This window comes from Lotus japonicus, chromosome 1 (genome assembly GCF_012489685.1).
Source record: "Lotus japonicus ecotype B-129 chromosome 1, LjGifu_v1.2".
NCBI classification, from domain to species: domain Eukaryota; kingdom Viridiplantae; phylum Streptophyta; class Magnoliopsida; order Fabales; family Fabaceae; genus Lotus; species Lotus japonicus.
Genome location: NC_080041.1, coordinates 47,156,492 through 47,228,580, shown reverse-complemented (window position 1 = coordinate 47,228,580; position 72,089 = coordinate 47,156,492). Strand labels below are relative to the sequence as shown.

Here is a 72,089-nt window from a genome sequence, read left to right as displayed (position 1 = left end):
TGCTGTTGCTGTTGCTGTTGCTGGTAGTGGTGGTTGCGGTACGCGGCGGCGCGTGAGGATGAAGCAGCAGATGATGGCGGCGGAAACTGACCGGACTTGAGAATCTCCTCGCCGTAGAGATCGTAGATCTGACGCTTCTGCGGGTCGCTGAGAATGTCGTAAGCTTCAGAGATGAGCTTGAACTTGTTTTCGGCTTCGATTTTTTTGTCACGGTTTTTGTCAGGGTGCCAACTCATCGCGAGCCTCTTGTACGCTTTCTTCAAATCCTCATCGCTCGCGTTTCGATGCACCTTCAACACGTTGTAGTAATCCATGCCCATTTCTCTCTCTCTCTCTCTCTCTCTCTGAAGTTCCGGCACGGTTACAGTTGGTGGCTCAGTGAAGATTGGAGGAGGAGGTGTTGGATATATTTATATATAACCATATGCCGGTGGGTCCATTTGTCTTTATGACTTACCCGTTTAGTTTCTGTTTTTTCGGGTAATTCATTTTTTCCTTTTTTAATTTACGTTACTAGTTTTTTCGGGTAATTGATTTTTTCCTTTTTTACTTTTGGTTTCTTGTTTTTTCACGGTTGGCCGTCATGACACTTATTTTATTAAAATTTCGATCAAAGTAAGTAAATATGCCACTCTTTTTTTTTGATACATCGGAAAAGTAAATATGCCACTCTAAACAAATTATTTTCTTTTTGATGTATCGAATTCTAAACTAAATACCTATTTAACAGTTAGACCTTTTTGAATAATTGATTTTTTCTTTTTCTATTTTTTATTTTTGGTTTTTTATGTTTCCACCGCCGGCCGTCATGAGACAATTAGACTAGTTTCTCACAATAAATTATTTCCCATACACTTTGTGATTAACCTAGATACTTAAAAAACTCAACTATTTACGGCTAGGCTTAGAATTTTTTGTTATTTTATTTTATTTTTGTTTTGTCGACGTGCAGGGCAGGAAATAATTTTAACAGGAGTAAGGAAGGATCTGTGTTTGATTATGTCGTGTGAGTAAACCGTGGGCCTTTCGTGTGAGGGAAGAGTTAGAAGAACATAGAAGTGTTTTGCAAGAAACACTACTTTTAATCAGGAAAATCAAATCAATTTCAGATTCTCTGTTTTTTGTGTGTGATTGGATCTGGCGGTGGTACGTTTCAGGAATCAAAATATACCAATCACGACCATAGGCGGATGTACCGCCTGGCCATCCTGGGCCTGTGCCCAGGCTCTGGCCAAAAAAATTTTTTTTCTTTGGTCCAGATCATAATTTAGGTCCAAAAAAAAAATAAAAAAGGGCAAATGTAAAGGTAAGGGAAAAATTCAGGGACTACTTCATAAATGTGCCCAGGCTTCCCAAAATTTCTGGTTCCGCCACTGATCACGACAAAATGGACATGAATCCTTCCTTTTTGGGATGTTCTTTTCTCATATTTCTATTTTTATTTGTAATATTTGGATGAGCTCAGCAGCCTCAGCTGTATTGGAATTTTTTTATTTGTTGCCAATTTTTAAGCAATGTGAAATTCTCCTTCAATTCCTTTTTTTTTGGCCGGTCCTTAATTAGTTTATTAGACAGGAGGATCGGAGTCATTTCAGATACATCATCAAATACTGATTTGAGCATATAATATACGTGGAGTTTATATCAAACTTTATTGAGATTTTACGTAAAATACTTTACTGAGATTTGCAGTTTGATCACTATACTTTATAGTTTCATTATAATTGAAATGAATTAAAAAAAATTAAGATGGAAAAATATAATTGAAATTTGGCTTTGTTGCTATGGTGGTTCGGGCTGGTTGTATAATTTGGTTCTGGGGTGTTCTCTTTTGTTTCTCAGAGAATTTTTGTTGTGTTGATTTTGGTTTGACTATTATTTCCTCCTTCTTTTTGTGTATGTTTGTGTATTACTGTATTCTTGCCAATTTTCTGTAAAGTATATAAATTATAATATAATTATTCAAGTTTACAATCATATGTCATTTTTGTGATATTTCCATCTCGATTGCTTTTGACAATTTTAAGGTCTTAACTCTTAAATACTGTATATTTAAGAATCTTTCAAATACTTTTTCATATATTTATAATTGTCAGAAGACATAATTGAAATTTTCTAATTAATTCCTTAATTAATTATAATTTCAATTACATTTATTGGTTTCAATTTTAGTTTTCAATTCATTTAAAAAAATGTTTTCAATTGAATAATTATCATCAAATTATTTTATAACATTTCAGTCACGCGTTTTTAACTTTCTTCGTCTAATCATTACGTTTTTCTTACAATGATTACATTCTCATTTCCTTAATTTGTAATTGTACATTTCATTTCATTTTTAATTGTCAACATATATTTTCTTACCATTTTTACCGTTAACTTTTAAGTGCAAATGTGCAATTGTATCTTAGGGATGAAGCCATTTGGTTACGTTTGACTTATACTTGTTTTATTTTTTGCTGACTACTATATACCCACGTGGTTCTCTCCTGGTTTTTTTATGACTAAAACTATTAATTTAGTGTAGTATTTGGCCTAACTTTGTTTTGGGCTTTTAAATTACTTATAAGCTAAAGTTGGATCTAACACAAAACTATTTTTTGGGTCCATTAATTGGTCATGATATGATAAATGATTGGATAACTAAGAACAAGATAAACTATTATTTTATCATGCATTTGAGGTGAACATAATACTAATAGGACATGATACAAACAATGAAAAATATACCAAAATTTTATTTGAAATAAAAAATACATAATATTTTTTAAAACTTAATTTTCTAAATAATTTTTTTAAAGTGATTATTTTATTAAATTTAATCTTTTGCATTTTTATAAATGAGCTTATATTTTAATATTAACTAAAATGAAATTAATTTTTATTAATTCTGCTATTTTAATTTTTTCAAAGGGAGTCTATTTTAACAAAAATTATTATATATGTAACCAATGGATTTTAACTTAGTAGGTGTAAGTGATCAATGATAAAAGTTAATCAAAATGTGAAAGACCTTCCCCTTTATATGTGTTTTTCGTGTTGAGTAGGGATGGCAATGGGTAGGGTCTGGGTAGAGTACTATAGTACCCATCCCCATACCCGCGATTTTAAAAATTACCCGTACCCGTCCCTATACCCGCATGAGTAACAACTTGAATGCTCGTCTCCGTACCCTCTGGGTACCTATACTCCCGTACCCATTACCCGCAATTTAACGAACCAAAATATATTTTTTTCTATTTTTATTAATAGAAACAAAAACGCAACAAACTTTTTAAATACAAAACACTAATATAAATACACAAGATTATATAAATACTTAAAAAATAAAAATCATTCAACTAATAATTTTTTTATAGAAGGAATAAGCGAGAAATATATAACTTTAAATTTATAATTTTAGATTTATAATATAGTCCTAAAATTGTAGGTTAGTAACTTACTAATTTTAGAAATAAGTGGGAGTAAATTAACAATGATTATGCATATCTTTAATACTCACCTATTTTTTTTAAAGTAATTGAAAGCTATAGCTTAAGTTAATTTGTTCATATATTACCAAATAATAATAATAATAATAATAATATGTGTGTGAGTGCGGGTATGTGGCGTGTTGGGTACTATAGTACCCATACACAACCCCATACCCATCTAGCGGGTTTTTACCCTACCCATAGTGGATATTTTTAGCGGGTACCATATGGGTCCGAGACCCATTACCATCCCTAGGGCTGAGCTCAATTTGAGCAAAACCGTTGCTGTTAAAGTTGGTCTCAAGTTTATTATCTGTCAATATATTCATTCTCCTTTCAAAAAAATGTTAATCAACTTTTTTTAAAAAAATTAAAAGATATTTTTCTTTCAAAAATAATTTATATTTTAATTATTAATTATAATTATACAAGTATAGAAATAATTTTAAATAATATCATATGATAATAAAAATTAGTCTAAATTTACTATTAAAAAATTAATTTTTGTATATACGAGTAGCTTATTTTATTGTTAGTGAAGAATTATTTTGTGTATTTTTACTATAATATAAATAAAGAAAAAATAATATTAACTAAGTAGTAGTAAGTGATAGCGAAAATTAGTTATTTTATGAAATCCAATATTTTCACCATTTATAAATCGATTTATTTTTAATTAAATTTATTAGTAACTAAATAATTTTAACGTAACAATAACAACTAGAAATTGATAAGTAATAAAATTAATATTTTATTAAAATAAAAAAATATTTATTAATTAATATTAATATTATTATAAATTACATAAAAGATAAAAGTTGAAATTAATTTTGGGTTATGCTAATAATCAAATAAAAAACTGTTATCTTATTCTGTCAGAATATTTTCTATTATAACTCTCTCTCAGGATAACTTTTACATATGATAGACATGATATATTAAGCTATAAGATAGTGTTATCATATTCTACTGGGGCAACAAACAACATATAATTAGTAGTTATTAGCAAGTAGAACAACGCGCTTGTTTTGGACTTTGCCTTTTCCTTTCTGCTGTGTCGCTAATTTGGTTGTATGTTTGGATTTTCACTTCTCAGCTCTGAAAATCCATATCTTTGTCCCAAAATAAAATTTAATGAATGAATTTCTTAAAAATAAGTTGTAGAGGGGTGGGTGTGTCTAGGGTGCTTTCCCTAAGACTATTGTGTCGTGCTTTTATTTATGTTGTCTCCCTAGCATCACCTCCACTGTCGCCGCCATCACCACCACGTCACACCCCTACCTTCTAGCATCACCACCACCACCACTCTCCACACTGTCATCGTTGCCATCATCACCTCCATCAAGACCTCCACCCACGACAACCATCGCCCTCCACCATCACCATTGTTGTTGCCACCGCCGCAACCACCATCGCTCCCACCACCACCCTCCACCATTATCATCATCTCCACCTCCTCCACGCACCGCAACCACCACCTCTACCACCACCATCACCACCCTCCATGACCTCCACCATAACCACCGCCACCACAACCCTCCACCAATGCCTCGCCGCTGCCACCACCACAACCACCTTCTCCATTGCGACCACCACTTTCCACTGCCGCCTCCATCGCCACCACCACCCTCTCCCACCACCACTATTGCTACGACTATCTTGGCCATTATCGCCACTAGGTAACACCACCTACACCAACACCACCAGCTTCACCACCTCCACCTTCCATCACCACCTCCACCATTACCACCAGGTAACAACCACCTCCACCAATGTCACCACCATTAGGTACCACCGACCTCCACTGGCCCACTACTACTTGACCCACTAGGTATTAGATTACCATGACTCAATCTACTGCAAACAAACCATCACTGGGGACAATAGATAAACAAGGGGAAAATAGTTGAAAATAATGAGATAAAGATAGCTACAATTTCTGAACAAATTAAATTGCTTGACCTAGCAGATACCTAGACTTTCTATAACTTTCTCAGAAGTTCATCTCGCCGATGAGACAAGCCCTAACTAGTTTTCTGCACAAAAAGTTAGAAAATTCACATTTCCGAATGGAATTATCAAACACACAACAGGACAAAGATATACAACACAAAGAATATGAACTTCTTCAGGGCATGAAGACTGTAGCAAGTGCCCCAAATCTTTTTTTGCTGAAAAGCTATAATCTATTTTTAGTATGTAGACGTAACCCCTCCAATGCATGCTTCAGGCATCAAACATCCAATCCAACAACCTAAGCTAACAAACTCCAACTCAAGATCATTATTAATATGCTTCAAATGCTGACCTGCCCAAAACTTGCTTCCATGGAGAGATTCCACAAGCCATATCTCAAGCACAAAATGTGGTGAAAGGAAAAAAGAGTAACTGAGTGAGCACGACGAGGTTAAAGAAGAAATCACTTTGCACTCAGACCACAACAGCTTCACCACTAATTCCATCATGAAGTTGGAGTGAGCCGTCCTTCATCAAATTTAGGCTCAAGCTCTTGAATCTCTCCCTTGAATATTGCCTAGATGCTTTTCTCCAGTCAGTTCCAGCTTTCATCATGGCCACAAACTCCTCATAACTTATGCGACCATCCTGCGAAGTGAGAGCAGAAAATTGAAAAACATTGGAAAGCCTTAATAAACATGTCGAATGTGTATGTGAGATTCTGTGATGTAACATGAGTGGCAGCGTGAAGTTTTGCAACTGTGTAATATATTAACTACAATTTAAACAATAAGCAATGAGCATGAAAGTCGAACCTTGTCGGTGTCAACTTCACGCATGATGTCATTCAATACATCAGCATCAGTTACTCCTGACTCATCTGCTAATGCTTCTTGTAGCTCACCTGACTCAATATACCCACTCCCGTCCTTGTCAAAAAACTTGAATGCTTTGTGGAAATGCTCATCATTCTCCATTTTTTGCAAGTGAATCGTAACAGCTACAAACTCACCGTAGTCAAGTACTCCATTCCCATCAACATCGGCCTAAGTAATTCACAGCAAAGAAATCCACAAATTTCTATTACAAATAAATACATTTGACACTTCCAGGAGAATCTGGGTATGAATAACAATTCAATGTAATCTCCTTCTAGATATATAAATCTCACGTAAGCATGTCCTACCAGCTTTATACTAAAATGGGAAGTCTTTCTAGTAAGCAGGTGCCACATTCCTCAAGCAATATCTAAAACAATTGCCAATAAAGAAACAAAAAAGGCAATATCCATAATTCAACTAACATAATTTTTTAAATACTTAATATTACTGAAAAACAAAGTCCCTCTAAGTAGAATTTACTCATTTTAAACATAATTTATACAACATAATCACATTAAATGTGGTATCTGATATCATATGATGTTACACAAGGTACAAAAAAGGCCAGGCAAATCACACACAACATGTGAATGCAAGATACGCATGTAGTGAAGTAAAGAGAAAAGAAAAACACTTCTTTACAGCTGACCCCTGCCCTGCTCTTTCATTAGGAAATCCTCTTTTAGGAAATCCTCTTTTAAGACAAGTGATGCTATATGGCAGGAAGGGAATGGACTACGAAAAGAGGAAAACTGATTTTAAGTTAGAGGTTTGTTACAAATCAGGGGTGGTTGACATTTATCAGGGGTTTTAATCTATTGACCAATAGAACTTACAAACTTTGCCTTGTACTCAAATCATAATAATTCCAATTTAAAAAAAAAATGCAGCAGAAGTCCAGAAAAATGGTTCCAAAGAGCTCAATCAGATTGACTTATCATTGTAGCAGTAATGGTCAAAGAAATAGTATTCTATGAAAAAATGACATCATAAGTTATGTAAATATAGAAGTTTACCACTTCCATGAGCATCTTTATCTCTTGGTCAGCCAATTGTGAACCAACCTTCCTCAACCCAGCCTTTAGCTCCTCATATGATACTCTGCCATCTTTGTCAGTATCCATCAATGTAAACATATCTTTGATTATTTCTACCTCTTCAACAGATAAATGCTCCGCAATCACCTGTAGCATTCATTCAAAAAAACCCAGAATATCAACATTTCAACTTCCTTATTATTTCAATCATACATAGAAATAAGCAAAGCACAAATCACATAGATGCCAACCCGTAGAGCTTTCTTTTTGAATCTATTCATCATGGAAAACTGTTTAAGCCTGGACCTCACAATATCTCCTAATGGAACATTTGGAGCTTTCTTCGCGTTTTGCAGCCAGGGATGTCCTGTAAGCATAAATAAGGACAGTAAATATTCATATGATATCTTCATGAGGTAAACTTGATGTGAAGTTAAGCCTCCCAATCCAGGTCATAAGGATCCAAATATGCAACATTTTCTTTTCCTTATTAAGGGGGAGGTGACAAAGGGGCAAAGGATCCAGACATGGATGAGGACAATAATGAGAATACACCTCTTTTTATTGTTTGCCTAAAAATATTCCTCTTAAAGAAAATAAAAATTTACATGGCTTAACAGCTATTTCAAACAGCTTAAACATTCTGATTTTGAGGCCCAAAAGTCACTCTATTTAGTTATTTCAACTTTCAAGTTTCAAGACAATTTTCTAAGAACAAAATAAACAACCAATGCCACTGTTTTTTATCCAAAAATTTATTCTAAATGCCACTGTTAAATTTCAAAGGAAAATATGTTCCTTTCCTCCCCCATCCATATCTGTAATAGTTAGATAAACTGCATGAACACTGCTAGATTTTAAACCCAGAAATAGATACAAAATGAATCTGGCTTAGCTTATGATGCAAAGTTATAGCTTTCTAGGCAGCCCGGGAGAAGCAACAGATAGGAGCCTTTTCAATATAAATCACAAATGAAGAGTATGCTGGTTGAGTAGGCGGAAAGTGGGAATGTGGAAAATAGTCAATAGAGCCACAATTATTTTCAACTGGGGTTATGACTTGATACTTTCCACCTTCTCTTATTTATAGTCATACCAAGAAATTTGGAGTGAATTCATTCTAAATTTTTCACCTACCCACTTTCCACCTAGTCAACTAAGCAGCCCCTAAATGTAGCCCCTAACATTTTATCCTACCCTTTACCCACTAATCCGATAGCTATGGAATAAATATCCTCAAGCACTCTAGCTACTAACTGATTTAGAATAGTTCCATGTAGGCAGATGCAAAAATAGATTAGTGATAACATTTTGAGGTTTCTTTCTTACATCTCACCCTTCTTTTTACAGCTTTTCTGCTGACAAGTTTCTCCACCGCAATTTAAAGTCCTAATAAATGTGAGAATCTGCCACAAAGGTGGGAACTAATATTTATGAGGCATCCCTTATAGATATTGATATCAATGAATGAAAGCTATAGTTGTACCTGTGAGATGATTTATTGAAAGCCTATAAAATATAAAACATATCGTATCTCAGTCATACTTCTGAATTAATCCCAATCTAATGAAACGGCACTCAAACTTCAGGCAAACACCGCACCTTCACTGTTCTACTCATTATAAACCTCTAATTTAGTCCTCTAGGATGGCAAGTCAACAAGGGAAAATGCTGAAACAACAAAGTTTCACTCATTACAAAATCAAGCCTAGGTATCCTGAATAACTTACCAAGAACCTGTTCAGCTGTCAAGCGTTTTTTCGGATCCGGCTCTAGCATTCCCTGCACAAGGCTTTTAGCACTACCCGATATCTGAGGCCAAGGTTCCCTCTTGAAGTCAATCACACACCTCAAAATTGCTAAAGCCACACCTTGCTCAGTCTCTGCCACAATTCCACAAACAGAAACCATTCAATTCAATCCTCACTTCAAAACAAAAACATCCTCATAACACAACAGATTAACATCACACACTACCTGCCCAAAATGGAGGAACCCCACATAACAAAATATAGAGAATCACACCAGCACTCCACACATCAATTTCTGGACCATAATTCCTCTTCAAAACTTCTGGTGCCATATAGTAAGGACTTCCAACAATCTCCTTGAACTTATCACCTGATAAAACAAACTAAATCAAAATCAAAATCAAACTAAAATAAAAAACACTCAAAAGGGAAGAAAACTTGTACTATTGATTTTGATTATTATATACCAGGCTTGAAGAAGATTGAAAGACCAAAATCAATAGCCTTGAGAGGCGAATTCTCTTTCTTATTAGCAAATAGAAAATTCTCCGGCTTAAGGTCCCTATGCATAACCCCATTGGCATGACACATCCTCACAACTTCAGCAACGGTACGCGCCACGCTCGCGGCGGCGCGTTCGCTGTAGTGCCCCCTAGCAACAATCCGGTCGAACAGCTCACCACCCTCGCAAAGCTCCATAACGAGGTGAACATTCTCGTTGTCCTCATAGGTCGCCTTGAGCTTCACGATGTTAGGGTGCTCCGGCAGCGTGGACATGATCGCCACCTCGCGGCGGACATCTTCGATGTCCACCGCCGTTCGAAGCTTCCGCTTCGAGATCGACTTGCAGGCTAAAGCTTCCTTGGTTTCCCGGTCTGTGCAGAGGTAGGTGATCCCGAACTCGCCGCGGCCGAGTTCACGGCCGAGTATGTACTTGTCGCTGATTCTGGTACGGTGGCTCATCGGAATCACGTCCCTCAGGACGCGGATCGGGGCCGCTGACCGGACCGGTTCGTCAACGCGTGGGTTTGGTTTTTTGTGGTTTGGCTCCTTTTTCCGGTTCGGGTCGGTTGGTTTGGTGGTGGTGGTTGCGGCGGTTGTGGTGGTGGTGGTGGTGTTTCCGTCCACCACGTCAGCTCTACCGCACGCGTTGCAGTTTCCCATAGTGGGTGTTTTCTTCTACTGAAGGTTCTTCTTCAATTCACAGCATCAAAGAGAGAGAGAGAGAGAGAGATAGAGAGAGAGAGAGAGAGAGGGTTCTGGTTTTTGTGAGAGAGAAAAAGTGAGAGCGTGTTTGGGTGTGTTGAGCTGTGACTCGTGGTGGTCCCGGCGGTGGGTTGTTTCTTTGTCTCCGGCGGAATGAGGCGGGGGAAGGTGGAAAGAAGAGAGAGAAAGGAAAGTTCAGCAGAGGGAAAAAGTTGTACTTTTGGAATTAAAGTAATCGTACTTATCATTACATGCACCACAAATATATGTGTCATCTTTTTCTTTACTTTTTTACATGAGAATGTCCCATAATGGTAATTAGGATAAAGTGTGGAATTATTTTACCTTTTAAAATATTAATTTGTGAATTTTGTGAATAAATAAAATGATTTTCTCATTTTAACTCAGAGAAACTTATTAAAAAGTTGATCTTGGTTGATCTTCACTTAAACAATCTACTTTTATTTCAATTCACAAGAAGAATTTTATTCACTTTTATACATTTTAATGAATTACTTAATCTATCTTATATAGGATGATAATGTATGATAAGAGTGTGATGTAACCGCCACCACAACCTCCACTATTGTTACCACACCACCCTTCACCATTGCTATCACCACACTCCACGACCGCCCTCCACCACATCTGTCGCCACCACCATCACTATTGTTGTCATCGTTATCATCGCTGTCACCACTCACCACCACTGCCACCACCACCATCACCTTCTACTGCACCCCTTAACTATCATTGTCATTGTTGTCGCCACTAGATACCGATATGACCCACCAGCACCACTACTGCAACAACCACTCCACTACCGTCACCACAAGTGCCACTGCCACTTCCATAGCCATCATCACCTTCACCTCCAACACCATCATCGCCACCGCCACCACCTAAGCCACCATTGTCATTATCGCTGTCACAACCCTCCACCATTGCCATCACCACCTCCCTCCACCGTCGCCACCGCCACTACCATCATCACCATCACTTCCAACACCATCGTCGTCGCTGCCACTCTTAACCATTACCCAGCCTCACTGTTGCTACCTCTACAACCACCACCATCGCCATTATTCAATATTTTACAAACATAGGTTTATATTGATTTAAATGAAATTATAAGTTATACGATATACACTCAAACACTGTATAGTATTAAAATTTAATTGAATCCAATACAATTAGGTAAGATCTTAAACTATCAGGCCTTATATTATACATCAAACTAAATTAACCTTGATAAAATGTAATTTATATTTTCAAATGTAAAAAAATAGATATATATTGCAAAGCCACATATTTCGGTGGTTAATTAGGGCTGCAATTTTTTTTGGGAGATTTTTTTAATGTGAAGCCGAATTTCCTAACCCTGCCCCTTGGATAATTGCGTGGGGGCTTTGACACTTGGATATTATTTTTTAATTTCAATTTATATAAAAGAGAATATCGTTTGGCAAATGAATTATTAGGCTCTCCGAGGGGACAAAATATATATCACTTTTTAATGATAAACTTTTTTTCTGCTCGTTTGGTTTAGTCATATATAGTATTATTATTATTATTATGATTTTTTGACGAAGTATTATTATCTTTTTGAATTGCAATTATGCAATTGATAAACGTCTCTGCTACGGCTAAATTTCGAAAAAGAAACTTCTATTTGAACTCATATTGCATTTTCACTAGAGTTCAGTTACAATGCACCTAATTAAAGGTGTAAAATAATTTTACACAATAGAAATTAAATGTGTGTTATTGAAGGTGTAAACAAATTTTAGATAGTCATCTAGTAGAATTCCATCACACCATAAAATGCATTTTTGTTTTAATTGAAATTTTAAAGAGAAAAAGATGATGTACTGGCGGTGCAAATTTTTTTTTACACCGTCAACCAATTAAATTTCAAAGATATGCTACGTCAATTATTGGAATTAAATAAAAAGAGAGACTTTCTCACATCCTTAAAATCTGATTGGTTGATGGTGTAAAACTTTACACCATCAATGGATAAAAATTAAACTTAATTTTGAAATAAAAATTATTATTCCTCAAACATGGTATACTTTATTTAGTTGTTAGCAGTACATATTCATTAAATTCATTAGAAGTTAAAGATGTGTTTTCTGTGTAAACAACATTTACATAGGCATCTAAATCAATCTGTCATGTTATAAAATACATATTTATTGAATAAAAATTTTAAAATGAAAATTACTATTTCTCCTTAGTGGTATAATATGATTAGTTTTCAGTATCAAACTATTTTACATCAACGTTGAATATTTATTAAACTCTACTTATCTACTATAAAAAATTATATCGATTACTCTTAAAATAGGATTGTAGTAATTTATAAATTAGTTTGTGGATAATATAGTCAGATAGAGGCGGGGTATAAATTGTCATTAAAGATATTCCTAACTGCCAACTACTTTGAAAAATGGATCAAAATCGGTGTAAACTTTCTTGTGTTTCCACGAGGAAAGAATGTCTTTGGCAAGCAGCAATAAAACAGACAGCGCCTCTATGCCCACCATAGTATTATATATTGACCTTTGACCTCTCATTCTACATATGTTTTTTTCTTTACAATGGAAAAGAATAATCTATATGTATACCTAATTAAATTATAAGGAAAATAAAAAAGGTGGGAACTACTGGGTAACGGGATACTCTTCTAGACACCAGTTGTTGAAGTTGTTCAACGGTGGAAGGGTTACGTTAGGAGTATTTTTGACTTAGTTAGTGGATTACGCATGAATATTAATTATAGTATGATGTGCATGCTAGGTTTAACATAACATGATGATCTCAACTGATCCAAAAGGGCGTTCCCCTCAAGGGGTAATGTTCACTTCCAAGAACATCCTGTGTCTTTAATTACAGTACCCATAAGTGCATCCTTAGAGGCACGATAAAAAATTGGTTTAAGACTAAAATTATGGTGTACACCGTGTAGATAGAGAAGGAGCTCATAACCTCCTAGCTTTTTAATTTTTATTTTTCTTACATGTGATTGTTGGCCCAAAATATTTGGCCCAAAGCCACATGGGCCTGTTGAAGAAGTGAGTCCAGGAAAATCAGGAAAGATGTTAAGTTAAGATGATGACACAATTCGACAAACATAGCATTGGAAGCAGTTACTAGAAAAACGGACAATTAGCACGTGCATGCGCATACCCACGTTGTAACGCTGCAACAGAAATGGTTAGAGGAGTGTATCTCCACCCACGATGGCCACCCACGATGTAGGCAAACGGTTAAGGTGCGCCCTTCCCACCACGGCACAAAGAGCTTCCGGAGCAAGTAAAGAGATCGTGGGAAGGGTCAAGCCCACTAATCCATCCGTCAAAGGAGAAACCGCCAAGGACGTGTGAGACAATGGAGTACTATAAATAGAAGAAGCTCATTCAAAAAAATGGTTCCCAACTCAACTCCCAAAAAACTCACTAAAAAGCTCACATGTCCGCATTAAAGAGACTCAACGGGCCTAACGTGATCATGAAGGAGTATGTTGCAGAACCAGCCATTTAAGATTCCTGCTTTTTATGCTTTCAAGCTTTGTGTTGTGTTTCTTTGGTTTTCGACATTTTCTTATTTAATGTAATTTCCAGCCTTCGATTTGTTTCGTGTAACTTTCTTTTTAATTAATGAAATTCGACTTTCAGTTATCTTGATTGTTTGTTTTGATCATCCCCAGTTACTCACTCACTCTTCGACACTTGGTTGTCGAAAAACTCATATTTCACACACAGCACTTTGGCAAGACGTTTTCCCAAAAGAAATCTTAATTCTCACAACTCTTAAACTTTTTCCAATCGAATTCGGAGAATGTTTGTTTACCAAATATCACCGTAAACAAATTGGCACACCTGGTGTGACCATTTTTGTGAAAACTAAGTTTTACATAAGTGTTTTGTGTGTTGCATGTTACTTGTTACCTGTTCTTTGCTTGCGTGAGTTATTTTTATGCACTTGAGGAGTGGTAAAACTGTAAGTATGACAAGCAATCGGGGCAGAACCTCCCCCCAAGGATCCAATGTGGTTAATCAAAGTAGTCCTGGTGGAAGCAGCGGTAACAATAATGAGGAATTGTCCTCCGGTTTGAGTTCTGGCACCACTGTGCCAACCCAAAGTATAGCGGTTTCCGCAATGGCGGAAATGCCCATTCCAACGACGGTTCAGACAATGGCACCCCCAACGGTAACAAGAGGAGTGGCCAACGTGCCCCAAACCTCGTTTATGCCAAATGTCTCTCTATCTGCGAGAGACATGCCTTTTGGCATGCCCACATCTTTGATGCAAGGCTTGCAAGGTAATTATTCGACGTTTTCTGAGAACGTCCTCCCCTTTGGGATACCCCATTTGGGGCAAACGGGACAATGATGAACTCGGGAAGTCGAGTAAGCCCTCCTGGCTTCACCACAGAACAAAGTTCACAGGTATACTTGCCCACGGGCATGAACTCAGGGTCACTTCAGGCCATCAGGCAACAAATCGACGATAGTAATCATGAAATGGTCAACATGCTATCTCGACAGATGTGAGAGATTATTAACCCTCTGATTCAAAATACTAATGCCAATAATCAACAATTGGCTCATCAGATGGGGCGCTTGGCCACAGTGTTAGGGGGCAAGTCGAAGTCGCACCTCTGCCAGGGATCGAACAAATCCCGCCTGTCGCGATTCCCGCGCATAGACCTGTGCCAGCATACCCAGACATAGGGGAAAACCCCTTATTCGAGGGGAATGGGGGAGTGCATCAACCACCCCAGAACCTTTACGGGGTGAACAGGAATGAACATGCTGATGGGGTTTTGGAGAGAATTCGACACCAGAATGCTGGGGGGCAGCAGAATGTTGCTGCCGTTGTCGAACAATTGTTAAACCAACATGGTTTCAATGTGGGCTTTGCGAATAGGCCCCATTTTGTCTCAGCCTTTACTGAAGAGGTTCTCGAAGCCGAGCTTCCTCGAGGCTAGAAAGTCCCTAAGTTCACTAAGTTTTCAGGAGACCCGGGAGAGTCCACGGTAGAGCATGTGGCTAGGTACCAGATCGAAGCTGGAGACTTAGCCATTAATGAAAATCTGAAAATGAAGTATTTTCCTAGTTCTCTAACGAAGAACGCATTCACGTGGTTCACAACCCTTGCCCCAAGGTCAGTTCACACTTGGGCTCAATTGGAAAAAATCTTCCACGAGCAATTCTTTAGGGGGGAGTGTAAGGTGAGCCTGAAAGATCTGGCCAGTGTCAAGAGGAAGAATGCATAATCCATTGATGATTATTTAAATAGGTTCAGAATGCTGAAATCTCGATGTTTTACTCATGTCCCAAAACATGAGTTAGTCATCCTGGCTGCAGGTGGTTTAGAATACTCGATCAGGAAGAAACTCGACACGCAGTACATTCGAGATATGTCACAACTCACAGATAGAGTGAGACATGTTGAATTATTATAGGCAGAGAAGACTGACGAGAAGGCCAAAACTACTCACAAATGGCCCAAGAAAGAGAAAGTGGCGTATATAGATACTGAATCTATTTATCAAAATCCATGTGTGTATCATGAGGTTGCCCCTGATGTCGACATTAATGACATCAATCTGGCTGAACTACAGCCAGGAGATCCTTATGTGTGCAAAGCTCTAAAGCCTTATGAAAATAAGGTTGGGGAAGAACCCCCCAAGGATTGCATTCCTACTTTTAAAACTTATACGTTTGATGTAACCAAATGTGATGCAAATTTTGATATACTTGTATCTGATGGTTTGATTGTGGTCCTTAAGGACCAAAAATTGCCTTCTCCCGAACAAAAAAAGGGGGAAAAATATTTTAAGTATCACAACTTTTTTGGTCACTGGACCTCACAGTGTGTTCGTTTCAGGGACCTCGTTCAGGGAGCGTTGGATTTAGGAAGGCTCAAGTATGGCGAATAGGCTAAAGGGCAGATGGAAGTCGACTCAGACTCACTACAGAGAGCTAAAGCCAACTATGTGGAGCCTCTCCACATCTGCATGGTAGATATTGCTGATAAACTCGACCTGGGTTTGACCCTTGGGCAAACCGGAGGCCAAGGATGTGGCAGCCGAGGAACCACCTGAAGACATAAGTCTGGAGGAAGTCTACCCGCAGGCTGGAGAAACTCTCGTCGAATTCCTATCTCGAAGCAAAGATGGAGAGAAAGAAGTCATGCTGTGCCCTAGATGCAGCGTCGTTTTCGACAAGTCAGCAGCAAAGGCCTACCAAGATTCTGAGATGAAGAAGCACTATCAACGGAAGGTACCTGTGGCCAGAAGGCTCATTTACCCCCATGAAGAGCTAACTGAAACTACCCAGGCACACCACGGCCAAAGAGGCCAAGATCCAAAGGGGAAAGGCAAGACCTACCTCCCCAATGTTGATGTGCCCAAGAACCAATGGTTTAGATCAGCACCCCCTAAGCCAAAGCCACGACAGAAATGGCAGAGAATTGACTTAGGCCAAGGATCCTCTTATGTTAACAACTCCCAGGTGTCGAGGAACTACTCCTATGGCTCAAGGAACTACTATAGGCCAAAACAAATGACAAGGACCCAATTTCGACATTTTCTAAGAAAGAGGAAGGCTGAGAAAGAAAGAGGTGGAAAGTTCCGATCACTATGGGATATAAAGCCAGCAGATGCTCCAGAAGACAAGCCAAGTGTGGCTTCAATCATTAATCATCTCGACCAGGCTATCAAACAAGGGATGACCTTGCCAGACTCTGCCAAGGAAAAAGTGAAGGTGGTAACTGAAGATGAGGATGAAGATATGCTAGAGGACTTCGAGGACAGCGAGGGAGAAGACCTTAACATCATTTGCATAGTGTCCATCCTGCCGGCAGACTTCGACAGAATATCAGAAGTTACCGAGGGCGACGAGGATTATTATGTCGAAGAAGAGGCTGATTACAATCCTTTATGCTACTACGTTATGCAGAGGGGAGCTGTCGAAGATGAGAGGGCCATTTTCCAAAGGCCTTCGGAGCACATGAAGAGTCATTTGAAGCCTTTATTTGTATGGGCCAAAATAGAAGACAAAGGAGTCAACAAGGTTCTAGTCGACGGAGGAGCTGCCATTAACTTGATGCCTAGGTTCATGCTAAAGAAGTTGGGCAAAACAGAGGCAGATCTAATTCCCCATGACATGGTCTTATCAGACTATGAAGGCAAGACAAGCACCTCCATGGGTGCAATTATGTTGAACATAACCGTAGGAACGGTGAGCAGATCTACTCTCTTCAATCTTCATTGTTGTGCCCTCAAAGGCCAACTACAATCTGTTGCTGGGCAGGGAATGGATCCATGATGTGGGGGCAGTACCCTCCACCCTGCATCAAAGAATCTCCATTTGGAAAGCAGATGGAGTGGTCGAGAATGTACAAGCAGACCAAAGCTACTACTTAGCGGAAGCAGGCTATGTCGACAAGAAGAACTTTGAAAAGAACTTGGATACAATTGCTCCCTTGGACACGGTGGCCAATCAATATTTCAATCCTTACTCAGAGTATTCTGTAACCTTAGACCCAATTCGAGGTCTGCACCTCAATGAGTCTTGCAAGGTGGATGCCATGAGTGGATGGCAGAGTGAAGAAGACGAGGATGCCACAAAGGAAGTGGCCAAGGATGAAAATGCCACAACTAGGGTGGCAACATCAACTAATGATGATTCATTCGAGCCTAGCTCGAATTTTGGCCTATGCGGCCGAAAACAAAGTGAAAACGGCTCTAGAGGCCGACAGAATGGTTGAAAGTTCATCCATCAAAGGAGAAATCGATGCTTTAATTTTGCCTGTCGAGATGATGATTCGAAATGAGAAAGACGACTTGTGCTTGGAAGATAAACCAGGTGGCGAAAGGATAGAGGATCTACACAATCTGAGGTTGGATTGCATTTATGACGATGGCCCCTTGGGATTCGAAAAACCCCTGGGGGATGTCACGAAAATGGAGGCACAGGATCCCTTAGAGGAAATAGACCTGGGTGATGGATCGAAGAAAAAGCCAACCTACATAAGTGCCCTTATTGACCCAGGGCTCAGGGACAGAATGGTGGATTTGTTAAGAGAGTTCAAGGATTGCTTTGCCTGGGACTATGACGAAATTCCTGGACTCAGTCGGGAATTGGTGGAGTTACAACTACCAATCAAAGAAGACAAAAAGCCAGTAAAACAGTTGCCCAGGAGATTCCACCCAGATGTCTTAACTAAAATCAAAGAGGAAATCGAGAGACTCTTGAAGTGCAAGTTCATTAGAGCAGCTAGATATGTCGACTGGCTCGCTAACGTGGTTCTAGTGATTAAGAAAATGGCAAGGTGAGAGTTTGCATTGATTTTCGAGATTTAAATGCTGCCACACCTAAAGACGAGTATCACATGCCTATTGCATAAATGATGGTAGATTCAGCAGCTGGCCATGAGTACCTGAGTTTGTTGGATGGCTATTCTGGGTACAACCAGATTTTTATTGCCAAAGAAGATGTGTCGAAGACAGCTTTTCGATGTCGTGGTGCCTTGGGGACATACGAGTGGGTGGTCATGCCATTTGGATTGAAAAATGCTGGCGCGGCCTACCAAAGGGTAATGAATATCATCTTCCATGATTTTATCGAAACTTTCATGCAGGTTTATATCGATGACATAGTGGTGAAATCCCCATCAAGGGATGACCACCTGTTACATCTAAGAAGATCGTTCGAAAGAATGAGGAAGCATGGTCTGAAATGAACCCCCTCAAATGTGCTTTTGGTGTAATTGCAGGTGATTTTTTGGGCTTTGTGGTGCACAAGAAGGGCATCGAAATCAACAAGAATAAGACCAAGGTTATCCTCAACACCAGCCCACCAACCAGTAAGAAGCAGTTGCAATCACTGTTAGAGAAGATCAACTTTCTTAGAAGATTCATAGCAAATCTCAGCGAGAAGACCAAACCCTTTTCATCGCTTCTTCGACTCAAGAAAGAAGAAACGTTTCGCTGGGAAGCAGAGCACCAGAAAGCTTTCGACGAACTCAAGGAATACTTGTCAAGTCCTCTAGTGATGATCCCACCCATAAAAGGGAAGCCAATGAGGTTATACATTTCACCAACAGATGAAACCATTGGAAGCATGTTGGCTCAGGAAGATGAACATGGCATCGAGAGAGCCATATTTTATTTAAGTCGTATTTTGAATGACGCAGAAACTCGAGATATACTATGGTCGAGAAACTGTGTTTATGTTTATATTTCTCTTGTACTAAGCTGAAGTATTATATAAAGCCAATTGATGTAATGGTTTTTTCCCACTATGATATAATAAAGCACATGTTGTCTAAACCTATTTTGTATAGTCGAATTGGTAAATGGGCTTTGGCTTTGACTGAGTATTCACTTACGTATGTCCCTTTAAAAGCGATCAAGGGGCAAGCAGTGGCAGACTTTGTTACATCCCACCAACCAGGTAACGACCTCATAGGAAATGCGAAACCCTAGAAAGTCGGAATAGGCAAATACGCGCTAACAATCCAACTATACTATATAGGGGAATGCTAACTTACTCCCACTTGATTTTGTGAAGGAGTAAGTTAGCATCCAACACCTTTTCTTTTGGACCAAAAACTCCAACTCTCTTTTCTTAGGACAATTAAAGTGGGGTTACTTACGTAATTTTTCTTATCAAACTTATTTAATTTTAAACACAATTTTTCTCTCTCATCATTTATCACCTTCTTCAACCTTTCTCTATCTTCAACTTTTGCTGCCACTTCTCTGGAACAACTCATTGCCTGTTTTCAAATTTCTACCTCCAAGAACCAAACCCATTTTTATTTATTAGCAACAAGTAACAGTACCCCCTTCCTCTGCTCATTTTTGTTTCTGCAAATACAAATTTGGTTTCTAGAATTTCGGTTTCAAATTTCTTATTTTTCTCTCTGTCGTTTTCCCCAATTCATGATACACCCACCTTCAGTTCACCATCCCGCCGCCGGTACCGTCCCTGTCGCCCACCACCACCTCGGCCACGCTGCTGGCAACTTCATCGTTGTGATTCCAGTGGAACATGGAAGCCATTAGAGAAGGAAAAGATCTCAGAGAAAGGGAAGGAGTTAATAAGGAGAGAGAAAAAGTATAAGCATTAAATAAAGTTTGGGTACAAAATTACACAAAAACCATTACTCAACTATTTAAAAAAGAAAAAAGTGAGGGGCACATTTTGTCCAAAAGAAAAGGTGTTGGGTGCTAACTTACTCCTTCACAAAATCAAGTGGGAGTAAGTTAGCATTCCCCTACTATATAATATATATATATATATATGTCTGTGTGTATGTGTATATGTGTGATATTTTACTGTAATACTTGTTTGCGCGAAAATCGAGACATCGGTCAATCGACTTTAAATCGACCCGGCAATAAGAGTACAAAGACATGGTCATAATAACCCCAAAAAGAGGATGAACTCGAGATAGAGGTAGGATAGGCTTAATAAATGATCTGATCACATCTCTTGGCAATGATGAATGCATTGTCTCAGAGTGATCGAAACCCGAATCAAGCTAAAAGAGTGATACTTTAATCACTCTAAAGAGATGATATTGAACCTTGAGAGGGGAAATACACTCTAATTTAGTACTAAAAAACCTGAACCAGTATAATATTGCATCAGTTTTGTCCCGACATGAAAAATGATAAAGAAATCGACCAACCGGTACCCTAGGATTTGTGTGCCAATGACCTAAGCTTGCAATCAGCCATGACACCCTTCCTTCATTACCTTTGATGACTTCTGAAGCTTTCCAAACCCCTCCCACGCAACCAGAAGCCCTGGGATAATCACCATGCATGAAAACCTATTGGTGGTGCAACCTTGAAAGTGCTTGACGAACGCACTGTCGCGGGTGCGTGTCAAAGTATTTTTGCTTTGAATGCAGTACAAGGTGATGAACACTAGGATCGTTCTCACAAGGACTTGATGAATTATTAATTGATAATAGAGTAAAATAAAATCAAATAAAAAGGGGGGTTTTGATTGATTTGATAGAAGGTAACAATGAAATAATTAAATAGATCAGACAGAAGAGAGAAAACGTTAGTCATCAGATTATAACATTCAAGTGCAACAAACCTTCATTGGTTACAAAAGATTAACTCTTCCTTATCAATTTCCTAATTCGTGAGAACTAATTAACTAAGCGAAAATTAATTCACACGCACCCGCGACAGTGTGTTCGTCAAATTGGCGCCGTTGCCGGGGACTTCGGTGATTATTAATTGTTTTTAGAGTATTTTTTTATTTTTGTATTATTTTACTATTTTTATTTCTATTTTCGTTTTTATATAAAAAAAAAAGAAAAAAAAAGTGGAACCAACGTAACAGCATTATACACCTTTTGATTTTTACTATTATTAGATTGTAGTTTATTTTTTGTTTATATCTTCTATTAATTTGACGAACGCACTGTCGCGGGTGCGTGTCAAAGTATTCTGCTTTGAATGCAGTACAAGGTGTTGAACACCAGGATCGATCTCACAAGGACTCGGTGAGGTATTAATTGATAATAGAGTAAAACAAAGCAATTAAAAAGGGGGTTTGATTGATTTGATTGTAAAGTAACAAACAAAACTTAAAAGAGATTTAATCAGATAAAAGAAAGTGTTAGTCATCGGATTATAACATTCAAGTGCAACAAACCTTCATCGGTTACAAAAAGATTAAATCTTCCTCATTGTTTCCCTAATTCGTGAGAGTTGATTAACTAAGCGAAAATCAATTCACAGTTTCCTAAACTAAGCGATTAAGAAACAGTTACGAACTAACATGAACTAAGCGAACATGCATCAACTCTTATTTCTAAAACTATGGAATTAAGCAAACCCTAGATCAGAAATAGAGATGAAGAGAATTAATAAAGAAGAAATTTGCATTAAGAACAGAACCTCAAGTTTGCAAACACAAGAATATTAAAAATCCTAAGACTAACTATGGAGTTTAGCAACTCATACTAGAAAAGATGGAGAGAGATATTAGGAGAAGGTGGAGGAGGTGGTGGTGTAATGGTGAGGTGGTGTGGTGGTGTCTAACAAAATCCTAAACTCACTTATTTATACTAATCAATAAACTTGTTCATCAAGTAACAATCCTTGTTATCTAAATCTTTTCTAAATCTTCACAAAATCGGGCCCACATAAAGGAGTAATCTGCTGAACACTCAGGCATTCGCGGGTCCCACAAGAAGTCTGAATCTTCAATTGAGGTAAACATGAGAGTTGTAGATCTTTAAGTCAGCTTCGCGGGCCTTCGTTCGGATCCTAATTCGGAGTTCTGTAGCCCAAGATATGATCATTTTAGTGAAGACTGTTCCAGACTCGCAGGATTAGCGACAACAAAATTGCAAGGAAATCTTGACAACTTTAGAGGCTGATTCTAGAATTGTGCTGAACATGAAAGTTGTAGGGCTTCGAGTGATCTTTCCAATGACATATTATTCGCTTAATTTGGATATTTGTAGCTCCAGATTCAACCTGTTCTAGCAAAACAGTCACAGAAACTAAAAGTGTAGAATTAATCACTTTTCCATGAATAATCCAAATAAGCACTAATGGTCAAAACATGGCTAAGTCATAACAATTAAGCACAAAAATGTATATAGTGAAGCTTAGAAAGACACACGTAAAGTGTATCAATTATGCGCTTATCAGTGCTTAAGCTTGGATTAGCTATTTAATCACTTTCCAGCCTATATAAACGGTACCACTCAACTCCACGCGACCCTTGCTACCCACAGAGTGCCCTAGAACCAACAAAGAGTGCCCAGAGAGCTTGAGAGAAGAGAAAAACCGAGAGGAAGTTCAGAAACTTCTTCTCTTTGAATCTCTCAAACCAGAGAGAGTTAGACCTTCATTTTTGTTCCATTGTGTTCCTGGAGAGGAGAGGAAGATAATCGACTATTCGTGGTCAAGTTTTGGTCGAGAAACGAAGCATTCACCATCTCCGGCGAAGCTCCGGCGAGACCCCGACCTGTAACTCGACTTTCCTCCCATCTCCGAGCACTTCAGCCACACCCACGAGCACCATTCAACTCCCACGACCTGTAGATCAAGTTCCAATACCCGGAGTAGCACGGCGGTCACGTTTTGCAAACCTCCGATCGTCTTCTCCGGCGGTCTCTGCATTTTCCGGCGAGTAAGTTCTGCAACTTGCTCGTTTTAGATCGTTTTCGATCCAAATTGATCCCTTAAGCATGCTAGGACATAGATAGGAAGCTTTAGACTAGTTTAGAGCCATGAATCGTTAGGAATTAGGAGAACCGATCCTTGGTTTTTGAAGCTCGAAGAAGCTATCGGGTTGAGCTTCTAAGGGCGAGTTGGCATGCAAAAAAGATTGGGTTATGCTTCTGAAACGTCATAGGAGCTTTTAGGATAGCTAATTGTAGCAATAGAGCACTGAAGAGGAAAGCCCCAATTTCACCTTGTGGGCAGCCTCTGAAATGGTGAATTGGCACTGTTAGAGTGCCCAGAAGCTAAAATTGATGATTCCATTGAACTCAGAAGGTAGAAAACTATAGGAATGGACTATTAGATGTTAGCATTAGGCTCAGTTTATAGATTTGTTAGTTTGCAAGTAGACTTTGAATTAAGTGCTTAAAATAAGTGATTCTGAACCTGAGTATAAGCTGATAACAGTAAAGTGAGCTTAACAGAACCTAAAATCACTAGAATCATGAGCAGGTGAAGACTTAGAAGTTGTAGCTTAGTTATAGAATTAATTTACATAATATGACTTAAGTAATTAGAATAATTAAGTAGAAATATTTTAGCTTGAGTTAGATTAGTAGATTAATGACTTAGAAATAATGAGGTCCGAAGATTAATGATAATATATAGGACATAAAGTAAGAGATGATGATATATAAATCAGCTATTAGAAAATGAAATTATGTAGCACTAGCTAGCTAGGTTTCGGTTTGGTGGGACATGGAATACTGCCAAGTTTGCGACGTTTTAGAAGCACGCGCCATTGCAAAGAACATCAAATCTGCCCTCGTCCACATGAACTATAGGGGCCCTGTTTCCATCTCCGCCTACGGCGACACCACGTGCATCCCCCTTTTTGTGCAACAAGCTCTCTCCATCACCGGAGTCTCTCTCATCCCTATTTCGCTCAGTTAAGCTCTAACATCTCAGTTAATTCAACTTTTAGTTGTTAGTTATGATTTAGGCGTTGTATGTTTTTTTAATCTGTGTTGTGTGTTGCGCAATTCAATTCAGTTTGGTTTGTTTTCTCTCTATTATTAGTTCATTACTCTGGCTGACGGATCAAATCTCATGTTCACTCGTTCTGATTTAAAAATTGAAGCTCAATTGTGATCGATGTGTTTAATTGATATCTTAGCAGTTGAGAAGTTGAAATGCTTAATTGCTTGGGATTTTAGTTCTCCTTTTGATGAGTGATTCAGATGGTATAGCGGGATTTTGGCTAATCGCGACGCCGCTATAGCGCGCTATTTCCGCCAAATAGCGGCCGAAATAGCGTTTTTTTGGCTCACCGCGATGGTCCGCGATCACGATTTGATAACACTGGATTATCCTGGATTTTGACGTGTTTGTTTCTTGTGATAAAACTTGACAATGTGTCACTGGCCTTCGGTATATGATTTATTTTGAATATGTTGTGTTATGTACTAACTATCCCGCGTTAGGTGAGGAAGATAATGTGAAATATGAAACTTGTATGTTTATTTCAATTACTGATAGTTCTCATATACTTGGTGATAGGTCGCACGAGGCTCGTTTTGGACATGTTGTTATGGGCAAAGGACAATCCCACACCTGCTAATTATTTATTAATTTCGGGTGATGGAGACTTTGGTGACGTTCTCCATTATCTAGGGATGTTGAGATATAATGTTCTTCTTGCACTGCCTCAGCAAGCAGCATCTGAACCTCTGGTTACAGCTGCCAAGACCGTATGGCTCTGGACTACTCCAATTTCGCGTGGTGCTCCCATGACGAATGCCCTTATGATACAGCAACATGCAGAGTCAGAAAATTCAAAATTACCAATTGCAGAAAGGGAATTTGATTCAAATATGTCTGGACAAGATTTCATTATTCTGCCGCCAGCGGGCCTTCGAGATCAACTAGTGCTCATATCGATTGTTGTATCTACCTTGGGGTCACTAGAAATTGGAAAGTTGTTACCCACGGAAACGAACATAACTAATTACATCCGTTATGGAGATGTCAATCACCGGAATATTGATGTTAAGAAGGCTCTTGAGTGTGCTATTGAGAGGAAAATTATAACGAAACAAATTTTAGTTGAAGGTGTTTTAACATTGTATGTGGGAAAGCATCAGAAACCTTGGGAGTGTCTCAATCCTTTAGGGGGTAAACTTAAGCAGCAAACGAAAAAAAAAAGATGGGTAAAAATTCAGGATTTTTTAACAACTGATGAAGGAAACTTATGCTTTGGCGGTTACTTTTTATTTTTGTTTTTTCTGACAATCACCAATTTTACCTTTTTGTTTTTTTTTTAAATCACCCACACGTTTTTTTAATTTTTTTAAATTAGTAATTAAAATGGTATTTAATTAATTGATATTCACACACAATTTTGTGTCATTACTCACTTTTGCAACACTTTAATCATAAATATTTGAACCGATATTCAAAGATAAACATATGCATTACATAGTTTAGTTGGGGATGAAGAGTATTGACCATCTTACTCAGGTCCCAATTGCATGCCAAATCCTCAGCTTAGCGCGAGAACTTGCCGGTAGACCAAATAATTTATTATCAAAGTGCTGCAAAAGTGAATAATAACATAAAATTGTGTGTGAGCATCAATTGATTAAATACCATTTTAATTAGTAATTTAAAAAATATTAAAAAAACGTGTGGGCTATTTAAAAAAAATAAAAAGGTAATAAACGCCAACTATGTTGGCGATTGTCAGAAAAAACAAAAATAAAAAAAAGAAGACGGCAACATGGTTGGCGATTTATATAAAAAACGAAAAAAAAATGAAAACGCCAATGCTATTGGCGATTCTTTAAAAAAAAAATAGAATTGCCACTGACAGTGGCGATTTATACTAGATTGGTAAATAAATAAAAAAGTATCCCAAAGCTGTAATTTCCAAAAAAAACTATACTACTAGGGTACAAAAGCCCTCGTATATCAATAGATACTAGAAACTACAGTTTGTTATGGTTCTTGTAGTTTCACAAGATTTAAATAGTTCTTTAATGGGGTTAAATTCGGTACCCCATCAACCAAATTGGAAACTGTCTTTTAAACTTCCGGGTTCTACATCCCGGAAACATCTAGGAATTTATAACCCGGAAGTCATACATAATTTTCCTGGTTATAAAACCCGGAAACAAGAATTGATCAAAAAATTTAAACACTCGATAGAATCAACACGGTAGTTAGAATTTACTCCTCAACACAACGTCCAAGATTTATATCTCGGAACTCCCCTAAATGTACTCCACGTCCCATTTCAAGCAAAGGAATCATGTACTTGTTAGTCTTGTAGGTACTATCAATTACAACTACAATAGAGAAGGTATTGAAAAGTTGTATAACATCAGGGAGTGTCCAAAAAATATCCATAAATACGACAATAACCAAAGCTTAACATTCTGAATTTCCAAGGAATTTTCAGTGACCGGTGACACCCTCACATTGCTGCCAGTAGGACTGTTCATGGTTCTCTGAAAACCGAAGCTAACCAAGAACCGAACCAAAAACCGAACCTTTTAGAACCGAACCGAACTTGAACCTAAATTGAAAAACCGGTTCGGTAACCGAACCAAAATATCAACTGTCAGTTCATGTTCGGTTCGGTTCGGTTCGAACCATCTATAAATATGCATGTTTTACCGAACTGGTTAACCGAAATTTGAAATCGATTCGGTTCGGTTCGAACCATCTATAAATATGCATGTTTTACTGAACTGGTTAACCGAAATTTGAAACCGGTTCGGTTCGGTTCGAACCATACTATATCGGTTCGGTTCAGTTCTCTCAAACCAAAATTTTGGTTCAGGTTCGGTTCAAGCAAAGAACCGAACCATGAACAGTCCTAGCTGCGAGCGGTTAAGTTATCATCTAGCATTCTTGATGCAGCTAAGCAAATATAGGGAAAATAGCAACTTATAACATGAAATTAAAGCCTACATAAAACATGATGTTTTAAGCCTAGGCTCTCGTTCCCAAACTCCCCTACAAATCCAAGAACCCCCTTCATTATTACTTCCTATCATTCATACCCTCTATTCTTCACAATCAAGTGACTAACGCTTATTTTTTACTCATTCAAGCCCCACTTAGGTATGTGAAGAATATTTGTAAGATGTAATTTAGAATAATATTCAAACACTTCATACTTTTGGGTTTAGATGCATTAGAGTTTAAATGAACACGGAATATCATGAGGTGAAAGATAAATGAAATATAACTTACTCCCTCCCCCTCAACCCCACAAAAATAAAACACATTGATTCTATATAACTAGATGTGAGGTGGTGACAATAACAATTAGCGATAAATTATTATCAATATCAATATCAATATCAATATCAATCAATATCATCAATATATATTAGAAAAGAAGAACTTCCAGTGACGTGTCAGCACCAGATTAATTCTTAGTGATGTGTCAACACTAGAGTAATTCTCATAAAAATTATTCCACGTGTCAATTTGTTAGAGGGTAGAATTTTCAATTGATATATGTTTTAATTTATATATTCTAAACTAATTGATTGATATTATTTTAGAAGATATAATTTTCAATTGATATATCTTTTAATTTTATATATTCTAAAATAATTGATTGATATTATTTTAAAAGATAAGATTTGGCCTTTTAATTTATTTTAAATTTAATTTTAGAATATATTAATTTATTTTTATTGAATTTTTGAATTTTATGAGTTTTTATTGTGATTTGCTAGATTTTGTTAGTTTTTATCTATCTTTATTTAGTACCTTTTTTAATATTAGATTTGATTGGGATTTAGGTTGTTTATTTCTTAATTTATCTTATTGTTTATTTAATTTTAATTCCATAAAATATTTTATTTTATTTTAGATTTATTTTTAGTTATATTAATTAATTTTTCTTGAATTTTCGGTTTTTTAATTAATTCAAGATTTTATGAGTTTTTATTGTGATTTGCTAGATTTGGTAGTTTTTATCTATCTTTATTTAGTACCTTTTTAAATTTTAGATTTGATTAGGATGTAGGTTGTTTATTTCTTAATTTTATCTTATTATTTATTTAATTTTACTTCCGGGAAATATTTTATTTTATTTTACATTTATTTATAGAGCATAATAATTAATTTTTATTGAATTTTCGGATTTTTAATTAATGCAGGATTTTAGGAGTTTTTATTGTGATTTGCTAGATTTTGGTAGTTTTTATCTATCTTTATTTATTATTTAATTAATTTTAATTTCGTGAAATATTTTATTTTATTTTTGAGTTATTTTTAGAGTATAAATGAATTTTTATGGTATTTTTATTGAATTTTCATATTTTTATTTAATTCAGAATTTTTTGAGTTTTTATTGTGATTTGCTAGATTTTGGTAGTTTTTATCTATATTTATTTAGTACCTTTTTAAAGTTTAGATTTGATTAGGATTTAGGTTGTTTATTTCTTGATTTTATCTTAATTTATCTTAGTATTAATTTAATGCTAATTCTAAGAAAAGGGAGTTGATTTGGTGCTGAGGGTCCACAAAGCTACCATGGACACGTAGAGATTTGATAGCTGCTATTTCTACCTCTGCCACATGTCGCGATCAAGACAGAGGTATGCCATAAGATGATGTTACGTGAAGTAGAGTTTATCATGTTGTGATTGATGGTTTGTGCCATTTTAGTTTATCCTTTGTTCGTAATTTAATCCTGGATTCTTAAATTTCACATATTTTGTGTGTTTCGATCCAAAAGTTTACAAAATTTTTGCATATGCAAGGGACCCTTTAACGAATTATTATTGAAGACGTTATTTTTGATTCTGATGTAATGTTTTTTCTATTGTTCTCCTTTCGCTTTCGTATTTTTTTAAACCAGATTTTGGTATAGTTTGTAGAAATCCATGCGTGTGAAGCCATTCTAAACCAGATTTTGGTATAATTTGTAGAAATTCACGAAACTTATGATAGCCTGAATTTATATTCATTTCTCAAATTTTGCTCCTTTTTATTCATCATGTTTGAGCTGTGTGTATAAGCATACTATTTGCACTGTATGTGAATGATGTAGGGATGGCAATGGGTAGGGTCTGGGTAGGGTACTATAGTACCCATCCCCGTACCCGCGTTTTCAAAAGATACCTGTACCCGTCCCCATACCCGCGTGGGTAGCAATTTGAATGTCCGTCCTCGTACCCTCTAGGTACCTATATGCCCGCACCCGTACCCATTACCCACAATTTAGTTAACGAAAATACAATTTTCATTATCCAAACAGAAAATAATATAACTACTATTATAAAATAAAGAGTATTAATTAAAAATACAAAAGTCTATCCAAATATTTAATAACTAAAATAATTCATTTTTAAAAGAGTAAGTTAGAAAGTTATGACTTTAATTAAGTTTGTTGTTATATATATACTTCTAAGTGTGTATGTAATCTATATATATTAGAAAAGAACAACTTCTAGCATGACGTGTCGCTCTCACAGGCCAAGTTAGTGACGTGTCGCTCCCAGATTAATTCTCACATAATATTTTACATGTAAGCTCTTTCTCCTTGGCCCCACTTGCCACATGTGCCCTGATTTTTACTTACCTTATTTCTCCTTAATAAAAAAATACATTTTTAAATTTTAGATTTGATTAGGATTTAGGTTTTTTATTTCTTGATTTTATCTTAATTTATTTTTGATTTATTTTTAGAGTATTAATTAATTTTTATGGTATTTTTATTGAATTTTCGGATTTTTAATTAATTCCGGATTTTATGAGTTTTTATTGTGATTTGCTAGATTTTGATAGTTTTTATCTATTTTTATTTAGTACATTTTTAAATTTTAGATTTGATTAGGGTTTATGTTGTTTATTTTTGTATTTTATCTTAATTTATATTATTATTTATTTTTAGAGTATTAATTATTTTTTATGGTATTTTTATTGAATTTTTGGATTTTTAATTAATTTCGGATTTTATGAGTTTTTATTGTGATTTGCTAGATTTTGATAGTTTTTATCTATATTTATTTAGAACATTTTTAAATTTTATATATATTAGAAAAGAAAACTTCTAGCATGACGTGTCGCTCTCACATGCCAAGTTAGTGACGTGTCGCTCCCAGATTAATTCTCACCTAATATTTTACATGTAAGCTCTTTCTCCTTGGCCCCACTTGCCACATGTGCCCTGATTTTTACTTACCTTATTTCTCCTTAATAAAAAAATACATTTTTAAATTTTAGATTTGATTAGGATTTAGGTTTTTTATTTCTTGATTTTATCTTAATTTATTTTTGATTTATTTTTAGAGAATTAATTAATTTTTATGGTATTTTTATTGAATTTTCGGATTTTTAATTAATTCCGGATTTTATGAGTTTTTATTGTGATTTGCTAGATTTTGATAGTTTTTATCTATTTTTATTTAGTACATTTTTAAATTTTAGATTTGATTAGGGTTTATGTTGTTTATTTTTGTATTTTATCTTAATTTATATTATTATTTATTTTTAGAGTATTAATTATTTTTTATGGTATTTTTATTGAATTTTCAGATTTTTAATTAATTTCGGATTTTATGAGTTTTTTTTGTGATTTGCTAGATTTTGATAGTTTTTATCTATATTTATTTAGAACATTTTTAAATTTTATATATATTAGAAAAGAACAACTTCTAGCATGACGTGTCGCTCTCACATGCCAAGTTAATGACGTGTCGCTCCCAGATTAATTCTCACCTAATATTTTACATGTAAGCTATTTCTCCTTGGCCCCACTTGCCACATGTGCCCTGATTTTTCCTTACCTTATTTCTCCTTAATAAAAAAATACATTTTTAAATTTTAGATTTGATTAGGATTTAGGTTTTTTATTTCTTGATTTTATCTTAATTTATTTTTGATTTATTTTTAGAGTATTAATTAATTTTTATGGTATTTTTCAATATTCTGAAAACCGGACCGGACCGGCCGGTTGAACCGGTTCGACCGGGAACCGGAGTGTTGACCGGTCCGAATCATGGGCATAACCGGTGATGCAGAGAACCGGTTGTGAACCGGAGAAACTGGGCAAAACCGGTGAAACCGGGCAAAACTGGTGGTTTTCCGGTTTGAACCGGTTCATTGAAAATAGCACTGTCTGCGTTTTTTCTATTTGAAAATTTCATTCTGCATACTCCTTCTGCTCATGACTCACGACTCTTTGAGATAAAAATTGGAGATCCAGCGAGATTTCATGGAATGATCAGTGGGAGGAGACTTGATGCATTGAGGGGATGAGTGGTAGTCTCGCATATGAATGAAGGAGGGACCAGGGGGTATAGAGAATTAGAGATGGGAAGAGACATCAAATATCAGACACAGAGCATGGGGGCGAGACATGAAGGTGAGAGAAAAAGAAGTAGTAGGGTAATTTTAGGGTTTAACTTTCATTTTGGGTTAATATTTTACATGTAAGCTCTTTCTCCTTGGCCCCACTTGCCACATGTGCCCTGATTTTTCCTTACCTTATTTCTCCTTTATAAAAAAATACATTTTTAAATTTACGATTTGATTAGGATTTAGGTTTTTTATTTCTTGATTTTATCTTAATTTATTTTTGATTTATTTTTAGAGTATTAATTAATTTTTATGGTAAAAATTGAATTTTCGGATTTTTAATTAATTTCGGATTTTATGAGTTTTTATTGTGATTTGCTAGATTTTGATAGTTTTTATCTATTTTTATTTAGTACATTTTTAAATTTTAGATTTGATTAGGATTTATGTTGTTTATTTCTGTATTTTATCTTAATTTATATTATTATTTACTTTTTATGGTATTTTTATTGAATTTTTGGATTTTTAATTAATTCCTGATTTTATGAGTTTTTATTGTGATTTGCTAGATTTTGATAGTTTTTATCTATAATTATTTGGTACATTTTTTAATTTTAGATTTGATTAGGATTTATGTTGTTTATTTCATGATTTTATCTTAATATAAAATCTGTGATAAGTGATTTAAATCAATAATACATCCCATCAGCAAAAACCCTCTTAAAACCCTGCCTACCTCCACTATCTCCTCCATGGAATTCATCTCCTCCATGCAATTTTCATCTCATCTCTCAACTGAACGGAACCACCCCCACAAAATCGTCTCATCTCTCAACGGAACCACATTGCCATCAACTTGCAATCGCATCCCTCCGATTTGCTGCCTTGCACTGATTGGGAAGGTTGCAGATGGAGGTTTCAAATTATTTTCTTCATTTGCTTGCATAATATGTTATGGTTTTTTTCAATTTTATTTTACTTTACCTTTAACTTTCATTCACTCATGTTTGACTTCAAGGTCAATTTCGTTCATCACTTGCCATGCTAATTTCAAATTCTTTTCTTCAGGTTTTTTTTTATAGATATTCCACCAAAAGAGATTCTTTGGAAGCCATGGATGGTGAGTCCATTTTATATTCTATATGAAATTTTGCAATATTTTGATTTGTTTTTTATGTTTTTTGATTCTCCTTTGTATGTGATTCTACATGAAATATTTTATTCTATTTTAGAGTTATTTTTAGAGTATAAATCAATTAGGATTTAGGTTGTTTATTTTTATCTTAAATTAATTAATACTCTAAAAAAAATCCGAATTTTTATCGTATTTTTATTAAATATTTTTTAAAGATTTTGTTTTGTTTTTATTGTCAATTTGTTAGATAGCCTCTCTTATGTTGTGCTATTTTATCTTGAAACCTGAATTTTAAAAGATTTTCCCTAATTATCTAAGATTTAAATAAATTATATTTTGAAAGAAGATTTACTACTACTCCTTACTAAATTTATAATGATGGCTTCGACTCCCCTCTTTGTCACGTTCCATGACTAAATTGGAGAGCTGGCCGGAAAAAGTGGTGAGCATTCTCCCTTTTCCTCTTCAAATTCCTTCTTTGCATAGTTTTGTTTATGTCTAATCTTATTTTGACTCGGGTTATAGGTGATGGTTCCGCCAATCTACCTACGCGTGTTGCTCCAAAATCAGTTTCTTGATATAATATTGTAGGTTGAAATGATTTTCTTGATCTAAGACATATTATGATTTGTTTTCTCAGACTATGCTAAGGAATGAAGAATGCAGGAGATTTCAAAAAAAATTAGAGAAGAATTGTTGAAGTACATTAAAGGCTCGAGATAGAGTTTGGGAAGGAAAAGCATGTGGCTTAATGCTTTTAATTTATGAGGTAGGAGAATGAATCCTTTTAGTTAAAAGTTCTTTATGTCTAGCATTTGATTCATAAGATTAATGTATTGGTTTGAAGCTACTTATGTGTCTGTTTTTAATTTTATTCTTTATGTGTTTTGGTTGGTTCAATTAGGCTAATTTGAATCAAATGCCTTAAAGAAATCAAGGCACTACTTGAAATAAGGTATGAGAAGCTAGAAGAAGGAAATGAGTTGTAGGCAGGAGAATAGAGAGACAGAAAGAGAGAGGAGGGTGATTGCACACAAAGAATGCTAATGAAGTGGATATGTTACTTTCAAACAAAAGCTATATTGGATAAGATTTGAAAAATAATTTAAAGAAATTTTAAAATTATTTTCCAAGAACTCCTATGCCATTTTGTTATAGCCTTGCTAAACTATTCAACTAGGTTCTCTAATGCTTTGTTTGATATGGTAGTGAAAGAGAAGAGAGAAATAGAGGAGAGAGAGATAAGAGTTAGTGTGTTTGATTGGCAAGGGATGAGAGATAAAGGGGCAGATTTTGTGGGTCCAATGTATTTTTTCAATCTTCTCATTTTGAGTAGACATAGAACAAAGTTTGATCAATTTTTTTAGCTTTCCAATTGTAATCTTATTAATTTTTTTGGTTATTGGGAGGGAGTAATCTTATTAATTTATTAAGCCTATCGTTGTTTTTATATTTTGATATTTTTATTTTTATTTAAATGTCGATTCATGGCAAACTAATTCCCTCTCTTATTCTCTATTTAACCCAACGATGGGAGAGAATCTACGTCATTCTTTCTCTACTATCACAGCTCTCATACAAACAACTTATATAATTTACTCTATACCACACGTATTTCTCTATACTCATCACATTTTGTTATATTTTTTATTAATGTCAACTCCAACAATCAATTTGTCGTGCAACGCACGGGTAAAAAACACTAGGGGATAAACAAGGGGTAGTTTCAAACTCCAAGCGCAATGTTGTCTACCAAGAAGTTTTTGAGAACATATGAGTGGTTAGTTTAATTTTTTTATCTTAATAGTTTTTTTAATACAAACTGACTTCTAAGTGACCTAACTTTATTTCATTGTTAACATGATGTCTATGACATCTTATAAGTTGATGAACATCTGATGCAAAAATATTATTGTCGGTTTAAGGTTCGTTCTATTTTCTCTTACAATGAAATAATTTTTTATTGATTAAAACAAGTATGTACAAAGTCTGATATATATCTTAAATTTTGTAGGCACCCTGCAATATTGGCTCAAACATGGATGACTTGAAATAAAAAAATGAGGTCATACTTTATGATTTATCTTTCACAATTCAGATTTGTGCTACTATCACGTTCTTTTTTTTTTCCATGATTAATATGTATTTATCATCTACTTTATTGGTGATTCTTTTTTGTCCACTTTCCTTAACATTTCAGACTCTTCTATTTCATCTATTGTTTAATAATCACTTTTTTTTAAAATTAAATATGTAATAGAATCACAGTTGTTATCTAATGTATTGACACGTTGAATTTTTTGAAAAAGAATCACGTGCTATTTCTTCCATTTTCAAAAAAAGAATAATTTTTTAATGAATGTACTAAGGGTGGAATCACGTTGTGGTAATAGGACAGTCGTCACCCTTAGACACAAAATTGTTACTTGATATACTATAAAAGATCATAAACTCCCTATATATTTCGGCTCTTCTCCTTTAGAAGACAAATTTCAAGTAGATGAATCAATATATATTTCTTACACATTTTATTATTATATGCAACTAAAGTAGTGTTGACAAACTACTAATAAAAAAGTCAAACTTTTTTTTTGAAAGATAAATATATATATATATATATATATATATATATAAATAATATCAAAAGGCTTGAGAGCAAACTCTTAAGCAGGAAATACAAACTAACCAACACCGGCGGAAAAAACCCGAAAGTACACCCAAAGATCGAGCCAGACAAAAACCAAACAGAAGAAACCCAAAGACAGAAAGATAGGAAAACCTAGAAAGTGCCGGAAAGAAAACATGACAGAGCAAACAAACCAAAAAAAAAAAATTCCGATATATTTCATAAATTTTGTAGGTACCTTGCAATATTGACTCAAACTTGGATGACTTGGTATAAACACAAAATGATGTCATACTTTATGATTTATCTTTTATAATCCTGATTAGCGTTACTATCACATCCTTTTTTTTCCATAGTATGTGTTTATCGTTTGCTTTATTGGTGATTCCTTATATCTATTATTTGTGTCATTATTTTCATGTTCATGAAGAATGTGAAACGATTTCATCTTGATCTCAATCAGGCTTAGATGACAAGTCTTTTGGTCCACTTTGCTTAGCATTTGAGACCCTTCTATTTCATATGTTGTTTAATATATTTTAAATAATCAAATAATTGATTGATGTATCAAATACGATAGACATATTCCCTGTGCAACGCGCGGGTAAAAAAACACTAGAATTTCCCCTTCTATATTGATTTATGAAATTTATAAGATTTTGTTTCTCTGATAAATGAGAATCCATTGAGTAAGATGATTTGCATTTAAGTCTGCTCTGAAACCTAAAAGTGGTTGTTGTTTGTATTTGCGTATAATTTTCAATTGCATGTTTTAATTTTAAAGTACTATAATGCTATCTACGTGAGATTTTGTTTTATATAAAAAGTATCATTATACTTTTTTTATACAATCATTATATTCTAAACTAATTAATTGATATTATTTTAATAGAATAAATTTAATATAATTAACTTTAGTATTATTTTTAAAATTTTAAGAGTGTATATTTATATAAGTATATAACTATAATAATTTGATAATAAGAAAAGTAAGAGGAATACAAAATATTAATACATATGTACTATAAAATTATGACATGAATTTATTAGTGCTAACAAATTAGAGTTACGAGATCTCACGGGGAGAAACATTTTACATGAAAATGAAAATTTGTACGAGTTAAAAAAAAAAAATTCATTTTCTATAACTTAAGTGTGTTTTTAATAATTTAAAAAATAATTATATATTTATGTATTGTTATATATCTAAAACACAAAAGCATTACCCTTTATGCAACACGAGTATACATCTTCACAAACAAAATTCAGTTATACCTCACATATGCAAAACTTAAAGCTTTTGGTTTATTAACTTCTGTGTTTTTCAAAATTTGTGCTCTTTAAATATCTACATCTTTATTATGATTATTCTTACATTCTTAGCATCTTAAATATTTATAATTTAAAATATGAATCGATGTATCAAATATAATAGACATATTCCCCGTGCAACGCGCGGGTAAAAAAGCACTAGTAAGTATTGTATACCTATGGGTACTTCTTTCCGTCAGTAATTGTTTTAGTGACAGAACTAAAACTATGAGTACAGAGATGATATACCTACAAAAATATTTATTTTGTCACAAGATGTTTTACGTTTTTTTGGCAATTCCGTCTCTCAAATTTCATTTACCTCTCATGAGCCCTTCTTTCTCTTCCCAGGCACGACTCATATGTTTATCCCTTGTTCCTCTCGAAGCTTGTTTCTCAAACGTGTTTCCTGAACCCTTCAGTTCTTGTCAATACTTTCATTGCCTGGCCTCACCGCCTAACGCCGCGTGAAACGTCCCTTTATCGTTTAAGCATTAGAGATCTGAGATCTCCAGGTTTCAAGCAGCGGTCTCCAGCGACCAGAACATTGAGAAAGGGTGTAATCCCTAGAGAGAGAGCGAGTAACTGAATTTCATGTGTGTATTCATAAAATGAGCCAAAGTCCCTTACAATTGGTATCTGCTACCTATTTATAGAGGTAGTGTTGGGCCCCCATATGCTAGTGTCCTTAATGGGCCGTGTGGGCCTAGCTGAACGAGGCTCCCTTACAATTGGTATCTGCTACCTATTTATAGAGGTAGTGTTGGGCCCCCATATGCTAGTGTCCTTAATGGGCCGTGTGGGCCTAGCTGAACGAGGCCCAACCCTACTGGCTTGGGGACCCGCCACGGGGCGGTGTGAACCCTGGGCGTTGCCCCTCTAGGGGCTCGCCCAGTCCAACGAGTATACATCTTCACAAACAAAATTCAGTTATACCTCACATATGCAAAAATTAAAGCTTTTGGTTTATAAACTTCTGTGTTTTTCAAAATTTGTGCTCTTTAAATATCTACATCTTTATTATGATTATTCTTACATTCTTAGCATCTTAAATATTTATAATTTAAAATATGAATCGATGTATCAAATACAATAGACATATTCCCCGTGCAACGCGCGGGTAAAAAAGCACTAGTATATAATAAAAATAATTAATAAAATGTGTGCGGGTATGGGTGCGGGTATGAGTATTATAGTACCCAACCCGCACCCGTACCCATTATTTTTTGCGGGTAATTACCCATACCCAACTAGCGGGTTTTGACCCTACCCATTGTGGGTATTTTTAGCGGGTACCCTATGGGTTCGATACCCATTTCCATCCCTAGAATGATGCACAGCTTACTAATTTTTTTTTTTTTATGATGCACAGGTCAGTCAAATTGATGAAAGCATATAAAGAGCTCATATTTAATCTTCATGAGTATGTTTAGCCCATTCTTAAGGTTGATTCATGTTTTCCTCAAACTCATCAGTTTTGCATATAATCATGTTTTAGTATGTCAATTGGGTGACTTATCTTACTTTGCTCTATATATTTCCTTAAGTTCAATTTAAATTGATTGTTAGTATAAGTTCATTGGTGAAGTAACCACAATTATTTTGGGTGGGAGAATTATTTTGTTTTTTTCTCACATATATAGATAATTTGTTGGGGTGTGCACATGTGGGGCATTGCACCATTTTTTGTTTCTCTTGACTGAAATGTGCCTTTGATTTTTTGTTTCACCAGGGTTCCACCCCAAGATTCACAAATACACTAGATACAATTCTTTCATCACAGTCCTTTCAAATTGGTGAAGGAGGGTTTTTTGTTCTTCAAGACTTCATTTTGGGTTTCTGTTTCAATCTTCTTCATGAATTGATTTTGTTCTTCAACTAATTATAAGACGTCATATGCTTCAAGGATTCCTGCTTTTCTTTTCTTAATCAAAAGTAAAAGGATTGAGGAAAAGAAAATCTTCTGGGGTGCAGAATATTCACTTATTGGATCTGTTTTCAATTTTTTGAGGATTATTTATTTGGACCATGATATCAGGTCGTTGTGCAGCTTGCAAGAATCAGGGAAGGAAGTGCCTTTCAGATTGCATTTCTCTCCTTACTTCACTCCCAATGATCCTCAAAGATATTTGACAGTTCACAGAATCTATGGTGGCAGTAACGTTGGAAGAATGCTTCAGGTAATCAATTCATAAAATTCTATGTAAATATACATATAATGACCATATTATTTCATTTGTTATAAATAAATTTTGTGTCCTTCTAACAAACCCCTTGACGACATATAGTAGTGTTACAACCAAAGATTTTGGATGTTGGTGCATTTCCTCTTCTATCTCATTCTTATGTATTTTTCTGCTTCATGTGGATTAATCTCTGTATTAAGCTTCTTTTACTATGTTAATTAATCAAGTCAGATTATTTAAGCATAAGTAGAACTGTTTGAAATGTTTTTATTGTACTTTTCCCCTTGACAAGGTCCATCTTTTTTTAAAACAAAATTGGTGTTGTGGATTGAAGTGAAAGATTCTTGTTTTGATTGTTTGAGTTACTTTTGGTTTCAGAGATATGGTGAGCATCTTTAAGGTATCCCAATGGTATGTTTTGTTTCAGAATCCTTCGCCCCACCATCAACCTCTTCGTCCCGCAACATAATAAATTCAAACGAACACGCATAATCACATTCATGATTAATTGATGTATCAAATACAATAGACATATTCCCCGTGCAACACGCGGAAAAAAAAAAAAAACTAGTTTCATTTCATTGGCTCATTTTTTCATTTTCATTTTATATTTGTTTGTAAGAGAAGTGTATGGGCATCTGTTTTTGTGACAACACAATACAAGTGAGTGAGTCTCTTTGAAATTAAAGAGGTCAGAGTTTCATTTCAGCTCCCTTGGAACAATAACAAAAACACAAAGGTAAAATTGCAGTGTAGCACTAGCTAGGGTTTCCGAACAACGAATCATCATCCTTCAATGGCGATGGCTGCTGCTCTTCGACGCGAGGGGAAGCGTTTGGCTCCTCTCATCTCTCCCCTACCAATCCGATCCTCTCCCATTTCTCCGTCAGTTCTCGATTTGATTTCGCTTCATCTCTTCCCTTTTTCTCAATCACTGATTGATTGATTGATTTCATTTTGTTCACAGAGACCAAACCCTCAATGGATTCCGCTCCATTTCAACTCAAATTGGTACGATTCATTCAATTACCCTTCTTCTTCCCCCTTGATTGTATTTGTATCGCTTGATTCATGGATCTGTGTAATTTTGTTGCAGTTCGAAACCGGATGAAGAGTGTCAAGAATATCCAGAAAATCACCAAGGCCATGAAGATGGTTGCCGCGTCTAAGCTACGCGCTGTTCAAACCAGAGCTGAAAATTCACGTGGGTTGTGGCAGCCCTTCACGGCCCTTCTGGGTGATGCTACAAGTATGTATGATCTATTATTATGATTGGATCTTATACACTCTTCTGTTGATCTTTGATATTTGTATGTCATGGTTTTGTTGATGTGTGCACAAAGTTTTTGATGTGTGCTTTTGTGAAGAGATATCACTTAAACTTTGTTTGCGTCGCAGAAGCACACATCAACAGTTTTTGTATGTATTTTTATGAATTAGGATTCAATAGTGTGTGAATGAGAATGTATGCGATGTTTCTGTTGCCCTGCCTTTGCTCATTGGTGGTTCTGTTTCTATGCTTAGGTGTTGACGTCAAGAAGAACGTCATTGTTACCGTTTCATCTGACAAAGGTCTTTGCGGTGGAATCAATTCCACATCCGTGAAGATAAGCAGGGCTTTAAGCAAATTGAATGCGGGTAAATTTTTGCACTTCCTTTTTGCATGTATTGCCATGGTTGCAATTAGTGGCATAGTAACTTTTTGCAATTTCAAGGATGGTTATGTAACTGCAACCATGATACAATTTAGAACCCTTGCAATGTTAAATTACATTTTTGTTGGAATATTATCAATGAGACTAAATTTGTAATGTTGAACGATTCATAGGATAAAGTCTCTGAATGATAATAGTTTCATTCTTATTTGCTACTACAGGGCCTGATAAAGAGACAAAGTATGTCATATTGGGCGAGAAAGCTAAAGCTCAGCTGATTCGTGACTCCAAGCAAGACATTCTGCTCTCATTAACTGAGTTGCAGAAAAATCCTCTGAATTACACTCAGGTTAGTATATTGTGTGCCATCCAATGGTTGATGGTCTTACTAAATACATTTGTGCCTGAACATTATGGTTTCTAGAGCCTACTTAAATTTTCTTGAAATGATCTGTTCATAAGTGATTACTGTTCAAAAGCCGATATTACAATTTGATAGTTTGATATTTCTATGGGCCGACACTACTTTAAAGGGTAAAGGACTTTAAGTAACTATGGAAATTTATGACTTATGAGGTCAAGATGAACTTCATAATTGAATATCATGTAGATGCAACAGTTTACCTTTTAGTGTGCCTTTGAATCTTGAGATCTCATGTTTAACATATTTCATGGAATCCAGTTCTTAGTGCTCTAAATTAATTTGTTGTTAGGAAGATTGAATTATGACCTTCGTTATAAATGTTTTTATGGAGAAATTCTGATTGAACCCAGGCGGTGATTGATCAATGTAGGCAACCTAACCCTGTGGAGCAAGGCTTGTGTGTTGTTGAATATTGAAATTTAGCACATGTTTGGCTCAGGTTCTTATGAGGAAATAATCGTTTATTGTTTTTAGTAGCTCTCCCAAGATGCTGCCAAAAGAGGGGGTTTTGACCCATAATAAGTTATGTGGATTTTGATGATTGCCGATCCATATCTGACATAGATAAATTTTATATATGAATGTTTTAGATAGTCTAGTGCGGAATATGTTCCTGTCTTTCACTCTTTCCTTCTAATTGTTGTATTTTCAGGTGTCAGTCTTGGCAGATGACATTCTAAAGAATGTTGAGTTCGATGCATTGAGGATCGTGTTCAACAAATTTCATTCAGTTGTACAGTTTTATCCAACTGTGTCAACTGTACTATCTCCTGAGGTACATACATTTATTAAGCAGTGGTTTGGATTGCCTATGGTGTACAAGTTTTGTCCACTGAGTCCTATCATAAAGTCTTGTTGAGATTCTAGGTTTTGGTGGTGCTTTATATGAAGAAAGGTCTGAGGACTTTTATTTTGCAATATTAGGTTTTCACTATATCCTTCTTGTTTTAATGATGCGAAGTGACGCAATTTCCTTGTAGATTGTCGAGAGAGAGACTGAATCTGGAGGAATGCTTGGGGAATTGGATTCATATGAGATTGAAGGTGGTGATTCAAAATCAGAAATTCTTCAGAATCTGTCTGAGTTCCAGTTTTCTTGTGTGAGTACTTTTTTTCAAAACTTCATGACAGACTATTTTTTTGTAGGCTGCATTTTCACATCACACTTTGATTTGAATCATAAGCTTTAGGGTTTGTGATGGATATGTTGCACTTCTATATTCACTACCCAGCTATACTTCTCGCTCTGTTCTTTTGTTGTTTTTGTTCTAAACTGTAGTGGGTTCCTATCGACTTCATAACAAGTTCATTTTGGCGTTACAATAAGATGATTCTAGGATTTCATGTACGGCACAAATTCTGCTCATAATTTTCTTTCTATGCATGTCCTTACATAGTACACAATATTATATAAATGAGAGAGGGAGACCTTTTCTCACACAGCATAGAAATGTCTCCCTTTTGGTTTCGAAAATGTTATTTAGTTATAGCATATTCATAATTTGTCATGATCCTTCATTTACGAGGGAGGAGAGGGCAAGGTGGAGAGGAGAGAAGTATAAATGCGTTTTATTTTTGTAGGGTTGAGGGGGAGGGGAGTAAGTTATTTTTCCATTGATTTTTCACCTCATGATATTCAGTGTTCATTTAAACTCAAATGCATCTAAACCCTAAAGTATAAAGTGTTCGAAAATTTTATTCTAAATTACATCTTACAAATATTCTTCACATACCTAAGTGGGGCTTGAATGAGTAAAAAATAACCGTTAGTCACTTAATTGTTACTGTTTCGATTAGATAGGTGTATGTGCTTGAATTAGTTACCTGGTTAGATAATTAGTTAATGAAGGTGATATAGAGGGTATGAACGATAGGAAGTAATAATGAAGGGGGTCCTTGGATTTGTAGTGGAGTTTGGGAACGAGAGCCTAGGTGTCTCATCTGTTCTTGTACTCTTCGATGCAGGTCAACAGACGTCGTATTCTGTCAATAAAATTTTCATTTCTTTCCCATATTCTGATCCAGTTGTCATATTCTTAAAACATCATGTTTTATGTTCTAGGCTTTAATTTCATGTTATAAGTTGCTATTTTCCCTATATTTGCTTAGCTGCATCAAGAATGCTAGATGATAACTTTACTGCTGGCAGCAATGTGAGGGTGTCACCGGTCACTGAAAATTCCTTGGAAATTCAGAATGTTAAGACTTGGTTATTGTCAGTCTGCGGCTTCTCATTTAAACTGTTGATCAATTCAAGGAGTTGACACTATTTTAAAATGCATTTCGGAATGTTGTTCAGCAGTTAAATTACTACACGTTTTCCTTTTCCTTTGGTATATTCTTACTTTTTGATTTATAAATTTTATGGAGAATTGCAATCAATTTAGTTGTGTGAGGCTTGTCTTGCATCAACCTGAAATTTTGTGCTGATTGTGGCTTATTATCGGTTTTACTTGTACATTTGCTTTCTATTTCTTTTGAATGCTTTTTAATTTAGAAATGTTTAGGCAAAACCTTTTACTGTTTGAAAGTTATGTCTGTTTCAAATTATGCTTCCATTTTTCTTTACACGCTACTTTGGTATAGGTCATGTTCAATGCGGTGTTGGAGAATGCTTGCAGTGAGCAAGGAGCAAGGATGTCTGCTATGGACAGCTCTAGCAGGAATGCTGGGGATATGCTTGATCGTCTGACCCTCACCTATAACAGGTCACTTTTTCTCTTGTTCTCTTATACCACATGCATGTGTTAGTGTTGTCAAATAGTGCCGCGTACCACTGGTCTCACTGCTATTTTTCCGCTATGAGGGTTTCAGATAGCGATTTTTGGCTATCTGTTATTTTCTGCGATCCACGATTAACAACACTGATGTGTTTAACTTCCATTCAACAACCATGGTCTTGAACAGAACTCTGTTTGGACTATCCTATTTTAACGTATTATACTATTATTATCTCATTAAAAGCTACTGTTTCACTGACTGGTCTCCTTGTTCATTGCGACAGAACTCGTCAAGCATCAATTACCACTGAATTGATTGAGATTATCTCTGGAGCTTCAGCGCTGGAAGGTTAATTGCGGTGAAGCAATCTGTATTATATTTAACGATGACGATATTAAGATAATATCAGTGGGTTCTTTTGAAATTGCTGGTTCAACATTTTTTTTAATCTTACGAGACTTCTGTAATAATTGTCCCAATATAAGTCCTGTGTTGGGGATTTCCTGGCCGACCAGATTTTTCTGGAATTATGGTTTTTGATGTTGAGATGGAGTCTCTTTTTTAACCCGAATGACTCATAAGATTTTTCATTTTCTAATAATGATTGGCCTTCGTTTCTCGCATGGGTGTTTTAAATGGTCCTGTTGTATTTTGTCATTTTTCAGCTATTTAGGGAGTGTTTGGGTTAACAATTTCATTAAGTGTTTATAATAATATATAATCTATCTTGAGAATCTTATTGAAATGATATTAAAATCTTATACATTGGTATAAAGGCTTATAATTTGCTTCTCTCAGACACAAATACGGGGTTTCTTTCAAAGAGCTATGTCATATATGGTTATCCAACATGTATGAGGCTAAGAACTAAAAAAAAACTGTGTCCTGTATGATGAGGGAGTGGTGATTCAAATGGCGAATGTGAATTGGGGAGATTTGTGTGTTTATTTGTTTTTTTCAAGTGAGTGTTTTTTTTGTTATTTTTTATGGAGTATTGCTGAAAATAATTTAAAGAAGATGAAGAACATGAGGAAAAATGTTTGAAGATTTATGGAAAACCAAAAGTGTAAACGGAGGCTAATGTCGGGGTACCAAAGTGGGATTGATTTTTGTTAACCACTTGCATGCCAAGTGTATAAGTGGGATTCTGAAATGCATTTTAAAATAGTATCAACTCCAAACTGTTATAAGTCTTGTCGCATTACACGGACATTTTGATATTATTGAAATTAATTAAGATTATTAATGGCATATTTTTAGGGCACCATTTATCAAGTTTTGATAAAAAAAAATATAATTTTTAAAAAATTGTAGGAATTTTAGCAAAAAATCCCTAAAATCTTGCCTAAGAATAAGACACAATTTGAGTAATACTAATTAAAACAATAAATATCACTTAAATTTTTATCAACAAATAGTGAAAGTCTTAATTTTTTTTACATAAAAAAAGGTCTTAATTTTTCAATAGAATGTAATAATTTGTCTCACATAAAAAAACCCCTAAAGTCTCAATCAAGAATAAGATTTGGGAAATAATTATTTAAAATTTTCTGCAAATTAAATAATTAATAAAAGCCAAAGTTTTATTAAGAGAATTGAGTATTAAAAAATTATTAATAACCAAATTTTACCGGAGAAGGAGGGTTTCATTTCGCGCAAGGTAAGCTTCAAATAACTCTGACTCTGAAGAAAGGTTTCTATGATGGTTCTATCAATTTTTCGTTTTCTTTGACAGGTGAGATGGAGGATCAAAAGAAGAATCTGCTGAAGCTTTTGAAATCTTTTGACGAATTGAAGCTTGAGAACCCTACCTTGAGGGACAGTCTTCAAAACAATGAGGTTGAGGTGACTAATGCCTCTAAGTACCTCATATCCGAGGTGTCAAAATTACAGGAATTATTGGACATCGAAAAAATAAATTGCATTGGACAGTCAGAATGCGGAAGTGAAAAAGATTGAGAATCTTGAACTTAAATTGATTCAAATGAGAGAAGATTTTGTGAAAACTGAACATGAGTATGAAGTGGAAATATTGAATTGTCAATGTGCTTTGGTGAGTACAAAAATTGCGGGGACTGAGGAGGCGACTGAAAAGAAGAAGTTTGATAAAGAGCTTGCGGAGTTAGACGATCAAATGAAGTTTTTGAAAGAACACAAGTTGACCTATGAGGAAATTAAGAAAAGAAAGATTGAAGAATTGGAAAAAATGGCGATTGAGGAGAAACGTGTACAGGATGATCTTAATTTGATTTTGGTTGCCAATCAGCGCTTCTCAGCTGCCTAGAGTCAGGATAAAAGGATTGCAGAGCTGGAGAATGAAAAGTTGACTGGTCGTGATCTTTGTAATCTTTGGCTTTGATGCGTTGAATATCCTTTAAAGCTTAAGATTTCTGATTTTTGTGCTGAAAACAGGGATTGTATCTCTTGGATTGCTAGTAAGCAACAAGAACTTAAATTCAAGTTAGTTTTTGATTTCCAATTCGAAATGAAATCTATTGGAGGCTCATGTTAGTGGATTTTACCACATAGTGTTTCCTTGAAACTTAGCTAATGCATAATCCTTCCTCATGGCTTGTCCCTTATTTGATCTACTTTAAGTTGTGGAATAGACAAGTATTTCTCAAATATCTATACAGTTTCTCTATTAAACGTTTTCATGATTTCATCTCTTCAAATGTGACAATTCTTGTCTGCCCCTGTTATAATCTTTAAAGTTTCTACCTTTCTTTGGGAATATAAGGCTTATTAAACACCAAACTGTTTCAGTTAAGGCATATGAAGATTTCTATACTAATAAGTTTTTGGAACCAATCTGTTTTTGGGTTAGTCTAAAGACTTCCCTAGTTTATTCCTTGACTTTATTATGCTTGCACACATAAAGTATATGTGCCAGATAAATTTAGCCTTCAAATGTCTTCGATGTTAGGCCTTATGTTATTTTGGCAGCTTATAGTTCTGACTAGTGATGCATATGACAACATGTGGGACTGTGGATATTAATGAAATTCATCTGGAGCCGATATTATAGAGTCTTGTTTGTCCTCTACGACAATCAAATTGGGAGTGTGGATATTAATGAAAAGGCATTGAGAATAAACTTTGGGGCGGTTTTCTTGAAATTTTCTTATCTGTATAATACTTTCTTTGCGCCAACCCCCCGCTTCTGATTTCTTATAATCATTAGAGCGTTCATTCTGGGGCCTCTTTGTGTGTGCATTCGCTCTTTCAAGAGACACAGCCTTACTTATTCTGTGAATTCTTCAGGTTGAAGCTCTAGTAGTGCAGTTGACTCAAAGGGACGGGGAATTGATACAAGCTGGCAAATTTTCTCAAGCAGGTGATGTTTTCTTATTTAATTACTTGATGATGGTAGTTTCAATAGTAATAGGAAAAACTAGAGTAAAAGGGTTAGTATAATTAGAAAATTTTCTCTATCTGCATCAAACTAAACACATCAAGGAAAACAATGGTATCAGAGGGAACAATGGTGTCACTAAATAAAGGAGCTATATTTGGATTGTGATGAGATGGGCAAATCAGTTTTTTAATCTCTTGCACACAGCTTATCATGTTACATGCCTTAAGCATTTAAGGTTGATAGAACCCAACCAAGAACTGATATTATTTATATGAAAGAACCCTAATTCCCAATTTGGGAATCAGAAGATACATGAGAGTTGCCAAATGCTCTATTTAAACCCCATATCCCAAATGAATACCAACATAACCCCTAATGCTCACTAACCTCTCTTATTAGGCAACATGCCTTATTAACTCTCTAACTAACCCTCTAACTCACTAATGAGTACTAGCACCTCTTAACTAACCCTGCATACCTATCAATACCCCCCCCAAAAAAATAATTTCACCTTGTCCTCAAGGTGAAGGACTGAATGCAAAAAGGGACATATGAATTCAGGCTATAGACATGAACAACTATTCAAAACACCCAAAAGTGACAATCACATCTCCCACCTGGATCCCATGCATACCCAAGAAGTTCTCAATAAGCCCCGTACTTGAATGAGCACTAAAATTCAATCCTCCTCCATGTGACTCAAGTTTGAAGAGGTCCAACTTTCACAAATAAGTTGATACCTCCAATTCTGCTCTTGCCTCCAACCCAAAACATTGAATCTTGAGATCTTATGTTTAACATATTTCATGGAATCCAGTTCTTAGTGCTCTAAATCAATTTGTTGTTAGGAAGATTGAATTATGACCTTTATTATAAATAGTTTTACGGAGAAATTCTGATTGAACCCAAGGCGGTGATTGATCAATGTAGGCAACCTAACCCTGTGGAGCAAGGCTTGTGTGTTGTTGAATATTGTAATTTAGCACAAGTTTGGCTCAGGTTCTTTTGAGGAAATAATTGTTTCTTGTTTTTAGTAGCTCTCCCAAGATGCTGCCAAAAGAGGGGGTTTTGACCCAAAATAAGTTATTTAAACCCCCACTTAATGTGGATTTTGATGATTGCCGATCAGTCTGACATAGATAAATTTTAAATATGAATGTTTAAGATAGTTTAGGGAAGAATATGTTTCTGTCTTTCATTCTAATTGTTGTATTTTCTGTCTTGGCAGATGACATTCTAAAGAATGTGGAGTTCGATGCATTGAGGATTGTTTTCCACAAATTTCATTCAGTTTGTGCAATTCATGCCAACTGTGTCAACTGTACTATCTCCTGAGGTACGTACATTTATTAAACAGTGGTTTGGGTTGCTATGGTATACAAGTTTTGTCCGCTGAGTGCTATCATAAAGTCTTGTTGAGATTCTAGGTTTTGGTGGTGCTTTAGATGAAGAAAGGTCTGAGGACTTATTTATTTTGCAATATTAGGTTTTCACTATATCCTTCTTGTTTCAATGATGCGAAGTGATGCAATTTTCTTGTAGATTGTCGAGAGAGAGGCTGAATCTGGAGGAATGCTAGGGGAATTGGATTCCTATGAGATTGAAGGCGGTGATTCAAAATCAGAAATTCTTCAGAATCTGGCTGAGTACTTTTTTTCAAAACTTTATGACACTTGTTTTTGAAGGCGGTGATTCAAAATCAGAAATTCTTCAGAATCTGGCTGAGTACTTTTTTTCAAAACTTTATGACACTTTTTCACATCGCACTTTAATTTGTATCATAGCTTTAGGGTTTGTGATGGATATGTTGCACTCATATACCCACTAACTAGCTATACTTCTCGCTATGTTCTTTTCTTGTGGTTTTTGTTCTAAATTGTAGTGGGTTCCTATCGACTTCATAACAAGTTCATTTTGACTTTACAATAAGATGATTCTAGAATTTCATGTATGGCACAAATTCTGCTCAGAATTTTCTTTCTATGGATGTCCTTACATAGTACACAATATTATATAAACGAGAGAGTGGGAGACCATTTCTCACACAGCATAGAATGTCTCCCTTTTGGTTTTGAAAATGTTATTTAGTTATAGTATAGGAAAAGGCTACGGTGCATCACCGACACATATGATGTATGCGTACATGAGTCAAATAACCGGTTACAACCGGTCAAATTAACTTTTTTCATTTTAAAATTAGATCCAAAGGTTGTCTGTAATTGCAAAACGGGTTGGCAACAAAATAACGGTCCCCGTTAGGGTTAACGTATAGTATAAAGTAGTTTGCCCCAATTTGTTGAGTTTGTAGAGTCCTGAGTCATTTTTTCCTTAGCCTCTCCCATCTCAAACCGATCCGAGCATTTTCAATCTCCACGGTACTTTGTAATGGAGAATCACCATTTTTGAGTGCACCTCTCCCATCTTCAATTCGATCTGTGCCGTCCTGCATATTTGTTGTCTGCGCCTCTCCCACATCAAACCGATCTGAGCTGCATCTTCAATCTCCACGGTACGTCGTGAGCCTCTATTGTTTTGGCGCCCCAAAATCTGTTTTCAAAATGGGTTGATTTTGTTCACTCATAATTATTTTTGTTTATTCATGTTGAAGGCTTGAAATCAATTTCTGATTTTGAACGGAAAACACCACCGAGGTGAGCTATGGTGGCACATAATTCTTGAATGGAAACATTGATCCTAGTTGCTCGATGAAAGATGATGATAAACTGACAGAGGTAATTATAGGTAGTAGTTGTAATTTGGCGTGCTATGGTGTGGGTTTAGATATATATAGATATGTATGCTCGTATTTACTTTTGTAATTTTGTTTGTTTTAGGAATTGGATGAGTTGAACGTGGAAGAAAAAGATGAAGAAGAATATACAGTGGAAGAAAATGTGGAAGAAAAAGATGAAGAAGACTATACTGTGGAATGTGATTATGCAGAAGAAACACTTATTGATGGTTCTGATGCAACAATGGATATCAACAATGAAGATGATATACTAAGGGTTGATCTTAAGAATTTTTGTGCTGAGAAAATTTCAAAGTTGAGCTTCATTAGTTTGGATGTTGCGTATTTATTCTATACTTGGTATGGAAGGGTGAATGTAACATCCCGATTTTCTGGTGCCACGGTAGTATCATGTTAAAGTAAAGATGCAATATTTTCCAAACTGGATTTATAAATGTGAGTATTTTTTTTCGTTTTCGAAGCATTTCTAAAATATGTAATGCATGCTCCCAACCATAAATAATTTACATCTGGCCTTGACCAAGGCACAACATAAAAGACAGGACAAATAAAATAAGATCTAACAACGGACCCACTATGCAATGACTCCATAGATCCGATATACTCCCTATGATTTCCACACTGGGTAACCATAGGAAAGCAATGCACCGGAACCTACCCAAAATCTCAAATACAAATCATAAAATTATCCTACAAGCTTAAACCAATAACGGTAAGCTATTCTACCCAAAGGCTCTAGCCTCACACCCAACTCTATTTTTCGAGTCTTCCATCGTTCTTCCACATGGAGTAGCATCTGCTCACATCGCCAGCTTTCGTCGTCTGGCAGCAGGCCGACCGCCCAAACACAAACATACAAACAAAGCCAAGGCGCTAGGGTCAACTTACAGAATATAATAGATATACAATCAACATGCGGCATAGGGGGTATATACTTATATAGGTTCTTAGTTGCCTATCCTAAGATATATACTTAACATATTATCAAGGATCTAATCAACAATTCAATAGACAAATAGCACACGATTCCAGTTAGGGTACATGTATGCGTGAAATGCAATTCAAAATGATCCGGATAGTTTGTTTGGGATGGGAACCATCGAGTCAGTCACCACTGGCCTAGTGTGTAACCATTTCCGCTCGGGTATCGCTTACAAACCCATGCATAGTCGGATCAATTCCACCTCCCCAGGTTGAACCATTTTTGCCCGCTATGCCGAAGATACACTCTTGGTGTTCGACTGTCTCAACCTTCGTGAAGCCGACCGAAGTCATCTCAACTTCACCGAGGTCCGATCTTTCGATCGTCCCAAGCCCCGAATGTATGCATGATGCAATATGATTAGCCAAACATCGAATCGTCCTCGCACGTACGTGTTTAACTACAATTTCAATTTAAAAGTACCCGAAGGTCAAAGTCGTCTTGCGACTAGGCTGTGAAAAGCCGGAGTACATGAAGCACTCAGTGACATTTCCCTGGTCACTATGGTTCACCCCCCCGGGGCGACCATCAAATAATTCAAGAAGTGCAAGGAAGCACTTATTTCCCTTATTAATTATGTTGACTAATCCCCTTGACGGTCAAGCAAACGATTCAACGAGTGAGAAGGGTATTACGCACGCTCAGTTTTGTTCAAATCATGGCTTGTCGACTTATTCCCGATTCAAGTTGAGTTAATTCAATTATGAGGTTTATTGTCAAAATCCAAGTTTCATGAATTATCAAGTTCCATGTTCTAACTAATCAAAGTCCCCAAAATCCTCCAAGTGTAAACCCCGGGAATAGTCTAAGTATTTCAGGAAGGGCTAGATCTCAGATCTCAGGTCAGGACCTGCCTAGGGTTATTATTTCAACCCGAATGATCAAATCGAATCAATTCAATTGTCCTACACTCCGCAATCGCGTCAAAGCGCACAGTTCGATAACAATATCAATATCTCAAGCTATAAGAAGCAATATAATAATAATTCAGTGCGGAAATCATAAGGCGGAAACCAGTAAACGGCCGAAGCCTCTCAAAAAACGGAGACACACGTCACATATAAGTTCCCTCGGCCGAAGCCTCCAGAAAACATTTTACAGTTCAAAGCGATATACAACATTCAATGCAATCTTCAATATCAAGCAGTATTCAAGTCGAAGTTATCGACGCCGATAATACAAATAGCTAGTAAGTAAGTTGCCCTAACCTTAGCCAACTCCCTTACTAAGCTGCAACTCCAATCCAATCATATCTTTGCTTTCCCCGTGTAGACTCACTTTATTCCATTGTGTAGCTCCGATGTAAGGTGCTTCCGTTCTTCGTACCTTTCCTAAGCATACTTAACGAAATTACTAATTGCGCTACTTACTACTTAAGTCTAGAGCTACAACCTCAAGCAAATGACTCGAAGAAACACAAGTTAAACTGAATCTTCGCAATGGTTATAACCCATTAGGATCAATCACCGAAATTAAGACAAGTTGTCATAATGACAACAAAACAATAACAATGCTTCAAAATCTTTTGATTTAGTAAACTAGCTTTAAAACCAAATACTCATATACTTGTTAAAATAGAAAGAGCAAATAAAGAATACTTACTTATCGAGTCACTTACAACAACTTAATGTCTCAACTCGCTCTCACAATCTATTCCTCAAGTCAACGTTGTATCATTATCAATTCTTATCAAGTAATCCATAAACCATAGTTAATTTCCAAGACAAACAATTCTTCTTATCTAATGATTATGTACTTATTCAAGACTCATAAGCTCCTTCAAAACAATCAAATCATTTCTCTTAAACTTAAACTCGGGATATCTCGTTAGACAAAGACCCTAGTCTCTTTGAAACTCCACTTTGGTTCTACAAAAATTCCAAACTTATAGATTAGTTCTCAATCTCTAAGAAACGGGTTTTAGTCCTCAATTAATCCCTTAATTACTTCTAAGTTCTCGAACTTCCAAAGTTTCAAATCTAGACCTTCTAAAATCAAATATTTACATTAAAGCTCATAAACTTCTTGGAATTCAAGATTCAATCCTAATTCATATCTCCCAACATCAAGCTTGCCATCACAACTTAATCCATTCTAATACTACATTTCGAAGTCTAATTCATTAACAACGAGGTAATATTCAAACACTTATTCACACTCCAAAAACTAGTTCGACTTTCAAAACTTTTCGCAATCGTTTTTTAACGAATAAACGTGCGTAAGTGAGTTTCAAAAGATGTTTTCCTACTCCAAACATCGCACTATCTTTTTAAAATAACTAATTTTGTCAAACGATTATAAATTGTACAGCGACTTTGGATAATTTTTAAATACGTCAAATAAACTCCGAAAAATCTAATATTTTTATCCTGGCTTCATCTACAGGTTTTGTAAATCCTCATAAATTTTCAAGTCCAAATTCAGAGTACAAAATTCAAGAAAAAATCGAATACTATAGCAGTTCGTGAGAAACGGGACAGCTTAACCCGTGCTCACTAAAATGCATATAACCTAAGCTAGAGAAATCAGAATGACATGAAATCAGCGGCAAAAGTTTGCTAACAGCAAAAGCTACAATTTTTATGAAGAAGACAGTTTCAAAATCTGAACCGAAACACACGAATTTGACAGAACAGCGGCTACTACATTTGAAAACAACAACTGTTTTATGTGAGTTTTCGCAAAAGCTTTTCAAGCATAGTAAGGGCTGAACCCTAATGCCCTCAGAAATCAACAATCAAACACTATCACTCACACCACACACATACACTATTCTACATTCCTTCATTAATTTTTACTAGGTACATGGACAGCAAAAGACAAGAGATATATTATTTAGAGGAGCATAAAGTGTTCCGGTCTTTCTCCCACTACCTCAAGTGTCAAGCTGTGGGGCTGAACTTCAATTCTTCCTCTGGTCACGGCCTTCTCTTCCTCTGATGACCAGCAAGCTCTGAGCAACAGTGGCAGAGAACAAGGAATAAGGAGATTATGAGATGAATAAAGAAGATTAGGGTTTGAAAGGGGAAATTTGAAATAGATAAGGATAATCACCTCTTAATGATGATTGAGCCTTGGATTCAGGAAGAGGAGATCAAGAGCTTCGAGAAATTGACATCCTTTCTCATAACAAAGCTCGTCGGAGAAGACACCGGAGGCGGCGGTGGCGGCGGTCGCCGGAGTGACGGCGGCCGATCGTCAAATTGATTGAGGGGTTTTGAAGCGGATGATGAGGGGAGTCTAGCCGTGGTGTTGGTTTCTCCAAAAACTCAGTGGTTCGCCGGAGATCAGAGAAGAAAGGTGGAGGTTTTAGGGTTTCTTTTCTCCTCTGATTTGTGTTGTTTTTCGTCGATCCAGGAGGTGGTGGTTGAGCGGCGGTGCTCGTTATGACAGGAGGAGAGGAGCTCGCGGTCGTGGCCTCAAGGTGGCGGTGGTTCGTCGTTGCTTGTGGCGGTTGTGTCCATGGTTCACGGCTGCACCAAGGGGCGACGGTGGTGCACGGTTTTGTGGCGAAGGGAGCAGCCAAGGTGGTGTTGTGGCCGAGAGAGAGTAAGAGGGGCGGTGGTGGTGGTGCTCTGTCAAGGGAGAAGAAGAAGAAGCAGACTTGGTGATGAGAAAAGAGAAGAAGAAGAAAATGGGTTTGGAGAAGAAGAGAGAAGAGAGATGTCGAGTGAGAGGGGAGAATGAGAGCGTGAGAGCGTGAGATGTCGATGTGATGTGCGTTCACACCAGTGTCGATCTGATCCACAACTTGATCTTCACATAACATTTCAATTGCAACAAATGAAGAAGAAAATTAGGAAAATGAAAAATACTAATCTTAGAACACAGAGAAGCGTCTCTCTCTCTCTGTCTCGTATACAAAGGAAGGTTTTGCATCCTCTCTCTCACATCTCTAGGCTATGAAAATAGAGAAACAAAACTAACCTGGGCTGAAGACATCATAAGGAAGTCCTGCAACTACGAGACTAGTCCAGAGCCATACATTCTTGGCAGCTGCAACCAGGGATGTAGATTGTGCTCCCGTGCAAGAAGAACATTATATCTCTTCATCCCCAAATCAAGGAGAAAGTCAGATAAGTATTCATCACCCGAAATTAATAAGTAATTAGCAGGTGCGGGATTGTCCATTGACCATTACATCATGTCATTAAAGAGCGTCGTGGGACTTCCGTCTCTCACACCTATGACCAAGTATATGAGAAATATCAGTAATTAATAAAAATTTAGGGTTTCAACTTCTCAACTGTTGAGATATCAATTGAACAAATCAGTGAACATGAGATTCGATCAGCCAACTAATAACAGAGAGAATTGAATTGCGGATGCACACACCACTCAGATCGAAAAACAGATACAATTCCTAAATCCTAAATCCTAACTAACAACTATATCGATGGATCCCCCTATGGTGCACAAGTTTTTACTTGTGTAAATGTGCACAAGCCATATCTGACCTGTAGTAGTGGGTTTTCCTGGTTTTTCCATTTTTATTTTTAAAAAAAGAAAAATTTTCACTTTTTCCCCACTAATATTAATGATATCTAGTTTAGGTCAACAATCTTCCAAAATTATATTTTCCCCACAGCCTCCTCCCTCTCTCCCTCACAATCTCCTCCCACAGCCACTGTCCTATCCCACCGCCCCACCATCTGCCATTTTTTTCTGGCGAGGAGCTTGGCCCAGCCACCGTCCTCTCCACCGTCTTCCATAGATCTATCCGAATGAAGAGGAGAGAAGATTAGGGATTTAGATCCTGGATCTATGGGAGGCCACAGATCTCAAATAAGTTGGTAAGAACCCTCTCGCCGTCTAGGCTCGGCCTTGCGCCGCCGCGGTGGAGGATCTGAATAAGAAGCGACGAGAAGGTTGGTGGCATCATCTCGCCGGCGCCGGCTGTGAGGTCGTCACTTCTCCTTCATCGAACCTGTACTTGCTTCTTTCTTCTTCTTGTCTGGTTGTGGTGGTGGTTTGGTGTTTGATGGAGAAGAATGGGAGAGGTTAATGGTAGTGATGGGATTGTGGTTGTGTTTGGGACCTTTGAGAATATGAGGTTGATGAAACGCAGGGTCAAGCTGAAGAGCTCTGTCACAGTCCTTGATCACGTGCTTGTGCAGCTCTAATTTGCTGTAACAAAAGGCTCGGTTGCTGAAGAAACGAAGAAAATGCAATTAGGCATTCCATGAACAATAATCAATCATGGAAAATGGAGATGGTGGGACAGTGGGGAAATCAATCTCCTCTCATCCAATCTGATTTGAGAACCCCAGATTCAAACATTACACAAGCAAAAACTTGTGTATGGTAGACAAATCCTATATCGATTAGGAATTTACCGTGCGACATATGGATGAGGGAGACTCCGGTGGCGGCGAGAGCGCATTGTACAGTGAGGGGGATGAGCGTGGTGTCGCCCTAGGCAAAGATGGAAAGGGGGCCAATATAGTTCGTGCGGATAAGGGCGGATTTGATATTCATTGCAATGAAGTTTAGTTCTAAATCGTTGGGAAGTTGGCATTATTCCATGTCCCACCATACCGAAACTTCCGCCGTCCAGCACTGTTCTCTGTCAATCTGATCGGCACGATCTTCACATAATGTTTCCATGGCAGCGTGGAGCAGGAGTAGGAGCAGGCACACAGGGATTTTTTCAAAATAAAATAACCAAATAAAAATAAGGCTTAATATATCAGAAGACCCCTGAAATTGTAAAGGAAATCAGTTCCACGGCCTGTAAAATTTTCGCATCAAATTAGGTCCTGAAGAAATTTTTTTTAATTCAATTAAGCATAAAGTGTGTCTGATGCTGAAGTGGTTTCAATTTTAGCCTACTCAGCTTTTCCACGTAGCATTTGGAATTATTTTTTAATTAAAAAATTCTAAAACATAAATTAAAAATTAAAAAATTTAAAGAATTGAAATAATTTTAAATCTTTCATCATCAACGTTTTCATCTTCCACTTTCATCCATCAAGAAGAAACCCAGCAACTCAACCCTTAAAAAACCCAGAACTCAACTCATGAAAAATCCACCACCATCACCCCCAACTCCCCTTCTTCCTTCTCCATCACCGACAAAACATCCCAAACCAGACAAATTGGGGCAAGACATGAAGACCCATTGAAGCACCCTCTTTTCTTTTTTATCAAACATTTAATCCATAGCATCAGTTCATAGAAAGTCATGTACCATCATCAAACTAATTCCATACACAAATCGAGCAGATCCAAATTCTTGATATATTAAAAAGGGATGGAGTTAAAAACCCAGACTGAAGATACAAATCCAGGAAGGAAAGAAAACTAACAAACTATAAAGCAATGGAAATTGAAAATACTAAAGACCGATAAAGAAAGGAAACAACAAGAAGAGAAATAAAACGAAGACAACAGCATTCCCAACGACAGCACCGCATAGAATGCAACACAAATATAAAAATCCTAGATCCAAATTCTTCACTTACAACTTCCAAAGAAAAATCTAAAAATCCCAGATCTAAGAGCATCTCCAATGGTAGTATCTAATGTTAAATACATACTCATATGAGTATCTATTACCATTGGAGTACATATTCAATTCCAACATGGCAAAGATGAGTATGTGGGAATATATACTCTACACTAGACTTGAAAAGTGACCTTGTATTTATTACAAGCACTTACCATTAATATAATTGTATATAAATAATAAAATATACAAATGTGATGTTGATGGTGGGATCCACTATAGAAACTTTTAAGAGTTGTTGGGTTGGAGTAAAAAGTTAGTAAAGTAGTGTAGATGATGTGACATTATGGAGAATTGTAAAAAATGAAGTGTAGATATTTTAGTGAATATGATGGATGTAGATGCTCTAACATAGTTCTTAACGCCTAATGCAGATACCTAGATCAACCACCGAAATTCAACACACGCACACACCAGAAAGCAAGAAATCCACAGGATTGTTGTTCGCAGGGGCAGTTCGCAGGGGCAGCTTCTGCTTTGTTCCTCCTCGACATCAAAGGTCGCGTCCTCATCTGACGCGACTACCGCGGCGACGTCTCCGCCCTCGACACTGAACGCTTCTTCACCAAGCTCATCGAAAAACAGGTTCCACTCCTTCATCTTCTTCACTTCCATCCATTCATTCCGATCCCGTTTTTCATAGAATCTAACTTTCGATTTTCCCTTTTCATTGCACAGGCTGATGCGAAATCTCAAGATCCGGTTGTGCACGATGTATCAGCTACATTTTCGTACAGCACAACAATGTTTACCTCATAATAGCCACCAGATAGAACTGGGTTTTATGGATCAGAGTGTGGTGTTGTTGGATTTGTGGGTTGTTGGATGAGGATGAGTTTCTAGGTCAAGAGATCAGTTTTTTTTTTTTTTAACTCAAGAGATTAGTAAATTAGGACTGAGATTAGTTAATTAAGATTAATTGAGTTTAATTTTGATTTTCAATTAATTATATGAGTTGGAATTAGTTGGTATTAAAAAAAAGATAAAAGCCACGTGGAAATGCCATCTGTGTTAAAATTAAGCCACATCAGACCTAGACACACTTTGTCCTTAATTAGATTAAAAAAATATTTTTTAGGGACCCAATTTTATGTTATTATTCACTTTTGCAGCACTTTGATAATAAATTATTTGGTCTACCGGCAAGTTCTCGCGCTAAGCTGAGGATTTGGCATGCAATTGGGACCTGAGTAAGATGGTCAATACTCTTCATCCCCAACTAAACTATGTAATGCATATGTTTATCTTTGAATATCGGTTCAAATATTTATGATTAAAGTGTTGCAAAAGTGAGTAATGACACAAAATTGTGTGTGAATATCAATTAATTAAATACCATTTTAATTACTAATTTAAAAAAATTAAAAAAACGTGTGGGTGATTTAAAAAAAAAACAAAAAGGTAAAATTGGTGATTGTCAGAAAAAACAAAAATAAAAAGTAACCGCCAAAGCATAAGTTTCCTTCATCAGTTGTTAAAAAATCCTGAATTTTTACCCATCTTTTTTTTTTCGTTTGCTGCTTAAGTTTACCCCCTAAAGGATTGAGACACTCCCAAGGTTTCTGATGCTTTCCCACATACAATGTTAAAACACCTTCAACTAAAATTTGTTTCGTTATAATTTTCCTCTCAATAGCACACTCAAGAGCCTTCTTAACATCAATATTCCGGTGATTGACATCTCCATAACGGATGTAATTAGTTATGTTCGTTTCCGTGGGTAACAACTTTCCAATTTCTAGTGACCCCAAGGTAGATACAACAATCGATATGAGCACTAGTTGATCTCGAAGGCCCGCTGGCGGCAGAATAATGAAATCTTGTCCAGACATATTTGAATCAAATTCCCTTTCTGCAATTGGTAATTTTGAATTTTCTGACTCTGCATGTTGCTGTATCATAAGGGCATTCGTCATGGGAGCACCACGCGAAATTGGAGTAGTCCAGAGCCATACGGTCTTGGCAGCTGTAACCAGAGGTTCAGATGCTGCTTGCTGAGGCAGTGCAAGAAGAACATTATATCTCAACATCCCTAGATAATGGAGAACGTCACCAAAGTCTCCATCACCCGAAATTAATAAATAATTAGCAGGTGTGGGATTGTCCTTTGCCCATAACAACATGTCCAAAACGAGCCTCGTGCGACCTATCACCAAGTATATGAGAACTATCAGTAATTGAAATAAACATACAAGTTTCATATTTCACATTATCTTCCTCACCTAACGCGGGATAGTTAGTACATAACACAACATATTCAAAATAAATCATATACCGAAGGCCAGTGACACATTGTCAAGTTTTATCACAAGAAACAAACACGTCAAAATCCAGGATAATCCAGTGTTATCAAATCGTGATCGCGGACCATCGCGGTGAGCCAAAAAAACGCTATTTCGGCCGCTATTTGGCGGAAATAGCGCGCTATAGCGGCGTCGCGATTAGCCAAAATCCCGCTATACCATCTGAATCACTCATCAAAAGGAGAACTAAAATCCCAAGCAATTAAGCATTTCAACTTCTCAACTGCTAAGATATCAATTAAACACATCGATCACAATTGAGCTTCAATTTTTAAATCAGAACGAGTGAACATGAGATTTGATCCGTCAACCAGAGTAATGAACTAATAATAGAGAGAAAACAAACCAAACTGAATTGAATTGCACAACACACAACACAGAGATTAAAAAACATACAACGCCTAAATCATAACTAACAACTAACAACTAAAAGTCAAATTGACTGAGATGTTAGAGCTTAACTGAGCGAAATAGGGATGAGGGAGACTCCGGTGCTGGAGAGAGCTTGTTGTACAGAAAGGGGGATGCGCGTGGTGTCGCCGTAGGCGAAGATGGAAACAGGGCCCCTATAGTTCATGTGGACGAGGGAAGATTTGATGTTCTTTGCAATGGCGCGTGCTTCTAAAACGTCGCAAACTTGGCAGTATTCCATGTCCCACCATACCGAAACCTTTGCCGTCCAATACTGGGCCTCAGTCGGGTTCACACCACTGTCAATTTGATCCGCAACACAATCTTCACATAATGTTTCCATTGCTAAAAATGCCAAAGAAGAAAATTAGAAAAATAAAAAATACTCTCATTTCAGAACACAAAGAAGTGTCTCTCTCTTGCATACAAAGATTTCTTAAATTCATGAGCTATGCTGAAAGTGTGCATATATCATACAAAGGTATGCTGAGTTTAGATACAGATACTAGGTGGAATTCAACATACACAATGTTGGAGGCAGCTGTACAATATGAGAAGGTTTTTGTGTTGTATGAAGCACGAGATTCCAAGTTTAAGAAAGCAATGTCAAAAGATAATGGGAAGGGTGTTCCTACATCTGCAGATTGGGACCATGTGAAGTCTATTTTGCCTTTTCTGAAAATATTTCATGCTTCCACAAAGCGCATTTCTGGTTCCTACTACGTAACCAGTAATGTGTATATGAAAGAAGTATTTTCTATCGGAAAAAAAATAAGGCAATATGAAAGTGATTACAATGCTAAAATAAGGTCAATGGCTAGCAACATGAGGAAGAAGTTTGAAAAGTATTGGGGGGACCCCGATAAAATGAATGTCTTCTTGTTGATTGCTGCTGTACTTGATCCCCAAAGTAAATTGGGCTATGTTAGCCACTTTTTGAAGTATTTCTTCGGTGATGAAATGGGGAATGAGTTGATATCAAAGATGAACTCTAGCTTGAAATCTCTATATGAGCTATATGGAGGCATGGAAGCGGGTTCTCAAAGACAACTCGACCAAATGGATGAAGATGATGATGATGATGATGATGATGTTTATTGCATGAATTACTACAACCAAGAAACTGGATTTCGGGTTGATGCTACGTCTGAGTTGGAGAAATACTTGAATGAAGCCCGTGAGCCTTTTACTAAAGGGGTTGAGTTTGATATTCTAAGTTGGTGGAAGGTCAACTCAAGTAGACTTCCGATCCTGTCAAGAATAGCTCGAGATATATTACCTATTCCGGTCTCTACGGTAGCATCAGAATCTGCATTCAGCACTGGAGGAAGGGTGTTGAATGATTTTCGGAGCTCCCTAACTCCGAAAATGGCAGAGATGTTGATTTGTACCCAAGACTGGATGAAAGGAACACCTTTTTCCCTGGTTTCTAGTGAGGACTTTGAGGAGCTTGAGAGATTTGAGAAAGGTTAGTTTGCATCAATCTTCTGTGTGAATAGGTTTTATAAATTATTTTTGAAGTAATAAAGTATTTTACTTTTTCGCAGAGCTTGTTCAACGAGAATTGACTGCTGGTTCAGAAAATTACAACCTTTATGATGATGATGATGAGCTTTAAGTGGTATTTTCATATTGCTACCTCTTTTATTACCATTGAAAGTGTATTTTCATATTGCAATATTTTTTTTAAAGTATGGTAGATGTTGTTTGCTCTCTTGTTCTGCTCTAAAACTTAAAACTGTTATGTTCTATGTGATTGTTAGCTCAGAGTTCTGTTCTGTTTGGAGATGAATTGATTCTTAACTTTTACACTCTTGTGTTGATTTCAGCAGGAGTCTTCTGCTTTTAGACAAATTCAAGTGGTGGTCATGTCATCAGAGAATATCTTGACTCTTAATTGATAGGTAAAACTACTCCTCCATTTGGTTCTGATGTGATTATTGCATGCATATTTGAACATTGAATGATTGAGTCTCATCTCACTCAAAAATTGGGACCTAACTCTGCTGTGAATAATACACTGATGTGTAATGACAATATGGTTACAATTTGCATTACTTTTATTCCAATAGAAACCTTGAACATATAGGTCTTTTTGAAGTGATCATGTGCTCATGTTTATGTAGCCTTTTGCTTTTGAGTAATTGAGTTTATTTCTCCCTTGTTGTAAAATCCTGAGAACATGATCAAACATTGCTGCAGACCGCAGGAACATCAGCACCTTGATAAGACTTGCAAACATAGGGTGTAAAATTTGCATAGTCCTGAAAAATTAACACAAACAGTAGATTTTATGAGTATCTTCTTAATAATCTGGAAATCAAATTAGTAATGTGTGTGTGTGTGAATTAGAAAAGAGAAACTCAGTAGATTTTCAGGTTGGGGACAGAAGTAGCTTTTGTAGGGGGCGAAGTAACTCAGTAAATTTGTCATGTGTGTGTGTGTGAATAAGAACATTTTTTGCATGTATGTTTCTCATAAGATGCTATTTGCTTAATGTGCAGGTGCTTTGTGTTTTGATGATTAGAGTGAAAGGAATTGGGAGGTTTGGAGAAGATGCTGAGTGGAGGAAGATGGGAAGAGAGTTGCTACTGTTTCTTCCATTTGTTACTAATTGATATTTTCTGGGATTTGACATTGTCCACTGTTTCATACTATCACTTAAATTGACATTGTCCACTGTTTCATACTGAACTTCTGGGCCTTTTGTTTTATATCTTTTAATGGTAGTTGACAATTAATCCTCTTTGGTGGAAAAGTTACTTTTATCAAAAGTAAAAAATGACTTGTTCTTCTTATGTAGTATCATTTGACTTGTTTTTAATTGAGTTATTTTAATGGTTCTGAAAAAATAACTGGTTCGGTTCTCCTGAATTAATATTAAGTTTTTTGATTCTGAAAAAAAAAAAAAAATTGGTTCGGTTCACTGTTTTACCGAACCGGTTAACCGAAACTTAAAACCGGTTCGGTTCGGTTCGAACCATACTATATCGGTTCGGTTCGGTTCTCTCGAACCAAATTTTTGGTTCAGGTTCGGTTCGGTTCGGTTCAAGCAAAGAACCGAACCATGAACAGTCCTATCCAGAGCCATACAGTCTTGGCAGCTGCAACCAGGGATGTAGATTGTGCTCCCCAAGGCCGTGCAAAAAGAACATTATATCTCTTCATCCCCAAATCAAGGAGAAAGTCAGATAAGTATTCATCACCCGAAATTAATAAGTAATTAGCAGGTGCGGGATTGTTGGTTGACCATAACATCATGTCATTAAAGAGCGTCGTGGGACTTCCGTCTCTCACACCTATGACCAAGTATATGAGATGAATTGAATTGCATTGCGGATGCACACACCACTGAGATTGAAAAACAGATACAATTCCTAAATCCTAAATCCTAACTAACAACTATATCGATTAGGAATTTACCGGGCGACATATGGATGAGGGAGACTCCAGTGGCGGCGAGAGCGCGTTGTACAGTGAGGGGGATGCGCGTGGTGTCGCCGTACGCGAAGAAGGAAATAGGGCCAATATAGTTCGTGCGGATAAGGGCGGATTTGATATTCATTGCAATGAAGTTTGGTTCTAAATCGTTGGGGAGTTGGCAGTATTCCATGTCCCACCATACCGAAACCTTCGCCGTCCAATACTGTTCTCTGTCAATCTGATCTTCACATGACGTTTCCATGGCAGCGTGGAGAAGAAGGAGTAGGAGCAGGCACACACCTTGGGTTTATATGGGGTGGCGTCTATCGTAACACAAGCCCCTAAGTCATGTAGTTTTTTTTTAATATGATTCTCGTATATTTAATTAATTTTGGATTTTATGACTTCTTATTTTGATTTGTTGGATTTTAGTAGTTTTTATCTATTTTTAATTAGTACATTTTTGAATTTTAGATTTGATTAGGATTTATGTTGTTTATTTTTTGATTATTATTTCTTTAATATTTTATTTTGATTTATTTTGTTATCTTTATTTTATTTTATTTAGGGTTTTCGGAATAAAAATGAAAGAGAAAATCAGGAAAAAGAATCTGATATGGTGCTGATGGTCCACATAAGCTCCCATGTACGTGCATGAAATCGATAGTTGTTGCTTCCTTCCTCGCCATGTGGCGTGATCAGAAGAGAGGTCTACCATAAGACCTGGTCCACGAAGCACTAGACTTCATGCTTTCAAGCTTAGACCAATAGAAGGTTGACACGTGGCAGCAGTAAAAGACAAATCTTGGCTTACTAGTGCTTTTCACTCGTGCTCTGCACGGCGAAGTTCACTGTTGTAATGAACATATCAATTTATTCTAATATAATATAAACATTGGGATGATGAATTGTAAGCTAATGAGAATTAAGTTCCTTCATGTCTGGCTATAAGGTTCAGTACATATGTTTCTGCATGATTTAAGATTGACCGATTCCCCTACATTGTGCGTTGCTTGAGTCATGTCTACATTGTTTGTTGATATTATACTACTGCTACTCCACCAAAATCATATCCTCAACTGATATTTAAAGCTTTCTAGAGAGTCGACCCAGATCACAATATCATCCAGATAGACCTTAGATAACACAACACTACATTTTCAACAACAAAAAAATGGATTTCGAGAGGGAACGAACCAAGGGTAACACCCTGGGTGAGGACCTGGAGGATCTGAAGGGATTTGACAGAATCCAAGGTCTCACCAATCCAACCCATTGCAGCTTCTTCTTCTTCTTCTTCTTCAATTCAACTCTTCTCTCTGTGGGTCGCTGCTGCAATAGTGTTAACGTTTCTGAGGGGCTTTAAGGTTTCCTAGCAATTTTTTCTTTTTTTTTTGTTTACAACAATCATTATTTTATTTTATTTCATTTTTTTCAATATTAATTATTAAATATTGATTGTAAAATTTAAAATTAAAATTTCCTTCATATCAATATCAATATCAATCAATATCAATATCAATCAATATATATATTAGAAAAGAAGAACTCTATCAGGCTGATTTAGTGACGTGTCATTCTCACGTTAATTCTTAGTAACGTGTCATTCTCACATAAAAAAAATTCCACGTGTCATTCTCAGGTTAATTCTCATAAAAAAAAAATATTTTTAAATTTTAGATTTGATTTGGATTTAGGTTGTTTATTTCTTGATTTTATCTTAATTTATCTTATTATTTAATTTTAGAGTATTAATTAATTTTTATCGTATTTTTATTAAATTTTCGGATTTTTAATTAATTCGGGATTTATGCGTTTTTATTGTCATTTGCTAGATTTTTGTAGTTTTTATCTATCTTTATTTATTACATTTTTAAATTTTATATTTGATTAGGATTTAGGTTGTTTATTTCTTGATTTTATCTTAATTTATCTTATTATTTATTTAATGTTAATTTCAGGAAATGTTTTATTTTATCTTAGAGTTATTTTTAGAGTGTAAATTAATTAGGATTTAGGATGTTTATTTTTATCTTAAACTATTATTTTTACTCGTGCGATGCACGGGAGTTATTCATTTGTGTTTATCATGAATATTTTTTTCTTTAAAATATGTGTTCTTTTTTATGTTTATTGAAGGAAAATTTATTATGAATTAAAAGAACAAAATTAATTTTAGATATAAGTAAACATAAATTTGTTTTTTTTTTCAAGTGATGAATGTATTTGTTTTTTATTTTGCAGAAGCAGTATAATTTCTTTTTTTTGTGATTTTTGTCATGATTTTTTTATGAACTTTGATTTAAAATGTACTCACCACTGCCTTTCATAATAATTCTTCGTATACGTAAAATACCATCACTTAAATTCTCTCAGATTTATTTCCAAACAAATTATGCCCTTAAAAGCATATATGATAACAGTAAAGTAGCAAAAAGTCTTCAAAGATTGTTTGCAGTACCGAAATGCAAAGCTTCTATTACTTCATTGATGTATTCTTTATCATCTTCAAGTAAGTTCATCGTATAACACACGTCCTTGAATGTGTCATATGTAACTTCATATATCTTTCTTATGTTTCGAAAGGAATGTGCCCCTTTGTAAGATTTAGCAACAACCTCACTTTTGTAGAGCCTATAATTTCTCAAAATCTATGTTACTTTTGTTACGTTTATAAAAAAATATTATGCATTAAAAACTTAAAATTAAATTTAGATATAAGAAATCATAAATTTGAAATTTTCTTTTACCATGAAAAAAAACATGGAAAAAAAACTATTTGTAAACCATGAAAAAACCTATTAGTAAACCATGGAAACTGTCCAATATAAAGTAGGATGGAAGGATGGAATCAAGAGGAAATCATTACAAAATCAAAGAGCAAGTTATAGCACATTTAGATATTATCAATCAATCAATCAATATCAATATATATTAGAAAAGAAGAACTTCCATAGTGACGTGTCAGCACCAGATTAATTCTTAGTGACGTGTCAGCACCAGATTAATTCTCATAAAAATTATTCCACGTGTCAATTTGTTAGAGGATATAATTTTCAATTGATATATGTTTTAATTTTATATATTCTAACCTAATTAATTGATATTATTTTAGAAGATATAATTTTCAATTGATATATGTTTTAATTTTATATATTCTAAAATAATTGATTGATATTATTTTAAAAGATAAGATTTGGTCTTTTAATCTATTTTAAATTTATTTTTAGAATATATTGATTAATTTTTATTGAATTTTCGAATTTTTTTATTAATTCGGGATTTTATGAGTTTTTATTGTGATTTGCTAGATTTTGTTAGTTTTTATCTATCTTTATTTAATATCATTTTTAATATTAGATTTGATTGGGATTTAGGTTGTTTATTTCTTAATTTTATTTTAATTTATCTTATTATTTATTTTAAATCCAGAAAATACTTTATTTTATTTTAGATTTACTTTTAGAGTATATTAATTAAATTTTCTTAAATTTTCGGATTTTTAATTAATTCAGGATTTTATGAGTTTTTATTGTGATTTGCTAGACATGGTAGTTTTTATCTATCTTTATTTAGTACCTTTTTAAATTTTAGATTTGATTAGAATTTAGGTTGTTTATTTCTTAATTTTATCTTATTATTTATTTAATTTTACTTCCAGGAAATATTTTATTTTATTTTACATTTATTTATAGAGTATAATAATTAATTTTTATTGAATTTTCGGATTTTTAATTAATGCAGGATTTTATGAGTTTTTATTGTGATTTGCTAGATTTTGATAGTTTTTATCTATCCTTATTTATTATTTATTTAATTTTAATTTCATGAAATATTTTATTTTATTTTTGAGTTACATTTAGAGTATAAATGAATTTTTGTGGTATTTTTATTGAATTTTCATATTTTTATTTAATTCAGGATTTTATGAGTTTTTTATTGTGATTTGGTAGATTTTGGTAGTTTTTATCTATCTTTATTTAGTACATTTTAAAAGTTTAGATTTGATTAGGATTTAGGTTGTTTATTTCTTGATTTTATCTTAATTTATCTTATTATTTATTTAATGCTAATTCTAAGAAAAAGGAGTTGATTTGGTGCTGAGGGTCCACAAAGCTACCATGGACACGCAGAGATTTGATAGCTGCTATTTCTACCTCTACCACATGTCGCGATCAGGACAGAGGTATGTCGTAAGATGATGTTACGTGAAGAAGAGTTTATCATGTTGTGATTGATGGTTTGTGTCATTTCAGTTTATCCTTTGTTCGTAATTCAATCCTGGATTCTTAAATTTCACATATTTTGTGTGTTTTGATCCAAAAGTTTACAAATTTTTGCATAGACCCTTTAACGAATCATTGTTGAAGACGTAATGTTTTGATTCTGATGTAATGTTTTTTCTATTGTTCTTCTTCCGCTTTTGTATTTTTTAAAACCAGATTTTAGTATAGTTTGTAGAAATCCATGCGTGTGAAGCCATTCTAAACCAGATTTTGGTATAATTTATAGAAATTTACGAAATTTAGGATAGCCTGAATTTATATTCATTTCTCAAATTTTGCACGTTTTTATTCATCATGTTTGAGCTGTGTGTATAAGCATACTATTTGCACTGTATATGAATGATGCACAACTTACTAATTTTTTTTTTAATGATGCACAGGTCTGTTAAATTGATGAAAGCATATGAAGAGCTCACATTTAATCTTCATGAGTATGTTTAGCCCATTCTTAAGGTTGGTTCATGTTTTCCTCAAACTCATTAGTTTTGCATATACTCATGTTGTTTTAGTATGCCAATTGTGTGACTTATCTTACTTTGATCTATATATTTCCTTAAGTTCAATTTAAATTGATTGTTAGTATAAGTTTATTGGTGAAGTAACCACAATTATTTTGGGTGGGAGAATTATTTTGTTTTTTTCTCACATATATAGATAATTTGCTGGGGTGCGCACATATGGGGCAATACACCATTTTTTGTTTCTCTTGACTGAAATGTTCCTTTGGTTTTTTGTTTCACAAGGGTTCCACCCCAAGATTCACAAATACACTAAATACAATTCTTTCACCACAGTCCTTTCAAATTGGTGAAGGAGAGTATTTTGTTCTTCAAGACTTCATTTTGGGTTTTTGTTTCAATCTTCTTCATGAATTGATTTTGTTCTTCAACTAATTGTAAGATGCCATATGCTTCAAGGATTCCTGCTTTTCTCTTCTTAATCAAAAGCAAAAGGATTGAGGAAAAGAAAATCTTCTAGGGTGCAGAATATTCACTAATTGGAAAGAAAAAAATAACACGTGTCATTCTCAGATTAATTCTCATAAAAAAATACATTTTAAAATTTTAGATTTGATTAGGATCTATGTTGTTTATTTCTTGATTTTATCTTAATTTATTTTTGATTTATTTTTAGAGTAAAAAAAATACATTTTTAAATTTTAGATTTGATTAGGATTTAGGTGGTTTATTTCTTGATTTTATCTTAATTTATTTATTATTTATTTTTAGAGTATTAATTAATATATCCCAAACTTTTTTTTAAAAAGAGTGAGTTTGAAAGCTATAGCTTAAGTTAATTTGTTAATATATTCCCAAATAATAATAATAATAATAATAATAATAATAATAATAATAATAATAATAATAATAATAATAATAATAATAATGATAACATATGTGTGCGGATATGGGCCGGTTGGGTACTATAGTGCCCATACCCGCACCCATACCCTCTATTTTTTTGCGGGTAATTATCTATACTCAACCTCATACCCATTTAGCGGTTTTTTACCCTACCCATAGTGAGTATTTTTTGCGGGTACCCTATGATTTTGAGACCCATTGTCATCCATAGATTTAGATTTTGGCAAAGATGGATAGCTTCATGTAATGACATTGAATTGTCTAAAGGTAGAGAGCTTCGAGTTGCTACCCACGTGAGTATGGAGACGGGTACATGTAATTTCTAAAAACGCGGGTATGGAGATGGTACTATAGTACCTACCCATTGCCATCCCTACTTAGTTGGAATAAACACAATAATGTTATACTTTATGATATATCTTACACAATCCTGATTTGTGCTACTATCACATTAATTTTTTTTAAGATTAATATGTTGATAATTCCTTATATCTATGATTTGTGTTATCGTCTTCATATTTACGAAGAATGTGAAACGAGTTCCTCTTGGTCTCAATCGGGCTTAGAAGAGAAGTCTTTATGTCCACTTTACTTATCAATTCTGACTTTTCTATTTCATTCGTTGTTTAATATATTTTTAATAATCAAAGTATTAATTAATGTATCAAATACAATAGACATATTTCCCGTGCAACGCGCGGGTAAAAAACACTAGTAAACTAAAACATCAATATCTAACCTCTGGGATAAACGAAAATGACTAAAAGTTCAAGCCTTAATTCAATGTAAATACGTCAACACAGACTATACGAAGTGCACGCTTTGAATGAGCGGTGTTACTAATTTATATAGTTGTAGGGACGATGAAAAAATTATTTTTTGGAGGAGAAAAAGTTTGATGCACCGACGGTGTAAAGTTTTTTTACACCGTCAACCAATCAAATTTCAAGAATGTGAGAAAATCTCTCTTTTCATTTAATTTCTTTAATTGACATGTCACATCCTTGAAATCTGATTGGTTGATGGTGTAAAAAAACTTTACACCGTCGATGCATCAAAATTAAACTCTTTTTGGAGTGATGTCATATTTAGTATTAAAACCACCACCTTTAAATTTTACGTATTAATATCAATATTAATTAAGAATTCTCTAGATCAAAACATATTAACTGTGCCCTACAAAATTCTCTAAATTATATGAACTAAATAGTAATGAGCTAAATAATAATAACCTCATTAACAAAAATTTCGAGGTAAATAATTAAAATTTTAATATACTTAAAAATCATTTAATTTAATACTTATATACTTCCAGGAGAAAAGGATAATGGGAATGTTATTTTCTGTATTGATATAATATTAAACCCACCATCTTTATCTTTTTAAATTTCTAAAGATTAATAATTATATTAATATTAATATTAATTAATATATTATATAAATACAAAATATTTTATCATGTTCTATGAAATTTTGTCAGATATTCACTTTTCAAGATTAACATTAACTAATGTATAAAAAATGATATTTTTATTTTGGTGAGTAATTTTTTAATTCATATAAAATTTAATGTTAAAACATCCAACATTATGTTTTACATAAATATTTAAATATTTTAAAAAATAAAATAATTGATGTCTTAAGGAAGATTTAAATTGAATCTTTAAAATTTATATTTTATAACTTCTATATAACCCCTAAAGTATACTAATGAGTTTTCTTTATATTCACCTGTGTTTTTCTCCCTTGTGCTTTAGATTTTACTTTTGATTGTTTTATTGAATAATAGTTGCTGATAGACTAAGCATGCATATCAATGGATTATTTTTCAATTCTTAAATGAAAATAAAATTAGACCAATATCCTTCAATTTTTGGTATAGAAAATGTCATTAATAAAAAAATTGATAAATCACTTATTATGAAAATCTAACTTGAAGGTTAGAAATTCTTTGTCATATAGTCATTCAAACAAAATGTCTTCATGATAGATCTACATTCTAAGTGGGCTTTTTCCAAAAGCATAAACTTTTATTCATTAAGAAGATAAAATTGAGAAACAAGCTTTCTTAATTTGACAAAGAGCCAAAATATGACATAAAAATATATCTATCACACTCAACGAAGCATACCTTCAAAATTGACATAGAAAGCCAATTAAATGGGCTTCCAGCCTACAAAATAATCTTTAAAAAATTATGCAATGATAATTTAGATGTTAAATGATATGAATGAATATTGTTCTCAAGAAAAAAAATGATATGAATGAATAATTACGCCACTGAAAAGCAATTTTTTAGGTGTTGTCAATCCCTTGAGGATGTTCACAAAAACTTCTCAGTGCCACATACCAAATTTTTCAAGGATGATAAAAAGGCAATGGAAAGATTGAATCAAACTAAGAAGAAAGATATAAAGAAACTATATAAAAGATGAGAGTTCATAAAGTTTAATTAGTTGGTTACCTTGATATGTACAACTTTTTAATGGCTAACACCAAGCCTAGCATGAGAAACTTCACATCGGTTACATTATACCTTAGAGAGTAGATCTACAACAAAAATAAATCACACAAAAAGTAAATTGATAAACATGAAGTCAGTGTTCCGGAAATCCTAATATTATATCCTTATAGAAAATCTAAAGAAAACAATAAAGAACAAAACAGAATATGTACACTATCTAAAAATCACATTGATTTTTTGTGCAGGATTTATAAAACTTGAAACCTAAAACAAAAGCTAGTAGCTCACCAATTTCACAGCAACAAAAAAAAACCCTGCATAAAAGTTAC

At 35.3% G+C, this 72,089-nt stretch overlaps 4 protein-coding genes and 3 long non-coding RNA genes across 10 annotated transcripts in view; 4 read left to right on the top strand and 3 right to left on the bottom strand.

The window, feature by feature from the left end:
- Window positions 1–390, bottom strand: part of LOC130736761 (uncharacterized) — a 3,586-nt gene extending 3,196 nt beyond the window's left edge. The window contains exon 1 of the mRNA XM_057588571.1: window positions 1–390. This exon is cut by the window's left edge and continues 285 nt beyond it. Within this exon, the coding sequence (XP_057444554.1) occupies window positions 1–320 (320 nt within the window). The 5' untranslated portion in view covers window positions 321–390.
- A 4,971-nt stretch (window positions 391–5,361) lies between these two features.
- LOC130736699 (calcium-dependent protein kinase 10-like) lies at window positions 5,362–10,545 on the bottom strand. Its single transcript, XM_057588511.1, has 7 exons — window positions 9,566–10,545; window positions 9,325–9,468; window positions 9,078–9,230; window positions 7,599–7,714; window positions 7,327–7,494; window positions 6,245–6,475; window positions 5,362–6,077 (listed from the first exon to the last, which is right to left on the bottom strand). Exons 1-7 carry the CDS (start codon window positions 10,260–10,262, stop codon window positions 5,904–5,906), a joined length of 1,683 nt encoding a protein of 560 aa, XP_057444494.1. The 5' UTR covers window positions 10,263–10,545; the 3' UTR covers window positions 5,362–5,903.
- Window positions 10,546–39,750: 29,205 nt separating this feature from the next.
- LOC130736639 (ATP synthase subunit gamma, mitochondrial) lies at window positions 39,751–44,532 on the top strand. The gene is made up of 9 exons (XM_057588460.1): window positions 39,751–39,994; window positions 40,077–40,120; window positions 40,206–40,358; window positions 40,634–40,747; window positions 40,986–41,113; window positions 41,841–41,963; window positions 42,169–42,288; window positions 43,775–43,896; window positions 44,193–44,532. The coding sequence occupies exons 1-9, from the start codon at window positions 39,906–39,908 to the stop codon at window positions 44,260–44,262; spliced, it is 963 nt and encodes a 320-aa protein (XP_057444443.1). The 5' UTR covers window positions 39,751–39,905; the 3' UTR covers window positions 44,263–44,532.
- Window positions 44,533–46,198: 1,666 nt separating this feature from the next.
- Window positions 46,199–48,970, top strand: LOC130736596 (uncharacterized). Its single transcript, XR_009018607.1, has 3 exons — window positions 46,199–47,246; window positions 48,496–48,603; window positions 48,810–48,970. It is a non-coding gene; the product is annotated as an uncharacterized LOC130736596 (long non-coding RNA).
- A 415-nt stretch (window positions 48,971–49,385) lies between these two features.
- LOC130736445 (uncharacterized) lies at window positions 49,386–50,449 on the top strand. Its single transcript, XM_057588297.1, has 3 exons — window positions 49,386–49,776; window positions 49,876–49,999; window positions 50,102–50,449. Exons 2-3 carry the CDS (start codon window positions 49,973–49,975, stop codon window positions 50,414–50,416), a joined length of 342 nt encoding a protein of 113 aa, XP_057444280.1. The 5' UTR covers window positions 49,386–49,776; window positions 49,876–49,972; the 3' UTR covers window positions 50,417–50,449.
- LOC130736514 (uncharacterized) lies at window positions 50,408–56,583 on the bottom strand. 3 transcript variants are annotated; one of them, XR_009018604.1, is made up of 3 exons: window positions 56,338–56,583; window positions 54,929–56,149; window positions 50,408–50,841 (listed from the first exon to the last, which is right to left on the bottom strand). It is a non-coding gene; the product is annotated as an uncharacterized LOC130736514 (long non-coding RNA). The 3 variants fall into 3 exon arrangements; XR_009018606.1 differs by having other exon boundaries at window positions 54,929–55,185; window positions 56,338–56,454; XR_009018603.1 differs by lacking the exons at window positions 50,408–50,841; window positions 56,338–56,583 and adding exons at window positions 53,648–53,954; window positions 54,056–54,757 and having other exon boundaries at window positions 54,929–55,345.
- A 4,722-nt stretch (window positions 56,584–61,305) lies between these two features.
- Window positions 61,306–63,087, top strand: LOC130731871 (uncharacterized). Of its 2 annotated transcripts, none has more exons than XR_009016861.1 (4): window positions 61,306–61,691; window positions 61,771–61,844; window positions 62,056–62,127; window positions 62,728–63,087. It is a non-coding gene; the product is annotated as an uncharacterized LOC130731871 (long non-coding RNA). The 2 variants fall into 2 exon arrangements; XR_009016862.1 differs by having other exon boundaries at window positions 62,053–62,127.
- The last annotated feature ends 9,002 nt before the right edge of the window (window positions 63,088–72,089 follow it).

Excerpts from the sequence above, each read along its gene's own strand:
- LOC130736699 (XM_057588511.1), bottom strand. The coding sequence starts at position 10,262 with ATGGGAAACTGCAACGCGTGCGGTAGAGCTGACGTGGTGGACGGAAAC. Across the intron at positions 9,231-9,324 it reads GGTTCCTCCATTTTGGGCAG|AGACTGAGCAAGGTGTGGCT; the intron begins GTAGTGTGTGAT and ends GAATTGTGGCAG. Across the intron at positions 6,476-7,326 it reads TAAAGATGCTCATGGAAGTG|GCCGATGTTGATGGGAATGG; the intron begins GTAAACTTCTAT and ends TGAATTACTTAG.
- LOC130736639 (XM_057588460.1), top strand. The coding sequence starts at position 39,906 with ATGGCGATGGCTGCTGCTCTTCGACGCGAGGGGAAGCGTTTGGCTCCT. Across the intron at positions 40,121-40,205 it reads CTCCATTTCAACTCAAATTG|TTCGAAACCGGATGAAGAGT; the intron begins GTACGATTCATT and ends ATTTTGTTGCAG. Across the intron at positions 42,289-43,774 it reads CTGAGTTCCAGTTTTCTTGT|GTCATGTTCAATGCGGTGTT; the intron begins GTGAGTACTTTT and ends ACTTTGGTATAG.
- LOC130736445 (XM_057588297.1), top strand. The coding sequence starts at position 49,973 with ATGAAAGATGATGATAAACTGACAGAG. Across the intron at positions 50,000-50,101 it reads ATGATGATAAACTGACAGAG|GAATTGGATGAGTTGAACGT; the intron begins GTAATTATAGGT and ends TGTTTGTTTTAG.